This window comes from Octopus sinensis, unplaced genomic scaffold, assembly GCF_006345805.1.
Source record: "Octopus sinensis unplaced genomic scaffold, ASM634580v1 Contig11999, whole genome shotgun sequence".
In the NCBI taxonomy this organism is placed as follows: Eukaryota; Metazoa; Mollusca; class Cephalopoda; order Octopoda; family Octopodidae; genus Octopus; species Octopus sinensis.
In genome coordinates, this window is record NW_021832528.1 from 178,606 (window position 1) to 250,694 (window position 72,089).

At 33.0% G+C, this 72,089-nt stretch overlaps 3 protein-coding genes, 1 long non-coding RNA gene and 2 other non-coding genes across 6 annotated transcripts; 2 read left to right on the top strand and 4 right to left on the bottom strand.

The window, feature by feature from the left end:
* Nucleotides 1-497: 497 nt before the first annotated feature.
* On the bottom strand, nt 498-616 carry LOC115229149. The gene has a single exon (XR_003883300.1). It is a non-coding gene; the product is annotated as a 5S ribosomal RNA (ribosomal RNA).
* A 3,255-nt stretch (nt 617-3,871) lies between these two features.
* LOC115229144 (protein phosphatase inhibitor 2-like) lies at nt 3,872-4,234 on the bottom strand. The gene has a single exon (XM_029799554.1). It carries the CDS (start codon nt 4,232-4,234, stop codon nt 3,872-3,874), a length of 363 nt encoding a protein of 120 aa, XP_029655414.1.
* A 735-nt stretch (nt 4,235-4,969) lies between these two features.
* On the bottom strand, nt 4,970-5,310 carry LOC115229136. The gene is made up of 3 exons (XR_003883299.2): nt 5,157-5,310; nt 5,068-5,126; nt 4,970-5,036 (listed from the first exon to the last, which is right to left on the bottom strand). It is a non-coding gene; the product is annotated as an uncharacterized LOC115229136 (long non-coding RNA).
* Nucleotides 5,311-8,222: 2,912 nt separating this feature from the next.
* Nucleotides 8,223-9,449, top strand: LOC115229145 (craniofacial development protein 2-like). The gene has a single exon (XM_029799555.1). It carries the CDS (start codon nt 8,223-8,225, stop codon nt 9,447-9,449), a length of 1,227 nt encoding a protein of 408 aa, XP_029655415.1.
* Nucleotides 9,450-14,692: 5,243 nt separating this feature from the next.
* Nucleotides 14,693-16,321, bottom strand: LOC115229147. Its single transcript, XM_029799556.1, has one exon. The coding sequence runs from the start codon at nt 16,319-16,321 to the stop codon at nt 14,693-14,695; it is 1,629 nt and encodes a 542-aa protein (XP_029655416.1).
* An 18,655-nt stretch (nt 16,322-34,976) lies between these two features.
* On the top strand, nt 34,977-35,059 carry Trnas-aga. Its single transcript has one exon. It is a non-coding gene; the product is annotated as a tRNA-Ser (tRNA).
* Nucleotides 35,060-72,089: the final 37,030 nt, after the last annotated feature.

The following is a 72,089-nucleotide window of genomic DNA, read 5'->3' on the forward strand; positions in this document are numbered from 1 at the left end:
AAAATTGAGGCGACCTTGGTATTTCTGAACTGAATTAACTGCAATACGTTTATTTAAATGGCACTTTGAAATTGTCGACCAAATTCTGAAAAAGATTCGGGTTTGTGATGTATAATATAGGAGGGTAAGTACTTTGTAAATAAGAAAGTAATCAATAGTCTACATCACATACATTCAAAAAACATATAAATCTGAGAAACTTCTGTTCTATTTCAAAAACAAAAAAGTTTTCTATCACTTAAGATCGACCGATTTCCCCATTTAAAGAGAAGTGGATAAGCAGTCGCTTACAAAACTTTATTTGTTTTTGGCTAGATTTTGCATTATGAAAAGTTTCATTGGTAATGTAAATCAAAGAAGATAGGGGATTCACTTTTAAAACATATCGTACCAGACAGACTTGATGTCTTAGGACGTCAAACGGTGACAAGTTTAATTCCACGAATACTGCCGTACTCAACAATCTTAAACATACTCTTCACCCAACAGGAACAAAAAACGTACGACACTGTTTGTTCCCAGGCGGTCACCCAGCCAAGTACTAGAACAGCCTGTAATCGCTTAACTGCCGTGTTCGGATGGGAACGGGTATTTACGACTAAGTATGATCGTACAATTTTTAAAATTGTGACATTTTTGGAAATAGATAATTCATTTTCCATATCTTCTATATTCAATATTGTATATTGGCTGGTGTTTACTTTTCTACTTAATAGTAGATTTTATTTTGATCAATAAATATTTTCGGAGGACTTGAAGTAATCGTAAAAAGCTGTCCGTCATTGGTTAAAGTAAATACAGTCAACCCTCTCTATAATGAACAAAATGTCCACGTCAAAACATCATGTTCACTATTGTCTATAGTGAACAAAAGGAATCAAAATAACAATAAACAATATTAAAGTATGTGACAGTCCGAATAAAATACACGCCGAATAATCTACACTTGTCACAAATGGCTGAAAAAATTAGAAATCTAAAAATTAGTATGAAAAAAATCAATAATTGATTATTTATTTTAGTAGAATCACATTATTATTTTTTATTTAAAAAAGCGTGAAACATGCGTGTAGTGAGATTATTTAAGGAACACTGGACAAAATCAAAGAAATGAAAGACTCCAACTTTGATACATCGTCAATCGAGCGGCATGAGCGATACAGGCTCACAAAATTGGGAAAGAATTTCCATTTTGAAAATGGAAAAACATATTTTCGAAAAAATGGGCTTAAATTGCGTTTTTTCTGTGAAGATGAAATCGAATTAAAGCTTAAGTGCGTTGAGGTCCAACTTAATAAATAAAATTTAGGCGGAACATAACTATAACCACTTGGGAGAGACCGGCTTTTTTCGAATTAAGAAATCTCTATTATGGATTGAATAGAGAAGAAATCTCTAAGGTGATTTCGAATTGTGCTTTCTGTCAGGTAATAACTCCTTTTAGTAAATATTCTTAGTCGAAAAAATTATTGTCTACGAAGCCTCCGATTACGCCAATCATTGCAAGGAGATGTAGGGACAGATACATTGCGGATTTAATTGACCTCAGAAGATATTCGGCGTTGAATGATGGCTTTAGCTGGGTATGAATTTAATGTTAATAAATAGATTTTGGTAATTGTGGATTCTTTTAGAAAACTTAATTAGGCACGAGAAAGTGCATTAGAAAACTTAATTATTGCTGGCGAAAAAATGATTGAAAAAAGAAAATGGAGATACGACGAAGAAAATATCAATGTCGGAACGACTGTGCTTTTAAGGTCTCAAGCGTCAAATTAATTTTTAGACAGGACAACGATGCCAATGTTCGGCAGTATCCGCTGTACGATGGACTTGATGTTAATAAGTATATTGTTGTCGAGCGAAGAAATGATCTCTATGTTATCGAAAAGGAGGACGGTGAGCGGTTACACGGAATTCATATTTCTCGATTAGCTAAAATTGATTAATTTTCATAAATCCATAATAAAAATAATTTTTTATTTAAATTAACGATAAATTTTATATGAAAATTTTATTAGGATAACCTAAAATGGAATAACAATATTCAAACGTTTAAGTTAACTGCGTAAATTGAGTGTGGTTGGTTTTGTTTATATAAATTAGTAAAAAAGGTTAATGAATTTTACATTAAAAATCATATTTTTAATAATAATTAAACATTTTGTTGTGTAAATTTTTATTTCAGTAAAATTAAAGAATGTAATTATTCGGCGTGTATTTTATTCGTACTGTGACAAAGTATAATTACAAAGATTATTTAGAGATTTTAATCATGTAATCGGTGATTTTTTGAGAATTATTAGTTTGATAATTTCTTAAAATTTTTCGTATTTCGTATACTTTTCCTCTTTGTTCATAATCATTCTCAAGAAACCATAATTCAAGCGCCTTCGCATATTCACTAGCTTCATATTCACTAGCCATATGTCATCCATGCTTTTTTATTTGATTTGTATTCCACTTGTAAATTATTAATTAATTTCTTCTTCCTTTAAAGCAGCGTGGATTTTTGGCTTTTCCAATAACAAATGGGTCAAGTTTTTCTCCCATCATACTAACGCAAAACATAACAGTTACTCTTTCTTTTATCGGTTTTTTAGACAAATTTTTGTCCGAGTCAACAGCTAATGTTCTCTTCGACAAAAATTTAAAAAACAATCCAGTTTCGTCCAAATTAAAAATATTTTTGAACAATATTGTTCTAATTTTCTATTGAGGCTTTCTGTAAAATTTTCAATCATAGACGTTTCAACAAATTGATTTTCCTCACATAAAGCACGGGAAGCAATCTAATATCGATTTTTAAATTTCTCAAGCCATCCATTTGATGCTTGAAATCCTTGAATATTACAAACTTTCGCCATTTTTAGAGACATGGACTTCAAAAGATATTCATTGATTGTAAATCCAAATGATCGTTTTTTAACGAACCATTCAAATAAATCTCTGTCGAATGGTTGAGACTTGGGCAATTAAATTTTCTTCTTTTTTTGGTCATCTTGAACATTAAGTATTCCTTCAGAATTTTTCAAAATTTTGTTTATGCAGCCCAGAGAAACATTGAAATAAAGGGATAAATCGCGCTGTGTGTAATGTCTATTTTTATGATAAAATTCGATTATTTCCTTCTTTTGAAAAAATGACAGGCGTTTTCGATTTTCCACCATGCTAACAACTGTAGAACGTGTAGTTTATTCATTTTAAAGAATTTTAAATATATATGTAAAAAATATTAAATTTAATATTTTTATGTTCACAAAATTTGACGTTCACTATTCTTTAATAGTGAACAAAAAAATATTTAAATAAATGATATTATACATTTTTAAACGTGGTATTCATTTTATAATAAATATATTAATGAGAATTACTAATATTTGTTATTGTAGATTGCATTAATATGGCCTGTTCACTATAGAGAGGGTTCACTATAGAGAGGGTTGACTGTATATGTGGAAGAACATTGGAAGAACTTACTAGACTTGTATACGACTGATTCTATTTCCAAGCTCTGTTTAAACAACTTTTCGCCAATATTTTCCATAATGAAGAGTTTTCATTAGTAATGTAAATCAGGTAAGATAAGCGATCCACTTTTAACAACAACAAACGCACATGCCTTCTTAGAACAGGGAACGCTGACACGTTTAACTACTCTACCATCCTAAACACACTCTTCACCCAACAGGCACCAAAAATTGACACTGTTTGTTCCCAAACGGTCACCCAGCCAAGCACTAGAAGTCGCTTAACTGCCGTGTTCGGATGGGACACCTCCACTCCTCTAGTCACTATAGACAGAGTATCCCTGTAAGACTACTAACGGGACTGGCCGTATAAATAAAAAGACACAAATTAATAAATCAATTTAATTATTTTTTTTGCCTTTATTGGCAACAATAAACTCATCATAATGATCTCTCCTTTTACGTTCAAATTCCGACAATGTCCGTTTTGGTTCCTCAAGTTTGACTGCACTCTCCTGACTACAAACAGGGGAGGTTACAGTCTCCCACACTGCGCCTGCAAAGTCGGGTTGTTCTTCTGAGGTCGGGACTGTGCTTGGTTCGAAGGGAGTCTTTGGTTCGTCTATTTTCATATGTCCGTAGTCCTTGTCGATTGGGTGGAGAGTCGCCAAAACATTCATTTCATCAAAAGTTTGAGTTTTACAAGATTTATTTACTGAAGGATTCTTTTTTAGAATACCACGAGGATTTCCTTGTTCTGACATTTAATGTCCCACCAGAATAATAATTTAAATAATTTTATTAATATTAGTTGATTACCGATTTAATTAAATTAATTATTTATCCACATAACGATCAATGTCAAAAGTGTATCATCTGGAGGGTCACCAACAAATAGGTCATCCATCAACAAAGGATCTATAAATATTCAATATAATATAACTTTCAATATAATTATATTTAGAAAAATCCACAATTCCTGCACTTTTTAAAATTTCTTCATCTATGCAAAAATTCCCGCTAAAATCCCTGCTATTTTTCTTCAAAACTTCAAAGGCGGCATCTGCCATTATTTCCGGACTCCGACAAAAGTTTTTCGCCTCGATTTTCCCGCCACAAACCATATCAATTGCCGCGGTTTTTATTGTAGTTTTGGGCCACAGTGCATTGAAGGCCACTCCTCTGGTCTTGTAGTCCTTGGCCAGTCCGGTGATCAGACCTGACATTGCCGCCTTGGTCACAGTGTAGGCTGAGTGAGTCCGATACCAGTTATGATGAAGGGGCAGAGGGGGACTCAGATTGATAACATGAGGATTAGAAGATTTTAATAAATATTTAATACAATGTTTTATACTATATTTAAATTATATTTCATTTTGGTTTATATAATTTATAATAAATATTTAAATTACCAAAGTAGTGTGCCGCGTATGTTGATGTTGAGCATTAGGTCTAGTTTTTTAGTTTCCAGGTCTTCAAGTGAGGACAAGTGATGGCACTGGCATTGTTAATAAGCACATCAATCCCTCCAAAAGTATCCACTGTTTTTTCCACAGCTTGTTCGATCTATTCCAATTTTTGTATAAAATCCACAAACAGCATTTTCGTTGCGAATATCCAGTTCACATGCCAGTCCTCTCCCTCCAGCATTACTTACTATTATATATGTGGGTATATATTAGTTACTTTCATTTACTGTGGAGTATATAGTGCCTGGTAGGACTGGGTGTGGATTGACGGTTTTTGACCCAATTGAGACATTTGCCCCGTTTTTTGCTAGTTTTAGTGCAATTGCTTTGCCTATTCCACGACTTGCCCCTGTTATTAAGATTGTCTTGCCCACTAGAGACCTATTATTAGGAATTAGTGCAACCCCACATCAATCAGCAACAAATTATTTCAAATATTTATAATTTATTTGTTTGAAAAAAATCAGTTAATTTCAATTTTTATATTTTTTAAATCTTTGAAAACTAAATTATTATATTTTTGGGGTGTATCAAAAGATGTTTTTTGCGTGATATTATTCATCATTTTTTTGATATGTTTTTTTTGTTTTTTGTGTCAATTTCATTATAAAATTCTCGACTTTTGACTAGATTTTTGTTTCTAAATATTACTTAGTTATTATTTCATCCAGGATTTCTTACCCGCAATTTTTATCTTCGGCCAATTCTACTATTTTTTCCTCAATTTCCTTCCAACAATTAATTTCTTTTATTTATTTAATTTCCATCTACGGGTTTTTAACAACTAACATAATCTGTAGCATAGCTATTGAATGCCGTTTTTTAAATTTTTGAGCTTAGTAAATTTATTTTTATTGTTATATTCTAATACAGTGAATACTTCCAAATTTGCCATTTTTGGTTCCGTCATTTAATGCGGCGAATTTGAGAAATGGCGAATTTGTGAATATATTCAATAATTTTTGAATGTGAGTAGAACTGCTTATTTTTCAATTTTTATATTTTTTTAAATCTTTGAAAACTAAATTATTATATTTTTGGGGTGTATCAAAAGATGTTTTTTGCGTGACATTATTCATCATTTTTTTGATATGTTTTTTTGTTTTTTGTGTCAATTTCATTATAAAATTCTCGACTTTTGACTAGATTTTTGTTTCTAAATATTACTTAGTATTATTTCATCCAGGATTTCTTGCCCGCAATTTTTCTTCGGCCAATTCTACTATTTTTTCTCAATTTCCTTCCAACAATTAATTTCTTTTATTTATTTAATTTCCATCTACGGTTTTTAACAACTAACATAATCTGTAGCATAGCTATTGAATGCCGTTTTTTTAATTTATTGAGCTTAGTAAATTTATTTGTTATTGTTATATTCTAATACAGTGAATACTTCCAATTTGCCATTTGGTTCCGTCATTTAATGCGGCGAATTTGAGAAATGGCGAATTTGTGAATATATTCAATAATTTTTGAATGTGAGTAGAACTGCTTAATTTCAATTTTTATATTTTTAAATCTTTGAAAACTAAATTATTATATTTTTGGGGTGTATCAAAAGATGTTTTTTGCGTGACATTATTCATCATTTTTTTGATATGTTTTTTTGTTTTTTGTGTCAATTTCATTATAAAATTCTCGACTTTTGACTAGATTTTGTGTTTCTAATATTACTTAGTTATTATTCATCCAGGATTTCTTGCCCGCAATTTTTATCTTCGGCCAATTCTACTATTTTTTCTCAATTTCCTTCAAACAATTAATTCTTTTATTTATTTAATTTCCATCTACGGGTTTTTTAACAACTAACATAATCTGTAGCATAGCTATTGAATGCCGGTTTTTAAATTTATTGAGCTTAGTAAATTTATTTGTTATTGTTATATTCTAATACAGTGAATACTTCCAAATTTGCCATTTTTGGTTCCGTCATTTAATGCGGCGAATTTGAGAAATGGCGAATTTGTGAATATATTCAATAATTTTTGAATGTGAGTAGAACTGCTTAATTTCAATTTTTATATTTTTTAAATCTTTGAAAACTAAATTATTATATTTTTGGGGTGTATCAAAAGATGTTTTTTGCGTGACATTATTCATCATTTTTTTGATATGTTTTTTTGTTTTTTGTGTCAATTTCATTATAAAATTCTCGACTTTTGACTAGATTTTTGTTTCTAAATATTACTTAGTTATTATTTCATCCAGGATTTCTTGCCCGCAATTTTTATCTTCGGCCAATTCTACTATTTTTTTCTCAATTTCCTTCCAACAATTAATTTCTTTTATTTATTTAATTTCCATCTACGGGTTTTTAACAACTAACATAATCTGTAGCATAGCTATTGAATGCCGTTTTTTAAATTTATTGAGCTTAGTAAATTTATTTGTTATTGTTATATTCTAATACAGTGAATACTTCCAAATTTGCCATTTTTGGTTCCGTCATTTAATGCGGCGAATTTGAGAAATGGCGAATTTGTGAATATATTCAATAATTTTTGAATGTGAGTAGAACTGCTTAATAATTCGAAAATAGCCAAAATTGACGTACTTGAAAAAATTAATTTTATTTTAACAAAGAATTATGCTTTTTTATCAAAGTAAATTCCAGTCCCGTTTGTTGTCTCTTTATTTTGATTTGTTTCTTCAAATCTTCAAATTGAAGTAATTAGACGCACATCTTCTTCGTTTTCAACATATCGATTAGTGACTTCTCAATTTCTTTTAATTTTACACCAATCTCATTTCTAGTGAGATGAAATATTGTTTGTTCATTTGAAGGAAAATTTTTATCTGCAGATTGTTCTTCAGGATCTTCATTATCGAAATTACTTTCTTCGTTAATTGCATTTTCTTCTAAATAATTTATAGAAGTGAATTCTTCAATTTGAATAGGATCATAAATATCTGTTTTAATTATCAATTCATCAATTAAATTTTTATCTGTAGATTGTTCATCAAAATCTATTTTTCCAGTTTTTTGAAGCAATTTTCAATAGTTTTTGAGCATACGTCTTCCCAAGCCATTTTTAAAAAAACAGTGTCCTTAAGATTTAAATGTTTATAGGATTCATAAACCGAAACTTTGTCTGTTTCCAAAATTTTAGTGAGATAAAATAATTTGTGCCTATTAAAGTGCACTTTAAATGTTTTGATAATTCCCAAGTCCATTGGTTGTATTATTCATGTTGCATTTTTAGGAAAGAACATAATTTTTATATTTTCAAGATGACAACTTACAATTAAATTTGGTGTCTTAATTTACAATTACAATTACACAATGGGGAAAGGCCTGGCACCCTACCCCGTTTCTTCTTGTTGCCTTGCAAATTCTTCTGACAAACCTTTCACGGATCCTTCTGCCCAAATTGTCAATAACGTTAACCCTTTTCCTACTAATGTGCGCATTGCGGATTCTCACAAAATTGCAACGTGGAATGTAAGAGGACTTAGTTCCGGGAAATTGGACATTGTAAAATCTGAAATGCGTCGTTTAAATATTGACTTACTTGGCATAAGTGAAGTCCACTGGAAAAACAATGGTTGTTTTCAGTCTGATGATTTCGTGATTTATTATTCTGGCAATGAACATATGAAAAGAAATGCTGTCGCTTTCATTACTTCGAAAAAATTTTCCCATTTCATTGAAAGTCATACAATTATCAGCGATCGTATTATTCTTATCCACGTGCGTGGAAAACCACTGCATCTTACATTTATACAAGTTTATTGCCCAACTACTGCGGCAAACGATTATCAAATTAACACCTTCTATGATGAGCTCCAGGATTCCTTGCGTAAGACGCCAAAGAATGCCATAATTTACATATTGGGTGATTTCAATGCAAAAGTTGGAAGCCTCAAGCACAATGACACCGTTGGGAATTTTGGTCTGGGTCTAAGAAATGATGCTGGGGATCGCTTGATTCAGTTCTGCGAAGAAAATCGGTTCCGTATTACCAATACCTGCTTTCAACAACCTAAGAGAAGACTATATACATGGACTTCTCCTGATGGAAAAACCAGAAATCAGATTGATTATATTCTATGCAGCAACCGGTGGAAGAGTTCCATAACTGCCATCAAGACTTTTCCCGGTGCAGATTGTGGATCGGACCATGAACTACTCGTTGCTAAAATCCGCGTCAGACTCAGTAGAATAAAACATAAAAAGCATGGAAGAAATTTAGACCTTCGAAATATCCCATCTGCCTTCTCCGCCCAGGTTGAAGAAAATTTCAAACTGTTGGATACTAACGGAGCTGCACCAGAGGTTCTGTGGCTCAGCATAAAGTCGATCATCAACACTGCGGCAGAAAAACATCTGTCCATCAAAAAATCTGACTCTAAATGCGATTGGCTATCAGAAGATACTATTAAAATTGCTCTCTGTCGTAGAGAAGCAAAGGCTTCTGGCAGGAAAAAGGATGTCGTCTTTCTAAATGCCAAATTCCGCCATGCAGTCAGGAAGGACAAAAATGAGTATTGGCAAAAGTGTTGCACTTAGTTGGAGAATGACTTTAAGAAAAGGCTTTTCAGGAATGCTTTTACACAAGTGAGAAAATCACATACTCCTTTCTACTGCTCGGAAAGGAAAAGTCAACGACAGGGATGGCAGAGAGTTATTCAGCGGTCACAGCGTCCGAAACAGATGGAGGGAGTTCGTGGAAGAACTTTATTCTCCAGAATACAAAACTTCAGCACCTCATCATGGAACGCTCACTATCTTTCCGAACCCCGAAGATGATATCCGAGAAAGTGATGTTACATAGGCCGTAAATGAATTGCCTTGCAACAAGGCGCCTGGGCCGGACAATATTTCAAGCGAGATGCTTAAGGCCATTCCTTTATCAGCAATCACAACTCTCTGCAAAAATATTTGGAAAACTGGTATTTGGCCTTCTGATTGGAAGAAATCAATATTTATTCTGTTGCCTAAAAAGGGCGACAGCAAAGTCTGCTCGAATTACCGCACAATTGCTCTCATATCTCATGTTAGGAAAATACTCCTGACGTTAATAAAACAACGTCTATCTCCAATCTCAGAAAAGATTCTTTCAAATTACCAAGCCGATTTTAGACGTGTTCGTGGTACGAGAGATCACATCTCCAGCCTTCGATGGATTTTGGAAAAATCCCGTGAATCCCAGAAGCCTCTTTTCATTTGTTTCATTGACTATCGCAAGATTTTTGATTGCGTATCACACGTGAAACTTTGGTCCGTCTTGGAAGAATTTGGAATTCCTCATCATCTCATATCGATAATAAAATCTCTTTATACTGACCAAGTGGGTTTTGTGCGGACCCCTTATGGAGACACAGACTGTTTCGGTATTGGGAGGGGCGTCCGACAAGGCTGTATTCTATCCCCGCCACTGTTTAATATTTACACGGAGAAAGTCATGGAGGAGTTAAATTGCGAAAATGACATCGGAATCAAGATTGGTGGTCTCAACATAAATAATCTCCGTTATGCAGACGATACTACAGAGGATAGCTTGAGGCAATTAATTACGAGAGTCAAAGACAACAGTGCCTCTTTTGGCTTATTCCTAAATGTGAAAAAAACCAAAATAATGACAACTTCACTGTCCGGAAAAATTAGTGTCATCGTCAACGACGAAGAAATAGAATGTGTTGAAAGTTATATGTTTCTTGTAAGTCTGATAACCAGAGATGGTGGTTGTGTCTCAGAAATTAATAGACGGATGGCTATGTGCAAGAGTACGATGATAAAACTGAATCGGATCTGGAGTAGCAAGGATGTTTCTCTCGAGACAAAGATAAGACTAGTCAACGCGATTGTGTTTCCCGTTTTTCTCTATGGTTGTGAATCTTGGACACCGTCCAAAGCTCACAGCAAAAGAGTGGACTCACTGGAATTATGATGATGGCGCAAACTTTTGAACATAAATTGGTACGAGAAAGTGTCAAATGTCGTTGTTCTCGAAAGGATTAAACCTACACTGTCGCTTGTGGCGAAAGTTTGGAAGCAACAATTATCATATTTGGGGCACGTGCTTCGGGGGAATGGTATAGGAAAAGGAATCCTGCTGTCTTCGTTCGCTGGAAAAAGGAAGCAGGGTAGACCGAAACTAAACTGGACATCTGAAGTAGTGAAACTTACCGGACATCTTTTGTCGGAAATAGCAGTGCTGGTGGGGGATAGAGCTTCGTGGAGGGACTTGTCTTACAGAATCGCCAATGGCCAAAATCGGCTGAATATGGCTTAACTTAACTTAATTTAAAGTATACAATGAGAAGGACAATTGTCGATCAAAAGCAAAATTGACTTTTTTCCTTCTTCAAAAAGTTGTCAAGAAAGAAAATGAAATGGACAACAACAATCAAATTTTGTTGATTAAGAGAATTTAAGTAAGTAATGAAACGTAACATGGTCTTTTGTGAATCTACTTTCCTGTAGATTTGAATGAAAGTGGAGGTAAAATTTTTTGCAAATCCTGATTTTTATTCCTGATTTTCGTTTCCTGCCAAATGTTACACCGGAAGTAGACATATTTCAAAAAAAGTGTATTTTAATTTCTGTGAATAATAAAATATTTTACTTATTTATTTACTGTTTTAAAATGAAAGATATAATATTTATAAAAAATAAGTCAATGAATTGTGAATAATTTTATCATTAATGATCGAATTGGTGATTCTTCTAGTTTCTAAAGCTACAAAAGCAACATTAACCAATTGTGAAATATCAAAAGGCAATCAAATGTTTTTTTACAAAATTTAAAATGTTCGTAGAGCTCTCCGAGATTGCATTTATCAAACAGACGAAATTTTTTATTCAAATATAACAAAGCTTGAAATAATAAAAAACGTTTTTTTTGTTGAAAGGCCAAATTTTCAAATTTTCCCATCACTTGAAATACTGTTGATAATTGTCAATATATTTTTGTAGTGACTGTTACGGTTCTTTGATGTATATTATGAATGACACATTTCATGGACTGACATCATTAAATACAGTGTAATGACTTAAATAAATTAATTTTTAACTACAGGTGGCTCCTTGACTGCAAGGAATTGCAATATTTAAGTCGTTCGGCATTTTTGACTTGTTCGAGTTTGACACATCTGTATTTTTAAGTATAACAAAATTTTAGTATTTTGCCGAAATACAAAACGTTCAGTCCATTTATCAACATTCAATACAAAATCTATTTTGAAATGTCTATAATGTGCCTTCAAATTGGTAAATCACAGCCAATATTGTATTCATTTCGATCTTCTAGTTTAGAATACTTGGAGGCGAGGATGCTCAGTTCATGCTAGAGTATGTCCATATCTATTTAATAGCCTAGTAATGACTTCAAGTGGCGTTTATTTTCCGGAACTTTCACATTGACCACTGTGGGAGCCACAGGTATGAATAATACTTATCCAAGCATGCAATGAGTGCCTCCCATACGATTCAGACAACGCCCTATGCTATAATGTCTAAAAATGATACAAATATTAACAGTTTTTCTTCTAATACTAATATTCATTCCTATTGTTAATTAAGCTCATTTCCGTTATTGCATTCTTTGTCTGTTCGATTTCGTCAAAGGAAATGTTTAAAACTGTTTCTGTGCAAGATTTCGATGATTTTTCCATGGAGGACAAGATGTCTGGATGGGACTAGCATGGCAGGCAGCGGAGCGTGTACAGAAGTTTTGGCATATGCATACTGGTTTTCATGAGGAAAAAGCGATGTGCGAGTCTTGCTCCAAGAGTCTGCTTGTGAGGTTACAAAATTCCATGAAAAAGAAAATGAGAATGGAAAAAAAGAATGAGATAAAAGAAAAAATGGGGTAGTGAAAAAAGAATAAAATGAAAGAGAGTGGGTTGGATAGATCGAAAAAAGTGAAAAGAAGTGATAAGAGAAAGAAAAAAAAGAATGAAAAAGAAAATGAAATGGACAATTGCATTGATAATCCAATAACATTATTCATTATTAAATGTATTTTTTATCTTGTGAAAGTCGGCGATCACCGGGATTATAATAATTAACTGGCTTACCCGTCTTTGGTCTTTAAAAATAAAAAAAAATAAAAAATCTTGTGAAAGTCGTCGTCAATCCTTGAAAATCACATTTTGAAGATTTCTCTATTCATTCAAGAATTTTTGAAACTGCATAAAATACTGAATTTCCACAATCCATGTATATGTTGAAATATAATAAAGCAAACTTTTCATACAACAAAGTGATTTGTAATTTCCAATAACATTCGGTCTTAAGTTATTTCCTGTTGCATTACATGGAACTGAAATTCTCTCTTTACAAACAAATCCTCAATCTTCCGCAAGTTTGACAGTATTACCAGAAAAACCGGATCTACAGAAAAACGTGATAAGATCCTTGGAGTATATCTACACAGTAAATTCACGGAAAAATGTGAATTAAAACTAAATTAAATTTTGTTTTTGTTTTATGTGAATTCTTAAAATATTTGAATAGTATAATAAATGAATTTCATGGCGACTTTCCGACATTACTTGATGAACTACATTTAGATATAATATTGAGTGCAATGTTGGAAATAAATCATACACGAAGGATGCCACTTACTAATAAATTAGATGAGTATCTACAATTGGAAAGATATGCAGAGTCAGTTGGGTTTGTGTATTCGCATGAATATACTGAGCCTATAATTGTATATTAATTATATGCTATATATAGGAAAGAAGTTGAGAATTCGAAGTCACTGAACAATCTCGAGAAAGTGAAGAAATTTCAAATCTTGAAGAAAGTGAAAGTATTCAATAACATACATTATTTTTTTGTTAAAAACATGGTTATTGTATTTTATTCAAGCATTAAATTAAGATTTATAGAAAGTAATAAAGTGTGTTAGTTATTTGTTAAGTTATATTACATAAGTTTGTTTTTTAATTACAATTGATTTTTTAGTTGCAATGTGATTTGAATAAAAATATAAAATTAAATTAAAAATAATATTATTAAATATCAAATTTATAGTTAATAAATAATTTGAATTATCACTGTTTGTGGTGAAACGACCAAAAAATGAATTTTATGGCCACATTCCCAATAATCCTGGAAGATCTAGACATAGACATATTAATACATGCCATTGACAATATAAAGGAACCTGACAGCATCGACAGTCACGAGACTGCACAAAACCTCGATGTAAGCAAAAATGACTTTCAGACATAGGATTTTATGTTGGAAATTGGACCAAGTGTTCCCCACCCATTTGGGAGTCTCCAGGACCATAATAGTGAGGGAAATAATCGAACTTCGAGTATAATACTTTCAGAGTCGAATGGAGAATTAAGCACATAATTTTAGTTCTTTTAAATAAAATATTTAATTTTAATTATTTATTTTTTTTAAATTATAAACGTGGTTTGTGTGCTTGTGGTGCATTTTTATTACTTTTAAAACAGGGTTGTTAAAAATCATGATTTTTTTCAAAAAAATCAAAAAAATCTGATTTTTTTGATTTAATCACGATTTTTTTGATTTAAATCAGATTTTTTGAATTAAATGATCTTTATTTCAAAACGACCCTTTCCACCTGGCTTATCAGAGAACCTCTCTCTTTGTACATAAACACTGAAAAACGGCCACGCAGAACGATCTATCGTAGTTCCTTATGTCCACCGGGATCACTTAACTAGTTTGCATTACGCTTTCTTTCTTTGTGGTCTTCGGGTTAATAAATAAAAAAATATTTCAAAGCGAACTAAAATAAAAAACAAAAACAATGGAAATCGTTTTTATTTATTTAAAAGCTTGTAAATGGAAACAAGTTTGACTGCTTTTTCGATCCCCAGCCTATTGCGTACATTTGAATGTAGAAATCCGAATGTTGAAAAGATTCTTTCTATTCCACCTGTCGAAGCAACTGCTCCAAGAATTTTTTTGCATAGTGAAATTACTTGTGAAGGTAACTGGTATGAATTCGACTCCCACCAAGCTATAGGTGATACTTTACTCAATAAATTCGGAGCAAACATGTATTGTTTAAATGGATCAGCTTTTGCTCTGAAATTAATCAGAGTCGGAAGTGCATATTCATAATTTTGAGCACAATAACTCAATGCAATGTCAATCTCAACATTTGAAAGAGATTTCCCACTACATGTCGGGTCGATCAAATTCGCAAGTAAGTGGAAAGGTGTTAATGCTTGTTTTGCTCGAATTCTCACTTTTCCTAAAATATTCGTACATCCATTGTCAATATATGTCTGTTCAAGTTCTTTCCAAATTTCTACAGCATGACTAATCGTGGTAGAATCATTCTGAATTTTATCTAAAGCGACAGCAATTGGTTTAATAAGCATCAGATATTCTTCAACGCGTCGTTTTAGGGAAATATTTTGGACCTTGGAAAAAATCTCTGTATCAATATCCGTTCTGTGTTCCTCACAAGTTCTCAAAATAATAGACCAATTATCCAGATAAGATTGAAAACAGTCTGATAAAGTGTTCCACCGTACATCAATCGGAAGAACGAGTTTTTTTCCTCCATTAGATTTGTACCATGCAGCTGGAAGATGGACGTTTCGGAAATATTTATTGATTGTTACAATAGTTCCTTTAACGTCCGCTACCTCGACATCCTTCACAAGAAGGTTGAGATAATGTGCCGAGCAACCATAAGTAATTATTTCATTGCCATCTTCCATCATTATCCGTCTCATTTTAGTCATGTTGGCAGCATTATCCGTTACAAGACTGCCGATTTTACATCCAAACCGTTGTTCAGCCAATTGTGCGGAGGCTAAAGCAACAGATTGAAGATATTCCGCAGTGTGGCTATATCCAGAAGTGTCCACAGTGTCAATGAGATAATTTTCCCCATCTGATGTCACAACCGAGACACAAATAACGGGTTCATTATGAATGTTGCTCCATCCGTCCAACATCATAGACACTGTTTTGTCCTGGAGTCTTTGTCGACAGTCTTCATGTATTTGGTCGTACACATGATCAAGTAATGTACCACCAATTTGATGACGAGAGGGTAAACGATACCCAGGAAGAAGCATTTGGACGAATTTGACAAATTCGGGATGTTCTACAGCAGCAAACGGAGTGTTTGTAGAAAATATGTATCTAGCGAGTTGCAGATCCATCAAATCTTTCTTAGATGAAGTCGTCGTAGTTACGAAATTGATTAATGAATGGTCCTTCATCCTTGGAGGAAATTCGCTTTCAGGTCTCGGCATATTTTCAGGGATATCAATATTACTTCGACATAATAAATGATGCTGCCTCATCCGAGATACAAGACCTTGTATGTCCTTCCCACAATTACGACATCTGGCACGGCTTCCGGTCTTTCCAGGAATAATACGTTTATCAAAATAAGCCCACAAAGAATCACGCTTTCTTCCAGACATTTAAAAAAATTTAAATGATTTTTTTGATTTTTTTAATGATTTAAATCATTGATTTTTATTGTTGATTAAAATCAAATGATTTAAATCTAACAACCCTGCTTTTAAATAGCCAAAAACGACGTGTATTTGTATTATATTTATTTCATATGCTTTAAGTTAAAATTGACAGAAAACCTGCCACATGGTACAATTTTTTAAACAAATTTAAATTAATTGATTAACTGCCTGTAAAAATATTAATATATTTGTTGATTTCGAAGAGAATTAATAATTTGATTGAGAATCCAATAATTTCATTTCCTGACGACTGGACTATTCTTATGGGCTACCAGGAATTAAATTTGTAACATTTTCTTTGTAGCTGATCAAATTCTAACTAAAATTCAGAATATTTTGTGGAGTTAGTCTTAGGCAGTACTCAACCTCGAGATGATAATGGCTGTGCACTGCCTCATTCGATCAGTCTTCATGGAATATATAAAATTACTTTTCGCTCACTAAAAAATTTGGTTAGCACTTGAAATATACAATTTTTAGCGAAAAAATAGAATCAGACAGAGGTGTTATAAAGACGCCGCATTTTTCAAAATAATTTGGTTCTGATTGATAGAAACAATTTGGAATTTAAAAGAAATGTAACGTCCTTCCAGCTAGAAATAAACTCGTTTGTAGATATGGTAGTTTTGTGCTAAAAATATTCCCAGATTGAGGATGAACTTCCAAAGCTACAAAAATTAAATTATTTCGACATAAGAACATCTTTTTTCTCAGAAAATGAAAAAGATTTTGCGGAATAATATGACATTCCACTTTTGACTGGAGAGATAAAAATGTAGTCACAAATGCTAAAAATCAGCTTAATTGTGGATCATGCTATATATTTGGCACAGTTTGTAAATAAATAATTACTCTCCAGATTGCCAGTCTAGAAGGTCAATATGCGATTAAGCATGGCAAGTTGGTTAGTTTTAGTGAACTGTGAGTATGTGAGCTGTGAGTATTGTGAGTGTAAAGGCGGACAGGGAAAATACGTTTTTAAATATATCATTAATAATGGGGGAATCAGCACAACTGAGCAGTACCCTTATCTTGGAATGGTTTATGAAACTATACTTTATAATAGAAAAAAGAATGCAGATATAAAAACAATCCAATAGTGATCACAGATTATGTTGATGCTTACTATTCCGAATCAGAGACATTAAGAACTTTACTTAAAATTGGTTCTATTGGGATTACAATTTGTATTCCAAAATATTTTCATTTTTATTCAGGAGGTATAAATGTGTAGCATTATAGGAATCTTTGATGATCATAAGTGTGAATACTTACATTTAGCGTGTCTCGTTGGATATGGGGTAGATAATGGAAAAGAACACTGGCTCATAAAAAACAGGTATTAAAATTAAGTATAAAAATAGTTGGGGTCGTGCTTGAAGGGATGATGGATACGTCCGAATCGTAAGGAACAAAATTGGCCATTAAAAAACCACTTTTAAGACGGGTAAACATTGAAAAAAGAAAATCATTTTCAGATAAATGTTTGAGTATGTCAAACGAGGAACTCGACACAGTAATTGTTTCCGATGAGTGCAAATTTAACTTATATCAGAGTGACGGATTCGATATTATTCAAGAGAACGTTATAATTCAGATAACATTCTCCCTACTGTCAAACACGGTGGTGGGAACATAAAGTTATGGGGCTGTATTTCGTCTAGAGGCGTTGGCAGAATTGTTTCATCGATGATAAAATGAATGCTGCATATTATAAGCAACTTTTGGCCCAAAATCTATTTCAAACAGCTTCGGAAATGGGAAGAATTCAAATGGAAGACATACGAATTATTAACTTTCTGTGGTCACTTTTTTATGGAAACTTTTTTTGAATCATCGTTATCGTCAACAAATAAAAATAAATAGTCGATTTTTTAATAGTTTTTTCAAAAAATAGATACACTCAACCCTCTCAAATTGGCCATTTTTGGTTCCTTCAATTTTTTGCCTGTCCAACTCGGGGTTGGCGTTCCTAACGGCTGCGAAGCTGCTGTCCATTCAATACATGAATTAACCGAATCATTAGAGGAGTTTATTATGGTCAAATTGGACGTTTCCAACGCATTCAATTCCATCAGACGGGACCACCTACTGGAGTGCTGTCGTGAATTAGTCCCTTTCGCCTATCCCCTTGTGCATCTCTCATATGCTTGCTCAAGTATCCTCATGTTCAACGATATACCTATTCCTTCGTCTACTGAGGTTCAGCAGGGTGATCCCCTGGGCCCTGTTCTTTTCGCCTTGGGCGTTAATAATATTGCCCACTCTGTCCGTTCCCCAATTAACATTTGGTACCTTGATGATGCGACCATTTGTGGCCCTCCCGATGTTGTTTTTGACGACCTCCGTTTCATTATTCCTTCCCTCTCGGCCATTGGCCTTTCTATAAACAACAACAAATCCGAAGTGGTGAACATCAATCTTTACCCAAATTCATTCACTGTCGCAACTTCCACGTGGCAAAATATCCTTTCTGACGTCCAAGTCACCGACAAGTCGAATTTGACGATTCTCGGTGCTCTCATGGGTCCTTCTGCCCTTGAAGACACGTTGTCTTGTAAAATCTCTAATCTTTCCAAAATGATCGAGAAGCTCAAAGACATCGAGTCTCATGTAGTTTTTTTCCTACTGCGGAATTACTTTTCTAAGGTCCTTTACACTTATAGAAATGAAACTGACTTCAAATAAAATAGCACAAATGATTTCATTAAAAATGCCGGTTTCAAGCAAAAACATATTGCATCTATTCTGCACGTTTGCCAATCAACAATTTCGAAACAAATAAAAAAATGTCTTTAAGCAATACAAAGGTACCCAGAAAAGGCAGTGGTGGTCATAATATTTATTCTGAAGAAATTTCAAACATGATTTGTTATGAAATTGAACAAAACTCCAAATTGTCAATTAGGAAAATTTCTATTAAATTGAAAAATGAAAGAAACTTATCAATTAGTCATATGACAATTAAAAGAATGTTGAACAAAAAAAAAATATATGCCCACAAACCAATAAAAAAACCATTGCTAACACCACGAATAATTAAATTACGTTATGAAGCAGCATATCAGATTAAGCCACGTTTGGGGAAATGGAAAATAATTAATATGAATCAAGTAAAAAAAGGCCTCCATTTGAATAACGGTTTGTTTCCCGCGCTTTTTTATTCCAGATTAACGCGTAGAGTCCAGTTAAAACTACTTCTCAAGTGAGTGTTGGAACATTGGGTGTTCCACTTGCAACACCGACTCTTCATGACGAGTGTCACTGACTGAGAGTTTGTAAAATAAAGTCAGACCAAAACAGACAATTATGATGGATTTATAAAATCGTCGATTAAATTAATGAAGAATAAAATGAAAAAAAGATTAAATTCTTGTCAAAATAACACGATTTGAATTACAGAATATGAAATATAGAAATTTTGTAATTGACAATATATTTAATCAATTTTCATGCAATAAGAAAACATTTATATAAGAAAATAAAATAAATAAACTGTCAACAACAAAAAATAACCACGTGTGGTGACGTGGTTATCTTATTACATTTGGTTTTCCAGATAAAATTAACTAATTAATAATTTATTTAACCAATAAATTGAAAAACACAAAATCAAATTAACTAATTATTACGATGTTAATCCTCTGGCCATCCACTGGATATTAATCTCCTAACCAATCCCAGTCCTTTATCATAGGTCTCTAAATCAATTACGGCTCTTTTTTCTCCATTTTCCATTTGAAATATTTAATTTTAATATTAATAATAAATTATTTATTTTATTTGAAATTATAAACGTGATTTTGTGTTCTCGTGGTGCATTTTTATTGTTTTTAAAATGGCGAAAAAACGACGTGTATTCAAATAAAATTTATTTTATAGGGAAAACTAACTCGTAAGAATCGTGCCAAGGCTAAAACAGAGGCTGAAGCCAACTCTGTTTCTCTTCCTCACACTTTAGTAGTCTATCAAGGAAGAAGGACTTGTTTACTCTCAAAGTTAGTAAAAAGTCTCAGAAATGTACTCCGACCCAACACATCTCACCGTCTCCGCACAAATCTCTCAGAATCTATCAAAAATTTCATCGAAGACTCAAAAAACATGAAAATATCGCACATAATCGACATTAATCGTCGAAATAAACTTCAAAAATTAAAATTAAGTATTTTTAAGCTCCCACATGGTTGTTTTTCTTTTGATAAAAACTTGAAAGGGCCGACTGTGTCCTTTGATGTCGAAAGATTTGCCCTTCTGGAAAAACCCGGCCAAAGTCAGTCCGATTTGATCAAATCTCCACTTTTAATAATGAAAAACATGAATAAAGTTGGTGATCGACCCGGAATATTAATTTCCCGCCTTTTTGAGGGTTTATTTCCCGCCAAAGAATTGGATTGTCTAAATTTACGACGTTGTGTTATTCTGTACTACAATAATGATATTTTTGAGCTCAGACATTAGTATTTTGGCGGGTTTTTAAAATTTGTAGTTCGATTCGGACGAAGGAGGTGATTGGGGGTGTCGGAAAGGTCCTCGGGGACACGATCGAGGCGATTTCTGGCGGGAAATGTCCTCCAGATTTGTCAACCCTGACAGAAATATCTGATTTGGCGGACGAGGATCCAAAAGTGGACTTGAAGACATTAAAGAGGTCGATGGGAGTTGATTTGGAGGAGATTGGTCCACGATTGTCCCTTCGGTTGAGGAGGATTGAGACTGGTCTGGCTAGTGGGGACAGATTGTATTTTAAAGACATGTGATACTTATTTTTATTAGATTTTTAATACCTGTTGAGAAATATTTATTTTTAGTGTCTTGATATTTAAAATTATAAGTGAGATTGAGTATCAAAGATTTTAAAAGTTGAGAAATAAATCTTATATAATGTCTGGGAATTTAATTTTGTGATTGCAGAAAAAAGTTTGTGTATAAAAATTGTGATTTGAGTGTTTTGTTTGTGTATAAAGTTTTTTTTATATTTGTAGTCGGACTAGAGAATAACTTGAAAAGTCCATTTGTGGGGATTAACAACCACGTGGGTGGATATCGAGGACCTTTCCTGTAGTCTGACCTCCATAGATGGCACAATCCAAGTGCTTAGTCAGAAAAACGAGGAGTTTACGAGTGAATTATCAACATGAGAGTAAAAAAAATGGTGTGTTGTTGTATTGTGGAAGATAGAGAAGACGCGGGGTGAGTATAAAAGTCGACTGTGTTGTCTGAATGGGTGAAACAGACAATTGGAGTCGAGGAAGAAGGAACTGCAGGCTGAAAAGTTTGATGAAAGTTTTTAACAAAATATCAGTGTAGTTTGGCATTATTCTGTGTAAAAATGATTTTGTGGTATTGGAAGTAATAAAAATCAAGTTTATGATGTTCATAGACCGAATGATGTGGATTCCCACATTGACGAGTAATTGAATAAATTTGATTTCTGAATCGTCTAATTTATTACTAATTCGCCAATAAATTGTGTTTACACTCATTTTAATGTGTCCTGATTATACATATAAGAGTCAACTTGTGTCTATTTTATAATGAATTTTTTGTGCAATATTTAATGTCCCTGGTCCTTCATAAAACGGTACCCTTGAAGATTAAAAAGAATTACATGACTGACCAAGATTGGGACCAAAAGCTTATTATCTTTAGAGATTCTCTCATTGATTACATCATCGATCAGTTTACTGTAGTAGACTATTTGGGACAATATGACTTGTTATGTCAAACTTTTGTACTGAACTTATCACACTGGAATATTGACGTCTCTGATTGTGATTAATTCAAAGAATTACTTTTATGCACTATTATTTTTTCAACTTTTGATATTTTTCTATTTGAGTTTAATATCGGAACATGAATTTATTTTATATTACTGCCAGTATTATAAAACATATCTTTAACAATGTTAACAGAGTGGTTATAATTAATGATATGTTATCCACTCCATCCGAGTGGCCCATACTTTTTAGTCTTTAAAACCCACGTATGAAACAGGTTCATTATATAAATCGGCAATGGAAAACAATATTGCTGTTCTAATAAAATACTTGATCAATCATTTGAATGATTTCTCCACGTTTGTATGATTCCATTTACACATTTTGGAGTAATGTGATAAATTAGTTGACAAACTGTTGGAATGAGTCATCCACATCGACGTGGTTCTTTTGGCCATTAAGAACGATTTCCACAACATGAGACATCCAGAACTTAGTCAAATGACAATTCTATACCTTAAAGCGCAATGCCAATGAATGCCATTTTTTTCCAGTCTGACGAAACTTTATAAATTGTGAGTATAATCATTCAAATTCTTTTCTAGACTATATAGACGTGCAAAATGTGCATTCTAAGAAATTGGTCGAGCCTATCATGCATTGTATTTGTGATAGGGGCGTTCAAATAGCATTTCATATGCGTTCAATGGTGGTCCAGAGAAGATAATCAATATCATGGGGCTGATGTATTTTTTGTTATTTAATATTTTATAATTCATAAGAATTATAAAATTTAATTGACATATAAACAATCAATTATTTTCAACGTGTTGACACTTTGTGCGTTTATTTGTTTTTGTTGTGGTCCTTTATGGAATCTTGTATTTATAAAAATTGAATTTTTACATATTCTTATTCATTATTATGAACATATTTTATTTTTTTATTTGCTGTTTATTTCTCATTATTCATTATTAGTATGTTTATTGGTTTCTCAAGTCCTTTCTTATACCAAGGAAGTCGATTTGAAAGCATTTATAAATGCTGATAAACATTATTAAGAGTGATTAGTGGATTTTCTGATTTGGTTTTTCTATAAAGACACTATTGATGGATACAATCTGTTGATCTTTTTTATTTTCCGGCCAAGGTGATGCTGCATCATCTCGGCAATTATTTTTACTGCAATATCTGTCTAAAACATATATAAATATACACAACGAATTGAATATGTTTTTGGGTGTCTTTGTCCAATACTTACAAATTGAATATGTTTTGGCCTGAATTCTTATGATTTTTTTGTTGTTCTCCGGGAGTCAATTGAATATGCGAATTCCCTCCTAGAACGAATATACACGATAGTTGTTTTAAAACACTTTTATCGCCTTTTTCTATGCTGCTTATTCCAAACAGTTGTGGGCGAGTCAATGGCCATTATTTTAGAGGGATTCCTATTTTGTGGAATTTATAATATTAATTTCTTATAATATCTACCGTGATTCGTAATCCAGACATCAGATTCTTGGTATTCTTCCAAAACCAGTCACAATGGATGTCTCTACCACCCCAAAGTCTTTTTTAAGATTTCCTCGGCTAAAATTTGCCAGCCTTCTTATTAGACTGCCTCGTTCATTGATGTAGCCAATCTGTTAAAACAAACTATAGCACAGTCTCCCAGTCCAAATGTCGTAAATTTTGGTATCCTGAATGGCCCAACAAGACAACTGTTTTACTTGGTCTTTGGTAGGGAAGGATCTCTGGTAAGTTTTTGTAAAATAAAAATTTTGACGCCAAATAACGGTGTGCATTATTACCAGCAGAACCAGCTGAACATATCACATCGATGTGAAATTTTATGGAAATCGATTTTCCAAATTGAATAGTTAATCCTTTCATAACATAAAGGAAACTTTAATTTATACAATATATTCTTCGGGTAGTCGGAAATGTTGTACGTATACTGAGATTCCAATTTCTAACATTATTCTTGTCCCGTTGGAAAAGCATATGTTTTGCTAAATTTTTAAAATATTGAGACTTACTAAAACAGTGAAAAGACTAGTGACCATCCATTTCTCACGTTACCTGAGAATGCCAGAATGGCGTTGTTAGCGATTTGGAAAACATTGTAAAATACGCCTGTTTTGTCGGCATTATAAACATTTTCGGAACCATATTAATTTATTTTGGAAGAGATAATTTTTTCAAGTTTTCGATTTCGTCTTTGAACTCATCCGCAGTATATCCCAATTCACAATGAAAAATTTATTGTATGAAATAGGAATTTAAATATTTAATCAACTTGACACAGTAAAAGTGGAAGAAGCGGTTGCATCGAAAGCAGCGGATACCGTTCTCCAGCGAGGAGGTCGTATTTATGAAGTTTTTCAATCTCAACCACCTTCAGCATCTCCTGAGAAGTGATTCCAATTTCTACTAAAGTAATCTCCCTTGTCCTTTTATCGAAAACAAATATGTCCGGCTTGTTATGTTGTGCTTTGATGTCTGTCATCAGCGTCGTATCGACTCTGATCTCAACATTCTCAGTTGTTACTATTGATTGGACTGAGTGAGTCTTCAGTTTCTTTGAATATGTAATTCCATATTTACGACACAGGTTAAATGAAGACATCTCACCACCTCATTGTGACGGCGTATATAATCACTATTTAACATTCTATTGCATCTCATTGCCAAATGATCGACTGTTTTTTTTGCAGATTTACAATGACTGCAATTTGATCCTTTTTCCTCAAAGAACAAGTTTCGGTCTTGTAAAAGGCAATACAATGCTTCGGCTCTTGGACTATTATTCCCTTTTGCAAGCCAGCCCGACGATGATGCAATATCAACATTCAAGTTTTTTAAACATTTGAATAACATAGAATGAAGAGATTTACTGTTAATTTTCGTCAATAACCATTCAATTTGAAAGATTTTTTTATTTTCTTTAATTTAAAAAAAATAATGGTAACTGAAGACACGTCAAAGTATTTTCTTTGAAAAATTATCGATATTATTCTCTAATTGCCCATTTTAAATTGGCCAACAAAATTGAAGGAGCCAAAAATAACCAATTTGAGAAGATTGAGTGTACTTCTGTATAAATAGAATTCAATGACAAAAAATTTAATCAACAGTAAGGACCGCAGAATTGATTGGACTAATTCTAGTTACTAATAAATGAAATTTTACCACTTCTTCATCCATTTTTCAGATAGCGATCTTAAACTTAAACCCATTTTTTTAATTTTTCTAAGTGTAAAATAAATTTTAAAGTCGACATCAATATGATTAAAAGTACAGAAATAAACATTCTCTAAGAACGATGATTTAGTAGCTAAACTTGCTAAAAGAGTGGTTTGCAGATTTTTAAAAAGGGAAAATCGTTTTATGATAAAATTTTATATAGTTGACTATAAATGTTTCGTTATTTTTAGTCTTTGTTAGATAATTATTTTATAGTGGTGTAAGGATGGTTGGTTTTTTCGTCTAAAACAGTGATTCTCAAGCTTTTTTGCTCAGGGGCCGCAAATTAAAAAAAAAAATTTACAGGGGCCGCAAATAATTTTTAAGAATTATTTATTAACCAATAATCAAAATTAGGTTTAATTCTACTTGTTGAAGTACGTAACAAATCACTCAGATGAGTATCAGTCAATCTGCTGCGAAACTTTGTTTTAATTCGAACGAGTTTACTAAATGTCGATTCGCAGACATATGTTGATCCAAACATTGCTAAATTTTTCTTTGCATTATTGACTAAATTCGGAAATCGGTTCTCTGGAATTCTCGAATAAAAGTCAATTATTGAAATGTTGTTGAACAAACTTTTCAGTTCAACATCATTTTGCAAATCAATCAATTCCAGTTGGTAAATCCCGGAAACCTCCTCACTTTTCATAATTAATGGAGATGCAAATAATCTCATTGAATTTGCACCTCTTTAAAGCTCTGTCAGCTTAAATTAAATACTAAAAACCTGAAATCTTGCATCAAATTGCAAATTTAAATCTTCAATTATTTTTAAATATTTATCAGTTGAGCCACTTTCGGAATTTTCTGACAAATAAGGAAAATGTGTGTAATCATTATTTGATATCTGCGCTTTCCATAAAATTAATTTCTGGTACATATGTAGTAGTTGGCGGCCACTTTTTAGCGAATTTTAAAAAAACTATATTATATCTTCGAATGGTACTTTGGTTCCTGCTAACCACGTTCCTGTTGAGTTTTAATGATATAAATACCAGTTTTTAGACTCGATTTACTTCGACAGCCCCTTCTGTAGCAATTCCAAGCCGGAGAGCTGCCAATGTTTAAAGTCATTTGGTGTCCGTTGCGACACACTTTTTTTTGGATGATTCCTCTGGATTGCATGAAATTGATAGCTTCTGACATATTTGTGTGGTTAGATTGAATAGATTGACCTCACTTCTCATTTAAATTAAAGTAGCGTGGGATTTTATTATTTTTATATTGTATTATTTTTAATTATATATTTTTTTAACTAAAAAAAAATATAGTTTTTTTAAAATTCGCTAAAAAGTGGCGCCAACTACTACATATGTACCTAATTTCTTAACGAAGGCATTTATATATCCATAAATTTGATAATTTAGCTTATTTTCCCCTTGTAGTTCGACATTTAGGGCAGACAGATGCACCGATAGATCCACATAAAATGCTAAATCTGCTACCCATCTATTGTCTTTCAATAATGCATTGTCCACTTTATTTTCAGTGAATAAAATAATTTCAGGGAGAAGTTGATAAAATCTAAATATAAAAGAAATAACCTTTTGAGACAAGAGCTACGGCTTAACCATCTTACTACTGAGAAAAGAAGGACATCGCCATAATCCGAATCGGTTTCAGTTAAAAATGTTTTAAATTTCGGTGATTCAAGGCGTTCGCCCGAATCCAATTGACAATTTTTATCACTACTTCAGAAACATTTTCCATTTAATATTTTGGAAATTAGGTTTTCCTGATGAATAATGCAATGATGCCATAATACTGGAGTCCAGTTATTATCACACCTCCATTATTCATACGTCCACGAAAACCAGTTTTACTGCCAATCATATAAGGGGCTCCATCAGTTGAATTGAAACTAATTTTTTTGGATCCAGTTGATAATCTTCAATTAATTTCACAATTGGAGAAAAAATCTGTGTTCCTTTAGTTTCTCCGTGAAGTGAATTCAATGAAAAAATTCTTCGTATACTCGAAAGTCAGATGTTACTCCCCTTATAAACACTACTAATTGTTCGATATCTGAAATATCTTTGGAACAATCAAGCGCAAAAGAATAATATTGAAAATCTTTACAAATTCTAAAAATTACAAAACAATTTGCATACTGTAAAAGTTCGTTAATCAGATTATCAGATATATCACTGACTCTTCTAGTAACAGTATCGTTACTTAGAGGTAACTTGTGTGCAATATCGAAAACAGCGGGCGAACAACATTCCGATGCAAATATTTCGATTGCCGTTTTATATAATTCGCCATCAGAATAAGGCTTCATATTTTTAGCCAATAGGTAACTAATTTTGTATGATGCCAGGTTAATATTAGACGAATATGTGCCACTTTTGAAAGTAAATGATCGTTTTAAATAATCTTCTTTCATTTGTTTTAGTTTTTTCGTCCGAGAAACACCAGTGAATTTGTCATAAAGAATAGAGTGGAAACGGTAGTGCCGTTCGATTGTATACGTTTTTAGAGTTGCAATAATAGAATGGCATATTAGGCAAAGAGCCTTTCCATTGATCTCAATAATGAAATATTTTTCTTCCCAGATGTGTTGAAAAATCCTATTTTCCTCGGAAAGTTTTCGACAACGTTTTAGATCAGACATCACAACAACAAATAAAAAACGTGACATTTTTTTATTCATAAAATTTAAAAATATTAATTAAAAAATAAAACATTTATAAAACCTAGGGGCCGCAAATTAAATCCTAGGGGCCGCATGCGGCCCCAGGGGCCGCACTTGAGAATCACTGGTCTAAATATCATTTTCATAAACGCATCCACAGAAAACTAAGTAAATGATTTAAATTTTTTATTTTTAAAGTAACGTTTGAAAGGAAGCGGATAAACGTGATTTACGTATTGGACTCATAAAAGAGTAACGGGAACGGTTGATGACGTAACTTATGTTAACGATGAGTTTATATTAAACATAATTTAGTAAGTCCTAATTTAGAGGTTTCTAGTTGTGATGATGTGTATAATTTGTTTATCAAAACGCTAAATTCTACAAATTTCTATTTTGAAGAAACGAGAAATGTTATTAATCGTGTCAGTAACAACGTAAGATGCATAAACAAAATTTTATTTTTTCAAAAATAGCTATTTTTATTTAGACGTGCTAGAAAACAGATACAGTCTTAAAAAATGTACTCAAAAATATTAAAGAAAAAATACAGTATTAGAAAATTAAATTCGAAGATATTTGCGTCGCAAAAAATAATACGTTTGATATCTCAACAGTTTCAACTTGGTTAAAAAAAATCTTTGTTCCTGAGACATAAACATCTTTTTCGGTGATTTTAATGAAAAATGTCATCACTGCAAATCTTCGACTAAGACAGACTTTCAATTCAATGCAATAGAAGGTCAAACTAAAATTACTCCAAGAGGCTTATGCATTTATGTCCAAGATTTGAAATAATATAGAAGTAAATGTCACTTCAATAAATAATTTAAAATCAGTAGAAATAGAAAAACTCCTAAAATATGACACTCTTGCCATGAAGTACAATTAATTCATAATGCGACGGTGAAGATTGTCTTGTTTTTAACTAGCATGGGATTTTATTTATTTATTGACCAAAAGACCAGGGTAAGCCAGTTAATTATAATTCTCGTGATCCCCGATTCAAGCGAGGTTCGATCCTGCCCACATGAACGGACTGAGACAACGATGTCCCAGGGTCAGAGTTCTAGAAGTCCTTTTTTTGGTAGGCATTAAGTGCCTCCTGAGCGTTTCCTTATCCGACTGGAAATTCCAACTGACATGGTGGACCCCATAACGCCACGCTAAGACGGGATTGTTTCTATATTATTCAAGAAATATATGGATATTCTTAAGATCAAAAAATCTTCCAAGCAAATCGAGAATAACATCGGAAAAGATGAGTGTAAAATATAAATTTAGGCTGAATGGTTGTAACGACCATCGATGTCTGGCATTCTTAAACAATAAAGCAATAAATATCAAAAAAATAAAGAAATAAAAATAATTGCTCAATATTTGAAAGCTTCGGTTTGATCACATCAAACCGAGGAATCTTAAACTATTGACCGGTAATCTACTCTTTTTGGGTTTAGGACATTAGTTCAGGCCACTGAATTAGCAAGGACCCTGGTAAACGTAATCTTTTGTGGTGTAGTCCATGTCTGTTTTAAACAAACAATTTGAAACATATTTTACGGGTTTTTCCCCTTACATGAAAAATAAGAACAGAAGAATTGTGACTAGGAAACTGCATAATGTCCATGAAATAACCTTGAATGCTGCCTTTGGCATAAAACTAGAAGCCCTTAAAGCCATGGCTGATTCTGTAGATTACTCTAACAAAGTAGAGTGAGCCAGCGAGGTTGTAAGACATTCACGTCAGAGATTTAATCGTATTTCGAAAAATAAATACTACATTAAAACGGATACTTTTAACGAAAAGTTTGGGACCTCGAAGTCTATCTTTGATATCAAAACACTCTCAAGGGTGTCCCGGAAAAATATTAACACCATTACTCGAGGAAGATTGGAATCGAATAATTTGTTCTTGCTGCTTCTAATTCATTTCGAATTTCCCATTTCAAGATTATCGAACTTAAAACATAACTGACTGTTGGGTTTAAAAAAATGAGGCGATGATTATTTGCAAGAAACATATTTAGGGATTGGAAATTACAATAAAATGATCATAAAACTCAAAATTCTGAATTCGATAGATAAAACTGATTTTATTGACTATTGTTTCACTGAGATGGATAAAGTAAAAAATTTCTATGAAAAATTCAAATCAAACTGCTTAAAGTTATCCAGAAGGTAAACAAGAAAATCAGTTATTAATCCAGAAGATGAATAAAAATGTTATAAAAAACTTTATTATCGAAAGTTCGTGGCAACACGCATGCGATACTGGCTGCGGGTAAGTGACAATGGATTACTAGTAATAATTTTGAATTTTTAATAAACAACCAAAAAGTGAAAAAACCTCGCCCACTACAATGGTGAGATTTAGAAGTTTGACTAAATTTCATATTTTTTATATTTACAAAAAATTAACACATAAATACTAAAAAAGAATAAATATAGTGTAGAAAAAAATATATTTAATAGAGGTTCATACAAATGGAGATTAACTGGTTGATGAAATTCAAATTGAAATGCTCAATAAACTTTATTCAGAATATTTTGCAAGAAATCAATTTAATTAATCTTCAACAACATAAATGAACAAAAATATTATACAATTGATAACAAAAATATACACTTTTTTGAAATTTTTACCATTATTGAAAAAATTATATTCCCATTACCAACTTAGTTATATCAGTCCAATATTTGACAATAATAGAATAATGTAGATCACCTCTATTGACAACATCAAATATTTTTTCGCTTTCAACTAAACTGAAGAGATTTATATATCGTGTTTTAAAATCGATGCACATATTTTTAAGATGATATATAAACTTGTAAATCCTCGTCTTTAAGAATATTTTGTATTTTCAATAAATTTGGAAACTGTGATAACTCGTTAAAGTTTCTTAAAAATAAAGTTTGTCGATGCTTTTTTTGTAATATTACTCATATCCTGCGTTTATAGTTAACTACAAGGTAAATCAAAAAGGAATATTTTATTACAAAACAAAAAAAATTCAGAAAAGAGAAGTGAGGAGATTTTTGCTTGCGAACAAGACCTCAAAAATAAATTTTCATAAATATTTGTATTGGTCCCTCTAGCCATTTCGCTAGTTGGTAATGATCCTTAGTACTCCATATTAGTTTCGAGACGGGAATCCTTACAGCAGTATTCGTATTTTTCTGATCGATTTTAGCCAGAATATTAAAAATCTAATCAATACTTAATAAATACAATCACAAAAATATAAAAACCTTAGAAGCTTACAGGAAGCATCTTACTGCTAACTGCAAATCTCTTTAAACAGTTTTATAATTATGATTTTTAATTTCTTAAAATTATAACTTTTATTCAATTGATAAAAATTATTTATTTTTTATAAAAATTTTTAAGAGATTCCAGTTTTTTATGAAAAAACAAAACATTACATTTTGAAGCCTTCAAATTAGGAAAATACTCAATTAAGATTGATGCTTTGTTTAACGGATCAATATTAACAAAAAAAATGGAGGATTTATTTTTTAGAAAAAAATTGTCACATTTGAACGTTTTGTGACGTATGCACAAATTTGTTGATTTACAGAAACTTTAGCTTTAGTATTTTAACGTGTTACTGAAATTAATTTCGAGGACACTGAAAAAAAACAGTAGTCATACCGATTACAAATCGGGAATTCTCAAAGTGATGGTTAAAAGTTTATTCTGAAGGCGTATTGTCAAAATTAAAAAACACCGTTGAGAAGATAAAAGATATTAAAGCTGAAAATCTATCAAAAATACGATTGATTAAGGCTTTTATAATTATTTATTCCTCAAATCGATAATAAAGAATTGATTGAACTCTTTAAGTTTTTAAAAATAACAAAATAAAATCAACTTGCTGGATTATTAGTTGACGAATGACGATTATCAACCATGAGTGAATGTTAATTATTTAACTATTATTGTTTATAATGAAAAACATAAAAAATACACACGTGCAGTACCCGGAGTAATTTTATTCTTTTGTCTTTTCCATTTTAGCATATTAAATGAAATAATCATCAGTGCAGGGTAGTGCACAGGATTTGCAGTTTATGTTTGGGAAAAAGCGACATTATTTTTCTTAAGACTTTTATAAAGCTGTAACAAATGAAAAATACAGAAAAGAAACATTTAGTCTAATATCAAAGGGAAATCGAACATTTTCAAGGTGCGGGAAAATGTTGAAGAGATATTAAAAAACATACAAAATGATCTGAATTAAAAATAAAAAAGCTTATTAGTTAAGATTAAGTAAAGATTAATGAATTAATAAAAAAATATTATACCAGACTAAAATTTCCATTGATTAGCTATTTATATCTGTAATTTAAAAGTTACCTAAAACTGGCCACATGGCCAAATGCATAAGCAATCTTTCATGTTACTGTAAAATTCTGCGGAAAGACAGACCATAAAATGAATGCTTAAATGCAACCCTCATTGGTTGCGGGGCATAAAAAGGAAACGTTTTTATTTTTAACATTCAGAGAATCAAATTTCAATAAAATGTATTATTAGAGATTAGTTAGATTTTAATTTATATAAACAGCTCTGTTCATGGCTGTCTTAAACAGCCCTGTCAATTACAATGGAATGCAGCATTGCTAATTAACATGAGCCAAAATAATATTTGACGGGGTTTCTTATATTTCACGTATCTACGTGTATCGTTTGTAGCTAAAAAAGTATAGTTTATTGTGCATTGGAGTCACCAGTTTTCTAACTCAGTTAAAGTTTGATAACTTAGTTTTGAAGATTGAGCTCTTCAACCTCCTTGTAGTGAATCACTTGATGGCAATGATAAAAAACTCAAAGTGATTTTTTTCTTTTTAGTATGATTATGCGTTAACTTGAGTGGTCAGTTGATCGTGAATATAAAGTAAGGTGTCACAAACGGGGAATACAGAAAAGAAACGTGTATTCTAATATCAGAGCAGAATCAAACGTCACTGAGGTATGGAAAAATGTTGAACAAAAATATGGAATATAAAAACAGCTCATTTGTCAGAATTAACTAATGATTGACGGATTAATTGAAATATTGTAGCAGACTAAAACTATGATTGATTAGCTTTTTACTTGTAATTTAATAGTAAGCAATTAATGGCCGCATGGCCATATGGATAGTAATCCATAAACTCAGGACTCATATCACAAAAACATATAAATGCGACTCCAATAAAAAAGCGACCTTCAGTGGTTGCGAGGCATAAAAAGGAAAAGCCTATTTTTAACACCAAAAAATTAAATTGGCATGTAAAGTGTGCTGAAACAATTGAATCCTATGTTTATTTTTCAAATAATATTTAGTTTTTAAAATTTTCGACCATTCGAGATTTTGAATTTCAGGTCAGTGAGAAAGTAAACAATCTGACAAATCTCGTATCCTTCGTTTTGAAAAAAAAGGCTTGGAAAATAGTACTCTTCTGACAAAAACAAAGATATCGCTGTGAAAAAAGCGAGTTTCTTACAAAAAATCGAGTAGAAGGTCTTTGAATGACTTGTTTAAAGAAGAATGCTATCTTCGGCATACAAGTTGATGCACGCGAGGATTTCTTCTCGGCTGATTAAGGATGTCTGAGATCCCCATTTTTAAAATAATAAAAATGACTGTACATTTTCTAACAAAAATTTTGGAATATTTTAAAATCGAAAATAATTTTATAAACACTTTTCATTCAAAAAATGACAAACAACAGAAAATTTATCAATAATGTGGTCTATAACGTCCCCGGAGTCAGCTCAAAGACCTCTCGGAAAAAGTACTAACGTGATAAGAGTAATTTACGCTGACAATATTGATCTCGTCTTTTTAGATCAGAACTCACTGGATAACTTATTAAAAGTGATCCTACTTTAAAACAATTAAAACTACTTGTACAAATTTGCTGGCAGAAACAGATGAACAACGATAAACTCTACAGAACTACTCATACATCCAAAATTGCAAAAAAGTAATGTCCAGGAAATAGCTGCTCTTCAAACATGTCTTAAGAGCCTCGCAAATTACTCCTGGCAATCAGGCCACGGAATCTTACTTCTGCTTACCAAACAAAACAACATATCGGGGGCGACAAAGAATAACATTTCCGACCACGCTCGACCATGAACTATTTTCTAAGTAAAAACTAAAAGAAAAAAACTGGAATCAGTAGATGATATGGACAATCTGAGAAATCTTCTATAAAACTGGGGAAAGAGGGAACAACTGATAGTGCTTATCCTGATTTCCATGGTAAAAGTGGAATTTTAATTGACTTCTGATTTCGCAAGAATTTTATTGAAAAAAATAAAGTGAGTGCAACCTGAAGGAAATCAGAAAGCAAAAATTAATAATTTTAGGAAATGCTTTAAAGATTTTTGTTAATAAATTGTAAGAATATATAAAAGTAGTTAAACATCCCTCTTAATACATAAAAAAGTCAAAGGCAAACTCTTAAAGACGACATTCTAACTTTACTCGATAAAGAAACATAATTCAGGCATTAATGATATCATTTATTTAATAAGCTTACAAATGTAAAGGAAAACCTAGACAGATTTCTAAAGCTAAGTGAAATAAGGAATTTTACAGCACAGGTTGACATTGTGTTTTCAAACACTTCCCCGAGTGTATTAAAAAGCAAATCAACATACACAAAACTTTTCCGAACTAAACAAATTAGAAGAAAATTACATTTTTAGACGGTAAAGTTATAGCTAACTTGTAAACTTGTTGAACAATCTTACAAATCATCACTAAATACCATGATTGAGACTGCTTAAATTAAGAAGAGAGGATTGAACTGTATGTGTTTGTTGATTTAACATAGAAACGATTGTTTCCAAATTTCGAAGATTATCAGTCTCATAGAGACTATGAAGTTCTCACATAAGCATTAAAACGGAAGAAAACATTTGCTAGGTAAAATCTAAACTATTTCGATTGTTGAAAATATGTTCTACTATAAGAATCAGAAACAGATAGACGCACAAGTGGCCGAGTGGTTAAGGCGGTAGCCTAGAAAGCTATTGGGATTCATCCCGCGCAGGTTCGAATCCTGCCTTGTGCGTTTTATTATTTCAATATTAATTTTATTTTATTATTGCATTTTTAAAATTAATTTGCCTGCGACATGAGTGCCTTAAACATTCTGAAAAACATAAATGATGGCCATATCTCAGGTACCGTTACTAAACACATTCATCTCCCACACTCTGCTGTGATCACCATTCCATTTTTATTATAAAACATATCCCATATTTTGGACAGCCTCGACTATCCATGTTCTCAAGATAACTTTGTTTGACGACTCGTTTTTCATATAAAAACAATTTGAGCTTCATCAAAAAAGCTCAATACTATCTATCCACAAGCAAGATATATAAGCTAAAAATTCGTTATCTTATTTTGTACTAAACAAATCATATTAAATCTATGCACATGATAAGAATCACCAATAGACAAGGCAATTGGAACTCAAAAAAATGGCACGGAAAATAGTCCAACTGATACCCAGAGTATTCTGAGTTATGCAGAAATGAACGTAAGTTGAGATAAAACACAGACCTAACAAAAAATATTCAATAATAGACAATGAATAAAACAAAAAAGCACAAATGGAATGTTGCCAGTACACTATAATAACCAAAAAAGTGTCAATCTAAAAACTAGTGACCCAGCTGTGCTTGAGAGTGTAGAAATTACTTGTCCCTTCTGAACCTTCATCACCCTTCTAATCACAACACCTACTTTGGACAGACAACTAAAATTGTGGAATCTTCCCTTACTACTTATTCGTAATAATTATATATATAAGTAGAATTAAGACTAAAAAGCAAAATCATCACAAAAAACTAAATAAATCCTTTTAGCCAACTCCGTGCCCAACCTCCTCTTACTTTCCAGGACTCCTGCCACCCTCCGAACCTACAATATTAACCCCCCAAACCTCGATAGCTGCCAATCTATCCACCGCATCAACCGCACTGCACTCCCAACACAAATCCACGACTGATCTCACCGTCGGAAACTCCTCCATGATACACAACGACAAATCACGTGACACTCCTGGAATTTTCTCGAGGACCTTCCCCCAACTCTGACTCCATTTGTTCTCCACGGTCCCCCAATTGTTCGTATCGGATATATAGGCGCCAAAACAAGTTCGTAATTTTTCCATTTCTAACCTGGAAATTTGAGGATAAAATTGACACTTTTTTGGGGCTTCGGCTATTGATTTTGTGATTTGACGAGTCAAAGTTGCCGCGTCTTTTTGACCACTTGCAAAATAAATTGATAGAAAGTTCATTTTTAAAAGTAAAGTGTCTATTTTTTGCTACAAATAGGAAATGAATTTTACTTGATCTCTGTCAGTAATTGACTTTTTCTTATCATTTCTAATTATTTATAATTATATTATATATACTTTATAACAATAATAATAATTTTAGAAGAATTAAATAGATATTTAAATTGTTCAATATGCATTTCGATCTCGTTGTTGTTATTTATAATATTACAAAAATCGGTCAAATTAAAATATAAAAGAACAAAATCCTCCAATTTATAACTCCATTTGAGATCCTAATAAGTATAATCAACATGACCAACCTTGTATGTTTGTCCACAGTCGAGGGGAGTCTTCCTTTGCCATTGAATGACTTTATGTGCTCCTGAATGAGAGAAATCTATCATTTCTACTCCACAAATAAGCATTTCTTCCTTTATTAGAGCCCGCATTTCGCTTTCTATGTTTTCTGAGACCATTATTTGCATGTACTACATCAGTTCATGTTTATTACCTTAAGGCACTTGGTTAAATCTAGTGATTTCTTTAGCTCGTTTATATATATCTTATTTGTAGACATTGATGGTCCCACCTCGATCAAAAATTTAAATATATTTATTTATTAATAATTTATAATACATCATTGAAAAATATATTATTTTAAATTAAAGTTAATATATAATTGATAATTGGGGAAAGAAATTTGAACACGTAGTTTTCATTTTTTGCAAGATTTTCATGATTCTTTAGGCCAAATTTTAGAAAAAAATTCATTTAATAAAAATTTAAATATTAATAAAATAATTAAAATATAATATTTTTTTAAATTATGTATAAAATAATTTTAAATGGATAAATCCTTGTTGTCACTAGGACAACTTTGTGTAAAACTGGTGGAGTATTTATTGTTCTTATCTCCATTGCTAATAATCTCATATTTATCTAAAAAATATAATCTAAATAGTATAAAATGAAATATTAAAAATTCAGAAATTAAATTTTTTGGAAAATGTTTTAAATTCATAAATTCAGAATTTGAAAAGCCAATTCTCGCCGAGAAAATTGTGGATCAATATGACACACAAAGCCAACAAAAAAACTCAATAAAACATTTTATTATCTGCAGTTTTGGATTAATAGTAAATTAATTAAATATTAATTAATTAATTAGACATCTTATTTAATTTGGGGACTCATGCAGGAGACAATAATGACTCACAACTACGAATTCTCAGGTCAACCACCAAAAAATATTTCTGATACAAAAAAGTTTGAAAACGTGCAATTTCTTGTTTTTATTAACAAAATATTCCCATTTTTATTCGGGTCGATTTGTACAATCATTTTTGTGAACGAAGGGAAAGGAGGAGCCCAGCTGTATAAATATTCGCTCTGTTCTCTCTCCAATATTGTCAGCAGTTATGCACAGTACGAGGCCCTCAAATACCTCATCTTCCCCCTGCAGGCCTGCCTTTGAGGTTATGGCGTAGGTCTTGGCCAAGTCTTGCAAGATTATTCCTGTTATGATTGTCGGGGGTGTTATGAATGGAACTAAATATACGCGGGAAAATTATGTTGAAGCTGTGTTTTTTATTATTGGGGTTTATTGTTGTTTTTTGTTATTTATTTTTTTGTATATTTTTTAATTTTTTAGTTGGTTGTGTATTTTTTAAATACACGTATTCAAATTGGTGGCGGGAATTATTTCTCTTTTGGTGGTTTAATTTTACTTTTTGTATATTTATTGTTTGATTCATTTACTTCTAATTGGCAGAAGAGAATATTCGACTCTACACAAGTCTCCCCCTTCCAAATGATGGTCCTCATTTCGTCTATTTATCTTTTATAGGCTGGAGTTAACTTTTTCTCTTGTTTACTAACATTTTTACAAATGTCAACAACTCTTGAACTCAGAGACTCGATATTGTTTCTGTACTCACACAAGACAATATTGAGCCATGTATTCATTCTGGCAGCCAGCGGATTGATAGGACAATTTTTTATTTTTCAAACAATCAAAAAAGTGTGATTTATGGAAATATTGTATAGTTAGGACCGCGGACTTTTTCCATGATTGTTTCCGTCAGGCAGGTCATTTCGGTCCTGCTCTCCTGTGTCATATTTGATCATGAAATTAATGTGTGGTCAGTCCTTGGAATTGGGATTGTCTTTTCAACTTTATTTTGGAGTGTTTGTCGTAAAAAGAAATAATTAATTTTTTTTGTTTTATTTAAAATTGTTTGTTAACTATTCACGACTTTTAGTGGTTTTTAATTTTTTGTCTTACGTACTCACTTTAAATAATTTTTCGCGTATTCCTTTTATAAAACTAGGGAAAAAAAGTATTGAATTAGTAATATGGATGGCGTTGTTTATTAACGACTATTTTAATATTTCTGAAATACACGCCTGAATATCATTTTTCTAAACTGTAGATTTCCCCCTGTATATGTTTTACATTTTCATTGACAAATTTTATCTTATATCGGAAACCAGAGTTACATCCAAGCATCGCTGATGTTCTGTCTGTGGTGAATGCAGTAGGATTGTGGCACAATATCCTATCATTAATAAGAATTGAAAATGTTTATTTTGTTTCAAAAAACAATTAACAGCATCAATTGTGCCTGTCAACCCCACTCGGGCGATTGGCTTGACGCTTTGCCGATTTCCTCTGCTGGAATGTTGCTGGACGACGAATCTGTCCGCATCGGAATCTGTTTACGGCTTGGCATAGAGATTTGCCAGCCGCACCATTGCAGATGTGGACAACTCATTGACAGGAGAGGTTTACACCCTCTCTCTTGTCGCCTCAGTGCCGGCAGGATCCCCAGGCACGCCTCATTGAATGACGTTGTGAAGCGCGCGCTTAACGCCGCTGGATTTCCCTCGATGTTGGAACCGATAGGACTAGACCGTGGAGATGGAAAACGCCCTGACGGGTCGACCTTATTCCCGTTCAGGAAGGGAATGGCACTCGTGTGGGATGTTACCTGCGTAGACTCATTTTCTCCTTCATCGTTGGTCGACTCCGCTTCTCGTCCTGGATCTGCATCTGGCCTTGCCGAATCTAGGAAAACTGCTAAATATGCCTCTTTGACCGATACCTGCTGCTTCATTCCCCTGGCTTTCGAGACCAGTGGGATAATTGGACCCAAAGCCCTCAAACTCCTCTCAGAGATTGGTTCAATCATCTCGAGGAGGAGTCACGACAGTCGTGAAACGAGCTGGCTTTTTCAGCGGATATCGTTCGCGATATTACGTGGAAATTGCCTGTCCATCCGCTCGGCGACTCATCTAGTTTAGTTAACTTTTCTTCTCTAATTTTCTTGTTTCAAAAAAAAAATTAATTTATATTAACTATAAACTCGGTGAAGATTTTATCGTAATAATAATAATAATAATCGTCTAAATAATAATAATCGTCTAGCCGATATTTGTGAAAACATCCTGGATCTTTGACCATCCACTCTCTTTTTTGTTAGACGGTATTGTTGATCTCTGTGTGCTCAAAGGACTTTCGTGAGACCCAATGGCTGTTTCAGTATCTTTCATTAGAACTGCCTAGCGATTCTATCCGTTGAGCTGTATGACCTTTTTTGTAATTTTATTCGTTTTATTTTGACAATATTAATTAAATTTAAAATATCCGACCTTTTGTGTTTAACGTAATGAATAAATGAAAAAATTCTCGCAATCGTATGCGTTTTTTGCTTTTCCGATTCGATATAAAATCGTGTAAAAAATTTTTAATAATAGAAAATTAATGCTAGACTTGAATTAATCATTTATTTGCCAAACAATATCTTTTTTGTCTTTAAAAAATCATTTAGTGTTCAGATAGTCTCGGAATGATTCGAAATTTGATAAAATAATACAAGATTCAGGAAAAAAATTCATGGTAGATATGGATGTTTTACACCGTTTTTAATTATAAATTGAAATCCATAGTCTAAATAATTATCATAATTTAGTATTACGAAAAAAGATTTCGGTCAAATGTTAAAAGGGACGGGAAGCCGACACAATCGAGAAAAAATTATAGCGTACTATCATTGTATTTCAGAATTTTATAAGAAATACTATACCATTTTCAGTTCAATTTCGACAATAAAATGTTACTAAGTTCTTCTATAAGAAGAACTGATGGCGATCCTGTTTCTCCTCACTATTGCTTGAAACACTTTCTGGATGAGCCATCTCGTCTCCAGAGGATTGTGTGTTCTCCAGGTCTTGAGACGTCCAATACACTTGAGGAAGCACAACGACTTCTTCCCAATAGATCCCAGGGTTTCTACAGCAACCGGTCGGAAAACGTAACGATCGGTGAGCTTATCATATTTCTTCTTGATGTCCTCTGCTTTATCCGCAGCTGTGCCAGCATTGCAGGCACTTTCCAACATGTTTGTCTTGGACAATTTTTATGATTATTTTGATTATACAATATTCAATTTTGACATTTTCTATATCAATTTTAACAATTCTACATTCAATTTTGACAATGCGATAAACAATAGTGATATTTGTTGCATCAATTTAACACTACGATATTCAATTTTTAAATAGCAAACTAAATGAGATTAAATAAGATTTCTACTAATCCCACTTAGTTTGTGATTAATCCCATTTAGTACGAGAAATGTGATATTTTATTAGTAATTTAATTATGATTTGTATTGTTCTAGCACTTAATACAGCTCAAAAGGAATGTTCCCATGTTAATAAAAGTATTAGAAACAGATTAAATGTTAGTTATCCTTAAAATAGTCCCTACTGCCATCAGGGGTGGGTATGATTGTGGGTCTACCAGGTGTCCAATTGACGGGACATCCTTCACATTAGTACTCACCCAACCTTCTCCGTGCTTATCACTAATTGTATGGCCAGTAACAGTCTTAGTGTCTCATCCACTGATCTGCCTGTTGGCATGTCATTAATCGTGATCTGCCTCACAATGCCCTTTCCGTCAATTATAAACAGTCCTCTGAATTTGTCCTCAGTTCACACAACCTGTAGGCGTCTCCGCTTTCTGACAGTACTCCATACGCCTTAGAGATGGACTGACTCCGGTCGGCCAATAATGGGATATTCATACGACCAAGCCCTCCAAGTTTTTTCTCACGTTTTGTCCTTTAATATTATTATTTTAATTATTAATAAATTATTTTTTAATTTTAAAATAATTTAGTATAATGTGGTGACCCAATTTTCTGAATTTTTAATAAATAGGACAGTTAAAATGCAACTCAGACCATTCTAAATGAACGTGCTCAGTGTCAGTTGAACAGGCAATAAGCTGACAATTATTGTTTATAAACTCTTCTCTTCTGTCGTTAAATGCGATTATTTCTGTGGGACAGACATATGTGCTAGCTGTGGTTAATAAATAGTTACAAGTCTCTTGGATAGAAAAATAGAACGAGAAAATTCTTCAAAAATTGTTCGTTGTTTATCTGTTTGAAAGCACCGTCTACAACTGCAGTGCCCGCAAAGCTTGGAGCTGGTTTGCCTATCAATTGTGACATATTTCGGCATAAATTCTAAAATGTACATTCATATTTTAAACTTGAGTAATACCACGTAACAGCATCATGTTTCAAATTAATTTATTTAATTTAAATAAAAATAAAAATCTTAAAATATAAAAAATTAATTTCATACTAATTAAAAACACTTTAAATAATATATAAGAGTCAATGTAATTATTTTAAGAAGCTGAGACTGTTTGGTGTTGCTCAAAAAGGGATGATTTCCAACCTTTGTGTTTTTATGAATTGAAATTGCCAATTTGTCGTTATTTTTTAGTTAATTTGTTTTTGAGACTCTTGTAGACAAATATCTCTTCAACTATGTCTGTTTCTGTAAGCACGATATTGTTGGTGCTCTTACTTATTGAAACCCTGTAAATTTTTTTCCGCGGAATCCCCATTTTACTGGTAAATACAAATTTTGTGATTCGCCATAACCAGAAAGTCTTTTAAAGACAATCTTTCCCATTGTTTTAGAGAAAGAAAAGTACAGATAGCGTCAAACATTATAGTCAGTGCTTGTATTATTATTATTATTATTTGTCAGTGCTTGTATCAAAAGTTCAGAGAACTTTGTAAACAATATCTGTGGGATGTAGTCAAAATTAGATATCCCAACCAGCAATTAGCTTTTCGATCTCTTCTTGTGTTATTGCCCCACATATTGGCCTCTCAATAAATTACGAAGAGTAAGTTTCTTCACAATCCTGTCATAAGTTCTTTGTGAACGATAGATTCGATTTCTTTAATTTGACTGATTTGGTTCCTGACTGCATCCGAGACATGATCAGAGCATATTTATTTTCAATCTGGTGATTTGAGTTAAATTTGAACTCTTTTAGCATCATCTAAAAATTTTGATTTTGCATTATCCAGTTTTTTGAATTTCAACTTTTATATACTTTCGACCTCAGCCTTGACCACATTTGCAATAATAGATTTGATCTTATTAATCTAAATTTTCAGGCTGCATTTAATCGACTCAACTCGACATTTGCGATTTTCCATAGTACTTTTGATCAGAGTATAAGTTTACAATTCAGTTGATGCTTGTTTTGAATTTCTTTTCAGCATAAACATTCAAAAAATTTATGATTAAGTGGTCGTCGAAATTGACGATATTATTTCTTAATTTCAGGAGATTCTCGCATACATGAAACTTCAGTTTATATTTACGAGGAGTTAACTAATAAACAAGTTATTTCTATCTGCACGTGGTAAGAGTAATGTCCGCTTCCAACCTCGGTATGCAGCATAAGAACGCCAAAAATAGAAAGAGACCTATGCGATCAGGTCTGCATGATGATTCAGTTTTTTTCAAAGTAAAAACTGAAAAGTCAAGCTACTGGCTTTTCTTTATTAATTGGGAAATATAAATGTCCAAGATGTTAATGAAATTTTGATCCTGAAGAAAATTAAGTTATCTATGCATATTCAATTTCTTCCTGGAAGACTTCCTTTGTAGACAATAATAATGACTTCCAAACTTTAAAATAACTTTTCAACATAAAATTAATTTTTAATTAATATTATTGAATATAATATTTTATCTAGGCTTTTGCTATGCCATGGTCTTAAGTTGGAGAGCCCAAGGAGAGGAGGTAGACTGGCTTTTCCTGCGGTTCTCGATCGCCATTATCCAGGGAAACAGTTTGGCGATCGTTAACATTAAAAAAAGTTTTTAACAACACATGTTTGTAAAAATATTTTACGTTGAGTATCATTTCTTGCCAACGAAGAAATATCAAACATTGTCTTAAGAAATTAGAGAATTTCAACTAGAATGAGACGAAAAGTTTTTTTTCGTTGAACAGTATGGTAAAGCAGTTTGTTTGATATGCAACTGTGTCATTAATTTATTGAAAAATTTTACTATTGAACGTCATTATAAGAATCACTCCGAGATATACAATTTATATCTAAATCACTCAATCATAGGAGATTTGAAAAAATATTATTGGAAATTGACACAGTTCATCTTTATATGCTTTATCATATCACTGTTCGATGATTGAATCGTTCCGCGTACCTTAAAAGGTATATTTGCTTTAATATAAGTTAGATTTTATGAACTACTCCTCAAATAAAAGAATTTGTTAAATACCATGATTTATTGAGCAGTAAAGAGCCCCTCTTATCAAAAACCTATCTATTGGTTAGGGCACGAGACAAATGCTCTAAGCCATTTGAAACAACATTGGGAACCCCTCAAAGCGGTTTGTTCTCTCTTATGCTGTTTGTTATATATCTAGAAGCTGCATTGAAAAAATTAAAACAATACTATGAAGGAAAGTTCGGATAGGAGTATCAATTTGACATTCTCGGTTAAAACAAGACCAGGTTGCTCTGTTTCCTGGGAACATTACATTCATTTGATACCTTTTCGGACACTGTTTTTCTTGAAAAATAATTCCAACAAATTGTAGAAAGCTATGCGCATCTTCTTCAGACAATCAATCAATTTTATTGTAACGAACAAAGAGAAAATGACAGGAATTAAGGACGGATAATAGCACTAGAAAATTGCTAAGGCAATTAAACTCTTCAGAGGGTGCGTCCAATTCGTCTTCAGAGAGTGTTAGTCAACAGTGGTAGTTCATAATCTTTGAGTTTTGAATGAGTAGTTTTGATAATTAAATTATTTAAATCCGCATGGTACATATAAACACTTTGATGAATTAATTAAAAAAATTTTCATCAATATAATACAACTCAATAAAAAGGCATGTAGCTAACCTAAGAGTACCAAGATTTTTTGATGATAAAAAACAACATTATATGCTGGCTAGGTAAGTAGCTAAGCAAATAGTCGAAAGTATAGGGGACAGCTCGACGACACCGCCTGCGTATTGAATGACAGTTTCCGCAGAGCACAGCGACAGAGATTGGCTAGAAAAGCCAACTTGTTCCTTCCGGTCATTTGTTTTCGGAGATTTTCTTACCAATGTCGGTGAGGAGTTAATTTGCAGACGATTCAGAGGTTTAAAAAGCGAATTCAAAAGATCGGATAAAGTAAGCACCTTAATTTCGTCCCATTTTGAAGAGAAGGATTTTACTGTGCCATGGTCGGAAGTTGGAGAGCCCAAGATGTGATCGCTGGTAAGTGCCCAAGCCGTGAAGTGAGAGTAAGCATCACCAGGACATATCTTGCAGTTTATTTGCAGGTCTCCGTTCACCTCAAAGTCGATTAAACACAAAATTTTGTAGAACTATTGGGAGGTTCACATAAAAATTAAATTTTCATAATCCGCTTGTTATTCTTGTCCTACGTTACTATTTTTAATTACCCCAAAAAAATCAATTTTTGTTAATTGGAACAATCGTTAGCGCATTTGAGTGTTTACAAGTATAAGTTATGACAAATAGAAACTTCAGATTTAGGAGCTTGACGTTTACTTTACAACCAACTTTGCTAACATCTATGAGACGGTCGTGGCCCATATTGAGGATATTTTTCAGTTGTACACTTCTCCATATAACTCTGGAAAAACTGAACAGATCGAGATGTCATACTCAGTCGATCGAAAGTCTCAAATAATGCGAGCAAAATATTTTCTTTGCTGCTGACATCAGACAAATTTATCAGGTCTGGCTTATAGAAACTTAACAAAATGACTTTTAGTCAGTCAAATTTAGCGGAGTACAGCACAGTGAGGGCTTTAGTTGACATTTCTCTATTCGTTGGATAACTCCATGTTTTCTACAGGTTTGAAATAAAATGTCGAACCAATAAATTGAGTGGATAGAGAAATGAGGGATTCCTTATTGTACACCATCCCTTCGCCAACAACACTAAAAACTAACAGAATTAACAAAATAAAACAAACTCGGACAAAAAACGACCCAACTTTTTTAGCATGCTTAAAACTGCAGGGAACACAACAGATGAGATAAAGTCTAAAATTAATAATAAATGACCCACCTTGGACTCAGTAGGAGGATGATTATAAGCAAAAATGACTGATCAAGTAAAGAATTCCTAGAGCATCTTTGAACATATTGCACAATGTCCATAAAATACTGATGCGAAGAATTTTTGGAGAGTTGTGCTGAAAATTAATTTAAAATATAAAACTAGAGAGAAAACCTGGGAATGTCTAACATAAAAAAGAACTTGTTTTTTTGAGTTGTCCAGAAAATTTTAGCTAATATAGTTATATTTTATTACTATTTAATTGTGTAATATTAAAATTTAATTTGACTGATGTCACATGTTTTAGTGGGGACATGTAATAAAACATTTATTTCAAACAAATCACAAATATATAATTAGTAATTAATAAATATATATAAGTGTTAATCTTGACGTTCTAAATTCATTTCTGTATTCAGAAATCTCATCAGACCTTTATAGAGTGAGTTATGAATTCGGTCCCTGATTTCTTTAGGAAGGTCTGAGAAGAAAACCGAGGTGATTTTCGAACTCAGGAGCAAATTTTAGTTAATTTAGTTATAAATTATTATGTTTTAAAGCGATTAAATTTGGTGAATGTTAATTGTTTCTGGTGGCTGCACCACGTGCGATGACCTTCAAGGTCAAATTTGGATCTATTTGAGTCCCATATTGTAATATATCAAACCGCAAGTATCTTACTCAATTTGATCAAATACGTCAAAAAAACTTTCTTTAGTGGCAAGCAACATAATAAATCACTTTTAAAATAATAGCGTTCATATTCAAGTCTAAAAATGCGTCTTTATTTTCACCAAAAAAAGCGCGAGATCTCCACTTTTGTGCAACCAATCGACCTGATTTTTTCAGGACAACTGCCTCCCATGATGGTCTACTATATTAATCTGTTCGACCACCTCTAAACCTTTTTACTATCTCAAACTAAGGAACCATGTAACGTGTACTTAAAAGGTGAAACTTACTATGAAAATGAGAAAATAAATAAAATCGGGGCCAAAATTTCCATACGCACTCAGGATCCTCGGGAGGTGGAAGGCTTTTTCAACGGTTCTCGATCGCCGTTATCCGGGGAACAGTTTAGCGATCCGTCAAGTCGCTGGTCCTCCCATCGATTGATCTCTTAATACTTTTGCGAAATACACTCAACCCTCTCAAATTGACCACAAATTCTTTTTAATTATGAACATATTTAAGAAATGAATTGCTTAAATAATTAGTAAATTCTTGTCCTACTAACCTATTTACTGTGCTGAGTTCTCTCCATAAATGTCAGTAAAACGTATCCATTGACTTCCCTATTACAATCTGAGGCTAGTCAGATATTCTCTGGGACTTTACGATTATCTATAAAAACATTTTTTAACATTAAAAGTGATCTTTATTAGTAATCGAAGGAAAGGTTAAAAGTCTTATTAGCTTTTTTAATTATAGAAGTGTCTGAATTATATAACTCCCAGTAAATCCGATTATGAATCCAAACATTCTATTAGTAGCCACGTTTGTGGGTTTCTTTATTGTTGAAATGGCCGGATTTTGTGATATGCAATTTTCAAGGCCAATTTTTATATCCTTAATAGCCATGTCCTTGCTACTTTCATCAGTTAGGAAAAAATTTTTCGTCATATGAAGATACCAGTTGCCAAAACACATGGACAATTTTTTTTGTCGTCGCGTCTATAAAAGAATTTAAAATCATACAAACATTTCTTGAAGTTTCATAGCATTTAACGAATCTTCATTAACTCCAAATGATAGTAACAAATAATAAATGCTCTCCTTGGATATATAACTCTTAAATAGCTAATAAAATAAATACAATATTAGATGGAAATTCAATATTAGTATACGTTAAATCATCTGCTGCAAGTTCCAGATCTGAAGTTCCACTAATCATTAGCTTAGTTGAAATTTATACTATTTTATATGTATGTCCAAGTTTTTATCTTTGTTTTTTAATACTAGCGATATGAAGTCTATAATTAAATTAGTTGTATTGCAATTTTTACACTTATTTAACCCTTGAAAGCCTAGTTTTGTTCTCTTCAAATTATATTTAAAATTTATCTCACTTGTCTTTTTCTTATTTTATGGTCTGTAAAAGTTTTAGCTTCTCTTTTTCTATGAGTTGAAGAAGTGAATATCCCAATTTTAAATAAAAATTTTTTTATTGTTGGTTTTAGTGAAAATAAATTAGTGAAGAAATCATCCTCTATCAACGTATTAGATTACTCAATCACTTACTTATTAGTTTTTTATCATATGTTAGAAAGACACGTATATTAAAAAATTCGGCAAATAAATACATCAGTAAGGAAAAAACGTTATTCTAAAATTTATTTTATTAAGTTCGTACATATTCGATTGGGACAAAAATATCATTAATCTCAAAACTGACCATTTTTTCAAATGTTCTAATTGAATTAAACAGTCAGATTTACAGATGTAAATCTAGCTTCATCTGAAACATCGTGGTATTTGTAAAAACCATTTCTAGTTTTGTTAACTTATCGGGTTCTTGATTAAACACATTTGGAATAAAGAGAAGTGAGAAGATTAGCAACATGACTCGCCACTGACTGCATAAACTCGATTTATATTGCAATAAGAACGCAATTTAATTCGAATTCCTGACATAACTTGTGAATAAGTCATTTGATTTTTTCCGCAGTGGCGCCCATAGGATTAGACTTTCCATAAAGAGCAAAATCTGGCATATAACACCATAAGAAAATCTGTAAATAAACAATAAATTTAATCAATTTTAAGTATGAAAACATTTTTACATGAGTTTTTATTTTCATCTTCTATCGCTCCAGTGCTTAACTGGGATGGTCAGAGGGACTGACTTAGGCCTTCTCTAAAAGGGCATACCAGAATTCGTCTTTCCGTGCGGATTGCATAAACATGAGTTTAGCGTTGAAAGTAGGAAGTCTGTCTTCCACCACCACTTGTTTGAATTCTCCAAAGTACCAGAACATGAATCGAAATACTCCAAATTACTCACATCCCTCGAATGTTTGCTCCATTGGGACGACTTTGGCAAACAGGCGTGGGTAGTAGTGAGGACTGCCACTGCTGCCAACATCCAACAATCACCTGACAATCTATTTTATGACAATTCACCAAAAGATCCATGAATAATGTCAAACCTCGAGGGTCCGTTGACTATGAAATTGGGATTCGGGACAATTTCCTGGCATAATTAAGTCTTGGACTGACCCACGTGACTTTCCTTGGATTGTTTTGATATAAAATAGAGAAGAATTAGTGTCAAACTATATAGGTCAGGATTGCGTAGTGCAGAACAGCGCCTATAGTCGTGCACTCCCGCCGAAATTTTTCGCTCGGGTAATATATCCCCAAAAGATCACAAATAGCAACAACATTGAAATTTCAAGATTGAGCAAAAATATTTGGAAATTGTACTTAAGGTAAAGCCTGGAAACAAATATTGACCATATTACTTTAGGTCATATGAAAAAATGGCAAATGAAATCAAAATGACGACAATTGACAGAAAAATTCTAACAATCGTAACGTAGGAGATGGCACTGATTTCTTGTTTCACCCGAGTATACGATTCCCTTAATCAAAAATTAACAAAGTTACAAATAAAACAGCGAAACTTGTCAAATGACAAAAGGTTTATTTTCCACATAAGTTTGTCCTCTTTTGAAATTTATTTTATATTGGTCGTCGAGTAGTTAGTTGGATTTATCTTGAAATAAATAATCTTTTTTTATTTATGACACGATTGAATGTTATTTTCATACAACCCACAAGTTGATTGAATACTACGGACAATTGCATCGACTGGGGAGAGACCTCGTCGACAATGTATGGTAGAGATTGGTCTTGTTTAGAATAACAAGCCTTATAAAAATAGCCAAAAAGTGAAACATGCCATAATTATTCGAGTTTGTTTCATAGGATAGTTCCACAAATATATTTGATATATTTTTTGTAAATCTTGCTGGAATGAGTATCGTCGAGAACACAGCAATGTTTGGTTTGGATATTTTAAAGTCTCTAATTTCATTGCTTGGCTTAAATAATGAATGGCGGAATCAACATATAAATATGATCGAGCTCATATGTATAGATAAGTTTGCAAGGATTGCTGAAGCTGATTTAGACGTTCCGTCATTATCAAATTTTGGAAATTTAATAATAAAAAGTGTATATAATTTGAAGAAAAATATAAAATATTGTACATCTGATATATAATGTTATAAACAACACAGATAATAATCATGATTAAATCATGATTTTGATTTATACAGGGACTGGGGACATGCAAGAATAAATTGGATAGAAAATTTAAAGAACTTGTACGAGCAAACAAATGATGACACAGATATTAACGACATGTACATAGAAAAATTAACTTCAATTATCTGAGTTCTTAAATGACAAATCTCATTCTTTAAACAAGTCAGAGCTAAGAGATGCACTTTGAAAGAAAAATATTGGGAGATCAAACCAATGTCTTCCATCCTCTCTAAAATGTTCATACAAACAACACTATTCTGTGTGACATAATTTTCATACAAACAACACATTACAAACAATACCAAATGAACGATTCCAAGTAAACTTTGACACGAATTCCAACAGAATTTAACTTTGACACGAAATCTTTATAAACTCATGAGTGAGAATCAACAACAAACTGGATCCAATTTATTAAGCGAAGCACTTTCATATATAAACACAACTATTCATTCTTCAATAAACGAAACATTATTTAAAATTTTCCACAGTAGAATGGGAAGGTTGTCATCCCATCCAAGCGCTTGCCGACTCCCCTAACCAGACCACCTGGTTGAAGTACATTGGGGAAACCAGGAGCAATAAATGCTTTTGTAATGATGTCGTTAAGTACTTCATGACGAAACAAGCGGCTTCGCTCCGGCGGCACGAGAGGGGTTGCAGACCTTTCACATACTTCTGGATCACACCGATGGGGGGTGTAGATATCAAGACCTAACCGGAGAGCAACTTCAATCTGGAGGGTCTCTTCATTCAATAACGAGCCCGTTAATAGGGTCGGAAAGCGTCGAGTCAGGACCCAATGTTTGTGTGCTGCGTAAAGCAAGCATGCCAGCCGGTGTTAATCCATTAGTGCCTGTAGACTGAGAGTAGCATTGCAGGCGCGCGTCCACCTTCCCTTTCCTCCCCCTCCCACTTTTTTGAACAAAAATAAATTTTTTAATAATGTATATTAATTATAAAATTAGGTTAATAAAATAAAATTTACAACAAGCTATTTGATGTGGTATTGGCGTTATTAATAAAATGTAGAATTATTAATGCTGGATAACCTAAGTTCTCTAATAAATAATAACGATCCCGTAAAAATAAGGGCATTATAAAAATATATAACTTATTTTAGTCATTATTTGTTGCAACAGCCATTACTGGTACTGCACTATTTTGCCACAGACTTCGTCTGGTAAAATTTCATAAAAAACAGCATTTTTAATAGTTTACTAAATTTTGTTCAGTTTCCGATATTCCGAGACATTTTGTCAAAAACCGAGTTAAAATATCGGGGACCGTACACCACGTTGACCTTGAAGGGTCAATCCATATAAATGTCCGTCCTCGGTTATTTTCGTTTTTTCCACTACGGAAAAATAACTTTGATCTCATTCCAGCAAAATTATTGTATATTCGACTCACTGATGTTGGGGTGTCATGGCTGGCAAAAAATGTCACAAATCAATCATGTAGGCTTAAATTGGAGGATTCGGATGGTCGGGTTGTTTATGGGCAGCTTTATATAGTATTTATATGTCTAATAGGCTATTAGGGACGTTTTAATTTGACTAATTTGAATGTCTATCTTGTGAAGAGAGGATTGGCTTTGCCCATACTTTTTAAAAGTTGCGTATACCACAAAGAGCGTTATATGAAAAAACTACAAAATGCTGAACGAATTGCTAAGAGAATGAACCGTGGTGAATGGAGGAAGCCCTTGTTACAACATTTATTAGAATTTATCAATTTAAGGAATTGATATTTTCATTACAAATATAATTTTTTTCTTTCTTTATTTCATATTCTCGTCCTGTAGATAAATTTCGCTTCTCTCTCATTGGTCCGTCCAGATGGCAGTGAGGACTCCATTAAATTTAAAAGTAGTATAATTCTTGTATTTTTATTTGGTGTTAGATAATAATTCAAGTTCCAGGGTGTACAATTTCATGTCAATTTTTAAAATTGGTTTTGCAGATACAGTCAACCCTCGTAAATCCGAAAAATTCAAATCGACCTTCCCTCCGGATTATGAAGGAATCCAAAATTTATATGATTGTTAAATAAATTATCAAATTTGTGATCAAATTACTAATCTGTTTACAAACACAATTATTTATTGAAAAAATCGAATAAAGCTCTTTGTATAGTGTTTTTTAATTAATTTTGGTAAATCATCTGAGATGTGTTTCAAATTTTTAACAGTACCGTTTGTTATATTTTGAGAAAAGCAAAAACTTATGTTAATGACAATTTAAATTGCATCAAATAAAGTGGTCGGACTAAGTAACTCTCATCGACCTTCAGCATTAGGTATTATATCCCCAACAGTGTATTCTTCTTGAAACAGTGCAATAATTTCATCGTCTAAATTATATGTATAAAAAATTAACTTCTCGTAAAATAATTTGTATTTGAATATTGTATTTTATCGATTATGACACACAGATTTTTATTATGTAATTAATCCCAATAAATGGGGTGCGTTTAATGATCAATGACTAAAATAAATTACCAATTTTTGCTCGGTACGATTATAAATTTTCGGTTTTGTCATCTCATAAAGCCGATCGGAAAGCCGAATCGATAACCTTTATTTTACACTACAGATAACTACAGTAATTGCCGTGTCGCCGATTTCCTACTGTAGAAACTTTTGAAACGAAAATTTGTTCTTCGTTATTGAAGGAGCATTTACAAAGGCAAAGGACAGACTTTTAAAAAGCCTTCATTCATGGAAATTTAAATAACATCTTTTTTGAATAAATTACATTACTAGAACAACCTTAGTGTTAGATAGGAGAATATGCCTAACTACACCAATATGCATATAAATAGCAACTATAAAGTCATTGACTCAATCGACCGTCTCATTGTCAGTTCAATAGCTCTCAGAGCATCAAGCCGGAAAGGAATCCTCACCAAGTTGTCTCTTAGAGTCTACAATTCGTCTCTTTCCCATTGGTCCGTCCAGATGGCAGTGAGGACTCCATTCGAGACACGACAAGTCATCCCCGAACAAGTAATTTCAAATTCTCTGGTTTTTCCAAAATTCCAATCCCGATCTGCGAATTGTCGTCCGAACACTTCCCTCTGACAAACATCCGCCTCCCGCACATTCGGATACAGTTCGAAGAAATACGACACAATGGAGCCAACAACGTCATCAACCGACAATAATAAACAAATATCATTGAGACAGACGTTTTCTATTTGAAGCATATCTTCTTCAATCATAATTTGGTCTAGCTCATTAAGGTGTCATTTTAATTGATCCAGTTGCATTAGAACATTAACCAACAGTTATTCGAACTTTAGATTGTTTTACGCCTTTTCTCTGGCTTAATGATATCGTTCTTGTATGAAATGCTTAAAAATTACTTTGCTTTAGTAAAAATAATTTCATCAGTCAGGTAACCGTCAATAGCATCCATTCGAGATATCCATTTTATCAATGAATTCTCAAGCAGATAATGATTTTTAGAAACTTGTCTATAGTAAGTGTTTGAGCTCTCACTATTTTTCCATTGTTCTTTATTTTTCAAATTTCAGATAATGTAGAATTTCCTAGATCCAGGTCGAAGAGTTTTCCACATCTACAACGGTGCGGCTGGCAAATCTCCATGCCAAGCCGTAAACAGATTCCAATGCGGATTAATTCGTTGTCCAGGAACATACCGGCTGACAAGATCGGTAACGAACTTTGAACAGACGGAATGTTTAAGCTCCCGAGAAACCCATTTGTTGACACCAGCCGCATATTCCAACAACTCGCACTGTTCAGAAAAGCGAAAAAGAACAGAGTTGACGAAATTAGTGAAAGCGGACAAAGATGATATAACACGGAAGGGATAAATCACGGCAAGAGCGAATACCGATACCCCCATAACGAATGGACAAATTAACACGCAGCATATCACCAGATTTGAATTTGATATTTACCAGTAGCTCAAGGGCTTTGGAAACCAGATTATCGAGGCGAGTCCTTTTTCTAACTATAGAATTACGAAAAACGTGCTGTTAATTAAATTTGAAAAAATTTTTTAATAATAATAAACAAAATTAATCCGAAATTATATTAATTCAAGCGTTCGGAATGCGGATTATTGAATTTTCGGAGCATTAAATCAAATTTGGGAGGAAAAAGTTAGAAAATTTATAATTTCAATTAAAAGATTCGGATTAATGAAGTTTTCGGATTATTTACCATTTCACATTTATAAAGAAAGTAATCTTAATGTTCTAAATTGAGAAGTTTACGACAATCCTCATTGTCAAAACTGTGGAAATCACTTCGTAGTGGTCGTCGGTTATGGAACTAAGAATGGAAAAGAGTATTGGTTGGTCAAAAATAGGTACAGTCGATCGTCTTATTGGCAGTTGGTCTCGTTACTACAGAAAGAAAGGTTATATAAGAATGTCAAGAAATAAGAACAATCAGTGTGGGATCGGACGACGCAATCTTTACCCAATTTTAGAATCAATATTTTCTGATTATTTACACTTTTAATTCATATTATTTATCAAAACAATTTTTTATTGGAGACTTTATTTCCTATATTCATTTCCAACAGTTTTCAACTTGGGGTTGCACAGATACGGAACTGACACGTCTTAACAGTTTCCACAGAGGACAATTGAGCAAATTTCGAGTCGTTATACAGAAAGTGTTCTACAAGGCCACTTTGCATTGACATTGCTGAATCCCACTGGAAGCTATTTGAGCACATACTGCGAATGGACCACTCCGCACCCGCAAATACGGTGATGGAGGATTACTTCCAATGCGACAAACCACGGTTCCGGGGACGCCTACGCACTACGTTATTTATCGTTCTGAACGTAGAATTCGCCCAAATTAAATCCTGTCTCAAGACCGTTGATGACTTTGACAGGCTGCGGCTCACAGCGCTTAACCGAGGAAAATGGAGGAGACTTGTTACTAACATTGTTTTGGGTGTTGCACAGGTGAGACTATAATTATTATGGCCCTACAATAAGTGCGTTGATAATAATAATAATTTTCAAAATAATTAGTAAAGTAGTAAGACTTAATCACACAGACATAACATCCAACCACTGCCTGATTTGATCATAACCCTCAGTGCCCAATTGATTCTCTACGGCAGTCATATCTTAATTGACTCCCAGATCACCCACTCATACCACACAGGATAACTCGACATAACTCTTTCTTAGATATATTCCCCGAAATCAATTCAACCACAGCCCGAAACTTGTCTCAAATCTTTAGACATTTACTCAACTCAAAAGACTAAGCACTTCAGTAGGCAGGGACAACTCTTCTATTGACATATTGCAAATCTTGAAATTTTAGGTTAATAAACTAGATTGTAGGGAATGGGACTTTAACTTTCCAATTTGCTCCAAACTGTGTGCAAATAAATGCATTTAAAACCTCGTTGCGCCTCCTCACGCTGTGCCTGTTTAAAATTCTGTTGCACTAATGTCTTTTTAATTTTCATGCAATAATTGCACAGCGCATCACGAGCAAAAATAAACAAATTTCTATCTTGAAAACGGCAATAAAAAGCTTCACTACTTGGTGTATGTTCCCTTTATTCAACCACTCACTAGAAATTTCGAGATCAACATTAGAACCCCTTCTCACCGGAACAAGACAGAATGAAATGACTTGTTCTTAATTTTGTTCAATAAATATGCACAAGAGCCTCTCTCAGAGATTTGCCAGTGATAAATAGTTTATTAGCTATTTCATATTTAGAAGCAAGAATCCAGGATCGATACTATATGCGGTTTCTGTTTTTAATAACCAACAGGATCCAACTTCCTGAGACAGATAGCTGACTTCTTTAGGGTATCTAATAACTGAAGCAGCATTAATTTAGTTTTAAAAGCAATTGATGTCAACCCCTTTCCATGCTCTTTCTTGCAAATTAAGCCGCTCTTTATTGGCAGAATTGAGGTGTATTTTTAGTATAATGTATAGTCTTCGTGTTTGGAGATCAATATAATCAAATTAAAAATTTTTAATATTGATTAATCCAATTTAATAGTTATATAGAGACAGGACATACTTATTAATTGGTTTGAAATTATTTTTTGTTTTTATACGTTCCTTCTTTGGTCCTCATGTACTCTAAAATATCTATAGATTTTGACTCCATCCAGAGTTCTGCAGTTCTTCAATGATCCTAGATTAATCGATGACTTGTGGGAATTCATCTCAAGCCTCAAAACTTCAAAGTATACAACAATATAATATCCATCATTTTAATTACAGCTTGATACCGGTAACCCTTCTATCCACGACACCAAATGGCTTAAAGGGAAGCTCCTTTAAAAAAAGCAATCATTGTTTTGAAGTCAAAGTCAGGGAAACTTTTATCTCCTGATACTTGTCTATAAAAATTTTTTCAATTCAATTCAAAGCACCAGGTCTTTTGAAATTTGGTAGGGATTCATGTATTAATATCTTCTTTTCTTTTATTCTAATCATAAGATATGCATTTATTTCTTTAAATGCACCTTTTCTATGAATTTAATATTTTCTTAAGAGAAACTTGTTTCAAGCTGATTCCATTTATTTAGTCATTTTGAGCTGATATATCAATAGTGATTTGCATTTTTATTCTGCGCGGTATTCCATTATCAAGTTCGGAAGTACAAAAAGTTGTGACATTCTTCGATTAAATTGAACATTTTATATCAAAGGAAATTTCCATTTAGTCCTCCAGTGAAAGCAGCTTGTGGTTCATTAATCGTATGCATGAAATTTTAACTAAAACGTCTCTTTATTGCCGAATCCGTTTAGATCTGTTAACGATAGAATCCACATACAGTCTAACCTCTTTTTGGGGCAAAAACAGGGGTTTCCCCAGATAGAGGGGTTTTCTAATATTAACGAAAAAAACTAACGTTTTGTTAATTTAAAACCAAAAGATGTTTATTCTTAATTTCATTTAACAATTTTAGTCTTTACTTGTCGGGAAATAATCCGTTATTTTCGCTCCGAATTGGTACTTTTGAATTAATCGATCCATTGTCAAATTAATCGATCCAAAACGACCTTGTCGAGAAATGAATGTTTATCACTATTATCGGGTTCTCTGAAGCCCTCAGAACCTTCACATCCATCAAAATTACATCCATCAAAACAACAGAAACACGTTATTATTAGTTATTATAAAATAAAATTCAAAAATTATAACTAAAAAATATATATAATATTAAATGCCCCATAACGGGGTTTTCTTATAAAGAATAAACAGAAAAACTCCTAATAGAAATTCAAATTGCCCCAAAACCCGAGGGTGCCCCACGTCCGGGGTCGCCCCAATAAGGGGTTGCACTGTATCCAAAAAAAATTTTTAATAGAATTCGGCTTCAATGTTTAAGTTGATGTTTTAGTTAGTTTCTAAATTAAAAAAATCCACTCTAGATGATTATTAATACAATTGTATAGCGTCAACACTAATGTTTGCGTTTTCGATATTAAAGCTGAAAGAAAACCCTACAACATTGGTAAATAATAATAGCTAATTGATTATTTACAAATGCGGAAAAAAAAATTAATTTCCAGGAATAGTTTGGAAAATATATAAAAATATATTTTCATTTGATTATAAACGTAATACAAATTGCAAAATACCTTTGGGAGAAAAAATTTCAACCTCTTTAAATTAAGACAATTTGGTCGATCCTTTATACTATAAAGGACACCTTTAGAGAGAGAGACTTATTATTTATATAAATAATGCTCCAATCTATTAAAAAGAAATTTTAAAGGCATACGAGTAGAAAATACATTAAAAAGGTTTTATGGACCATATTTTTCTCAACTTAATACATGCAAAAATTTTCTTAAATGATGTCAAAATTGATTCAAAGTCTGTTGACACCAATTTCAAAACTAGCATGGTTTCTTTTGCTGTTCCCGGGGGTTCTGCAACAGATGCTACGTAATTAAATTGAATATTCTATTGTTAAAGATAAATATTTCTCTATCAAATTAGATTTATAAAATGTCATAATAGTCAAAATAGATATAAAAATAGCAAAATTGAACTAAAATGGGATGTAAAAGATACGGCTCACAGACGATCTAATATGCCCAGAGAAATAAGTTTAAAAGTATATTTAAAATTTAATAAATTTAAAAATTTCTCTAATCAAATAGAAAATTCGACGAAAGTACAAAACTCACCATGCTCAAGAATACAATAACTGAAAAAATGAGAAAGGATAAGCACTACTTTACGTTTGCAGAATCAATCTTCTTTTTCCAAATTTCGATGTGACAGTGAGGCAGCTGTCAAAACTAGACTTGGCATTTTGGTGGATATTACAGATCATCTAAATCAGCGGTTCTCAAATGCGGCCCGCAGGATTTTTTTTGCGGCCCCTCTAGAGTAACTAACTTTTTTAATTTTTTAATAATGTTAAAATTTAATTATTTATTCTTAAGGTTAAAATAAACTTTAAATAAACTATTTTAGCGTGGCATTTTTTATTCTTCACTGCATAATTCACCAGGAAAATCATATCGCCAAGTCAATTAAAATGGAACATGTTTCCAAAAAAGTCGTTAATATTGTTAATTGGATACGCTCAAAAGCGCTCAATCACCGATTTTAAATCTTTTTTGGAAGAGTTGATGCTGAGTATGAGATGTTATTCTTCATACTGAAGTGAGGTGGTTAAGTCGTTCGAAATGCCTTAATAGGTACAGTATATAATTTTATTAAAGGTTCTATAAATTGTTTCCAGAAATTAAGGAGTTTACCAAAGACAAAGTAATTTTCGATGATCTTTAAGATGAAAGATGGATTGCCGATTTGGTTTTTTATGTTGATTTAAGCACGCATTTGTCGGATCTCAATGTTGAATTACAAGGAAAAGGCAAACTCTGTTATCAGTTATATGGATATATTTCTTCGTTTATCGAAAAATTATATTTATGGATGACTTCCCTTAAAGAGGGAGATACATCTCATTTTTATTCACTATCTGAAAACAACGAAGGCGCTGCTTATGAAAAATACATATCCATAATTGGTGATTAATTAATCAATTTGAAGCACGTGGGGTACATTTATATAAATTTAATTTTTAGAATTTTATGTCATGGATTGAAATGATGGAAACCAGAAGAGCAATTCTTAATGATTCGATTATTCTTACAAAGGCTGAAGACTTTGCGAAGAAACGTCAAATAACTGAGTTTAAAGCCAGTCGTCGATGGCTTGAAAAATTTAAAAGAAGACATGGGTTAAAATTGAAGAAACTTTATGGAGAATCTTCTACAGAGAATTCTCAAATTCTGAAAGAAGAGGAAATTATTGGATACCATTTCATGTTCCTCACAAAATAGTGGAATTGGTCACAAAAAACAAAGGATTAGCCATTAAACTAATACAGGAAGACACAAATGCAATCATTGTCACATCCAACGGTAATACGAACGAACAGATTTATTGACTTAGCAACCGAAAGAGAAGAGTTATATGAAAAGGTTTTATTAAAATCGAGACACCAAAAGCCTCCTCCTTGCTTTCCTTTTCACTTCTCATGCCCTTTGCAATGAGCAGAGGACTTGCCGAATGTTTTGAGTTTGTTCGTCTAGCTCAGGGGTCGGCAAATACTTTTGGAGAAGAGCCAATTTTGAACATTTTTGGAAATTTCGAAAAATTGAAGAGCCACTTTTTACCACTTGTCAAAAATTTAAATTCATAAAATTAAATAAACATTAATTTAAAAAATAATTAAGAATTCATTTTAAAAAATTAAATTAATTAGACGCATTATGAGAAATGTGATTCCTCATTTCTTTGGAGACTTCTTATGCAATTTTTTTAATTCATAATAAGAATCTGGAAGAGAATTCCAAGTTTCGAGAATCACATCTTCAAGTTTCTTTTGTATAACATTAATATCATTTTTAATTTTACCAGACAATGTTTCTGTTTCAAGGTTTCAAGTAATTCTGAAAGACGAATAAATTTTGATGCCCATAATTCCTTACATGTCAAGTCCAATAGCTGCATTTTGAACTCAGCTGCGTTGATTTCAAATGGCAATAAATTTAAATTGCTGACTTTAGCACGTAGAGGGTTTATAACGAACCATAGTGTTGCTTTTTTTTTCCTAAAATCCTTAAACCTTTTTATATTTAAACATTCATTTTTAACTGTCATTGAAAGATTCCTTCATATACAAAAGAGCATTTTTAAAATAAGTTTTATTTATAGTTCGATCATTTTCTTTCAAATATTGGCGTAATTTAGGAAGGTGTAAAATATTTTGTTCTATATCCTCTTTAAACAGAATTAATTTTTTTCAAATAATATCACTTCCTCATACATGAAAAATGCAATATTTCCACTCCTTTGCAATTTTGAATAAAGTTTGTTTAATTCTGATGTTATGTCAACCATAAAATAGAATTTCTGCAGCCATTGGTCATCACTTAATTCGTCATAATGAATTTTTTTTCTCATAGTTAAAAATTGAAATCATTTATTAAAAAAATAGTTAAAAATTGAAAGAGCCTACCGTAAGAGTTAAAGAGCCTTCAAAGGCTCGCGAGCCTGCTTTTGCCGACCCCTGGTCTAGCTCTCTGGGGAGATCCTGATCAAGCCGTAGCTTATACGCCAGTTTAATCGTAAAGCGCCTTGTTTTCTCCAGTTTGGTGATTATGCGATTTCTCTCGTCTGTAGGGTACCAACCTTCATGTCCATAGATAAGGACTGGTTCTACAGTCGCCTTATAGATGAAGAGAAAGGTGTCTGGGGAGAGATGGAAGCGTATAAGGCTTCTCAGGATCCCGGAACATTTCCTTCTTCTAGATTCCACGAACTTAAGGAACGATCCGTCAGCCCCGATCGTTACCCCAAGGTAGCGTAGGTCGTCAGAGATTCTTAGTCCCATTGTCTCCAGAAGTGGTTCTCTTCCTTTCCGAGTTTTAGAAATCCACGTGATGGTGGACTTGTCTCGTGCTATAGAGAGGGCTTTCTCCATTGCCCAAATTAAAAGATTCAGTAGGAGAAGGAGAGTACCAACAAATACAAAAGGTACAATGCTTAAAAGAGGGGGAGGAGAACAAACCACGAACTATACCTCTTGGTGAATTTCTTAAACCGAATCCAGAGGATTGGGATAATCCAGATTATCAGAAAATTTACATGAGTGGAGGACCCATTTTGCTAAATATGAGTGTCAAAATGGAAGTGGGTACATTTGCACGAGAATATAGACCCTTTATGGTCGAATTAAGATATAAGTACACCAGAAATGAACGCGCAATAATCAACACCTTAAATCGAATGGTTGATTTCAACCAAGATTTAGTGACATCAAGCCTGGCTATATTCCTTATGAACTATACCTTTGACACAAAGGCAAAGTTCGGTGATGTGGAAATTACTTAAGAGTATCAGGATATAAAAGGTTTTTCCCTTATTGGAAATGGTTTTAAAATAAGGACAGCATCGATGGCTATGAATTACGGAGAATCAGGCGTTGAAGGCGGGAGAGCATCCGTGGAAGAATGGAGAGCTGCTTTAATGAAAGCGCTAGCTCCCGTCAGATTCGCACATGCGGCAGAAAGAAACCCTGACGCTGTGGACCCACTAACAGATAGATATCATTCAGTTATGCGTAGCCTTGATCCAACGTATCAACCAGAGAGATCTCTTGTGTTAAAGATGTATCAAAAATATATCCCAGATCGAGAACTAGACAAGCTGTGTTGCTTGCTCGATAAGATGTTATATACATGCCAAGATGACCCAATGTCAGGATTGAGATTCTGTACGATTCCAACGGTAATAAAGTATCCGAAACGTTTATATACTTCTGTTCATTATTTCATGTATCCGACTCAATACTACCGCAAATATGATTGGGGTCCCTCATATTATCAGAATAACTAATTGCGTTTTTTATTCATTGTCCTTTGTTTCTTATTTAGTCTCATTTAGTGAAATTATTTGTTCTATTATTTAGCAGAGAACTGTGTCTTCATTTGTATTCTAAACATAAATGTTCATATGGTGCTGTTTGTTCTCAGTGATGTATTAACTTCTGAAAAAAATTATTCAAATTAAAATTTATTGAATTTTTTTTCTCCCGGTCAACACCTCAACAATATTGCAGTCGATGGATAAAATAATAATGCGTTCCTTTATAACTAAATTCGATAAATTCAAATTTAATGAAATTCTTCAGAAAATTGAATGCGGATATGGCATTCATGAATCATACAAAAATTTAACACTTAAAGATAGAGTTTTATTTACCTACTAAATTTGGCGAATAAACGGGGTTTGACTGTATTTATTTTTAAAAACGAATAATAAAATCTTTAATTTCAGTCCTCCAAACAGGAATTCATCTTATTTTAAAAGAATGAATAAAAAGCGTAGTTCGCGAAATAGAAAATTCATTGCCTCAAATAATGAAATAAAGGCAAAATGCATAATTTTCCATATAATTTTGTGAAGGGATTAGGCGGAATAAATCCTCGGTGATGGATTCCACAGAGCCGCCAATGGTCGCTTCGTCCAGGCACCATAAATTGAATGGTGAGAGGATTGATCGTACAGCCTCGTCGATTGCTAAGGCGAATATAAATTTATTCTTAGGAATATATTTTTCTTTCCACCATTAGAAGCAACCTTTCTTGGATGCCCTCTAAGCCCATCTGGCGAAGAAGGACATGATATTCTATAACCTCACAAGCAGACTCTTAGAGTTAGACTCGACATCGCTTTTTTCCTCATGAAAAGCAGTATACATATGCCGAAACTTCTGTACACGCACCGCTGCCTGCTATGCTATACTCGCATTCAGACATTCTGTCTTCCTTGGAAAAATCATTGAAATCCTGCACGGAAGCAGTTTTGAATTCAATTTTCATGCTCGAACAAATCCCTTTTCTCTTCCATCAAAGAAAATATAAATAAGTTCATGAAAGAATCTTTCATTCTGCCTTCTCTTACGGGCAAGTCCAATAAAACAACTTCATCCATTCCTAAAAACAACAACCCCATTCGGTTACGCAAACGTATCAACTCCTGCTTAATGGCGCACGACGTCGGTTCTGCGGTCCGCATTCTTTCATCTTCCGATTCCGTCCGCACCATTACTCCGGATGTAGTCAAAATTCTCAGCTCTAAGCACCCGACTGGCAATGTGCCTAATTTTTGTGCCCAAACTCCAGAAGGGGTCTCGATTGCTTCTTCGTCTGTCCAGCAACTTTTGTTTGCCTTGAAATCTTTCAGAGGCAATAGTAGTGGTGGTGTTGACGGTCTCCGTCCCATTCACTTAATCGACCTCATTTCCGATACTGCCGAGGCCGGAAACTGTCTTTCACATTCTATCACCAAGCTATGTAACTTATTCCTCTGCGGGGATATATCTGAACATGCTAGATTGCTTTTCTTCTCTGCGAACAATTTCCAGAAGCCGTCAACTTGTCCGTCAACGAACTCTCTCTGGAGTTGCCGACTGCCGACCTCCTGGATTTCTGGACCAATTCCAACCTTCATATCCCTTCTGAGATGTCCAGACAGAAGGATTGGGACGAGATCTGGGCAGTTTAATTTTATCCAAAAAAAGTTTAATTTTGTGAAACAATTCACTGAAACCTTCTCAACTTAGGCGTCAAAAAGAGTCTGTAGACCCAGAAAATTGTGGCCTACATGAATATTTTAAACTTTAATAATTACAATGAATGACAACAATAAAAATAAACGAAAAAATACCAAAAAAGATCAAAATACTAAAAAAAGTCAAAATAAACAAAAATATACTAAAAATAATAATTTTAATTTTAAAATCGAAATGAATGAAGATTAAATAATTGATAGAATGAGTATAAATAAACTTGCAAAATAAACTTTATTAAAGATATTTTACCAGTAATCAGTTTAATTAATCTTCAAACAAATAAAAAAACGAAAAATTTTAAAAATAAAACATTGATAGCAAAGTAAAATTAAATAAAAATTAACAGCACAAACACACAACACAAGAAAATAATATAACGTGGACTTGATGTAATTAATTTATTGTATTTAATTCGATAAATCAAGAACATTTAAAAAATAAAATAAATAACATTTAATTTCACCGCCTATTAGATGAACCACGCAGTTGAATGGACCAAAAAACACACAACACAATTATTATTATTATTATTTAAAGACCAAACACGGGCAAAGCCAGTTAATTATAGTTATTCCCGTGATCGCCGATCCAAACGAGGGAGATCCTTCTGAAAGGTTCAATCCTTCCGATCGGTTTGAGACGACGATGTCCCAGGGTCTGAGAAGCTAAGAGTCCTTTTTCGGTAGGCATTAAGTGCCTCCTGAGCGTTGCCATATCCGAAGGAATTTCCAACTGACATGGTGGACCCCGTAACGCCACGCTAAGACCGGAAGGTAAGAGATCCCCATTTCCAACTGTGTCGTGCCAGAAGTACTCGTTGCCTCACGGGCAGGGGAACGATAACGAGAATTAGCCCCAGGATGAAAATAATATAACGTAGAAGACACAGTTCTCTGCTATATATGAACATTTATGTTTAGGATACAAATGAAGACACAGTTCTCTGCTAAATATAAGAAACAAGGGACAATGAATAAAAAATGCAATTAGTTATTCTGATAATATGAGGGACCTCAATCATATTTGCGGTAGTATTGACTCGGATATTCCATTTGCAGCAAAGTGTTGAAAATTGTAGGGCATCCATACTTTCTGATGACCAAGGCCGTCATTCCACCACTTCCATCACCAACGACGATAGATCCGTGGACTTTGTGTTTTATTATCTTAAACAGACATTTATTTTATAATAAGCCCCTGTAGACCATTTAGCCAACCTCAGTGAGCTGATTAATGGGCAGTCAACCGCCTCAATTGTTTTTGGTTAGCGGGCATTGAGTCCCCAAATCCCTTTATCTTCACAAATCTACAATATCCTTCATACTCGTTGTATTTATATGTGTCAGAGTGTGGATGAATATCAGTTAACTTTCCGATTGATCGCAATGCATGACATACTTCACTCTCACAAAGTGCATAATCAATCACTCTTTTTCCAAAAGTTGGAGTCTGCATTTCATAAAATGTATCCATTTCATAAAATGTATCCATATGGTTATTAAGGTCATGTCTTCACTTTTTTTGTTAGTTCCTTTAACTCTTTAGTGAATCTTCTCTTGTACTTAATTTGTATGGATCGGAAGTTGTTAAATAACGACATGATATTTTCTGCATAGCCATGAATTGTGCTTGAGTAATACTCTGATAGGAAACGAGGGAAACATGGTTGAATAGATCTCATATGGTCAAAAAAGTCGCTTTTGTTTTCAAAATGTACTGTGAGAATATCCTTTACAGCTTCGTTGTTAATGTGATCATATGTCTCTTTCATTCTATTGTTATTCAGCCTGTGTTTGTAGAGGAGGATAAATTGAGTCCAGAATGGTTCTCAATTAGACTCGGGAAGCTGTTTATGGTGTTTCTCCCAAGAACTGGGCTACATGCGATCCTGGCCATGAGTCTTATTCTTTCACATTTGGTGTTGTTGTGTATGAAGCTCCAGAAGGACAGACTCTGTGATTGGGTCTGGGAATTGTCTTATCAAGAATCTACATAGATTTGTGCCTCCTGCTCCGCCAAGAGATGAATCGAGGAATAATACAAGTGTCCTGATTTTATCAGCTGACAATTTAAAAGAGTTTTTTGACTCAATTGCCTCAAATAATGGTCCATAAGATAATGGATCATAGCTCAAAAATTCATCAATGATTGGAACGCCAGACAAAACATATGAAAATATATTTGGAAGCATAGCGTCGGAGCACTGGCACAGGGTCAATGAACTGGTCCCCACTAATGACAATGCATTCTTTATCGAAGGCAATAGTGAATTGTCTATAGAGGTCTCCCTGGTTTTCTTCTTTATATCACATGGGATCATCAACCCATTCATCATAGGGACTTTCCCATATACAGTGCCTGACAAAAAATGGATTTGTAATAAATCGACTTTTTTTTAATAAATTATAATTTAATTTTCTTACATCATTCTTGGCAAAATTAGAATTATTTTTTTAATTTTTAAAATTATTTTTGGCTTTTAGAATTTAATTTTAAAGCAGAATTTAAAATTTGCCGGACAAAAAAATTGGATTTTTTTATTTTAATGAAACAAATTAAAATTTAATAAGTCAAAATCGCTCCACGTGCTTCATAAACTTCCAAACTTCTTTTTTTCATTGACATAACTAAATTTTCTAGGTATTTTTTCGGTATTGACTCCCATATCACAACTAATTTTGTCTCTAAATCCTTCAAGTTTTTCGGCGGTTTTTGCAATAAAATATAAATGAATTGGTGACAGATTAATCCAATAACTCAAATAATAATATTTTTTATATTTCTATTTAACCCAAGAATCACCAACAGTTAACTAGGGTAATTAATTAGGTGATTCCAACAATCCTCAAAATCTTTCTCAGCTTTTCCCGATGTTGGACTCTGGACCCAACGCAGGTGCGGGACGGGCGGGGAGCAGTTTTTGTGAGGAATTGAATCGGGGTGATGTGCTCTGGTTGTTAAGGTCTTTTGGCAGGTATAAATGCGTGAGTTTGATTTTTTTGGTTTATTCTTTATATAATATAAGTTTATCTTTAGATGATTCTTGTGGCTGATTCCGGCGTAGAATTTCATGAGTTTACTCAATTCAGGTTGACTTTTCTGTTCGGAGTCTGTGCAATAGTTGGCGGGTCTGAACTTTTTGAGACTGTTTCACATGCGTTGGGTAAATTTTTCCTTTCCAAGCGTTTTGATTTGTTTTTCCCATCTTCTTCTTTGGGATGCCCTCAGTTTTTTAATGATTGTATCATTTAGTTTCTTTATTTCTTTTCTTCCTCCGGGAATAGAAATTAGATTCTTTTTAAGAAAGTTTCTTTTCCTGATAAGGATTTTTGTCTCCTGGTCGAGATTTTATTCGAAGTGATGGTAAGTGCATTTTGGGATGAATAGTTTTCTACCCAGCATTTTTTATTTTAGAACGTGTGCTTTTTGAGTATTCTTGTCTTCAAACGTTTGTGCTTTTTGAGTTTATATTTTACGTCGAAATTAAGGACATAAGTTTCTCCCTCTACGTTTTTGAAACCGACAATTTTCTTACTTTCAGGAATTAAAGAAACTCTTCCATAATTAGGCTGTTTTCTTCTCTAAAAAGCCCATAATCAGTCGAAGTATTGGCAAAATCGGGTTCTTCAAAAACTTTTCGAGACTCCCCTTCATTGTCTAAGAAGCAAAACACTCAAAAACCGTGGGTTGCCAAGCCTGTTTTTAAACCCAAACAAACTCCTCTACGGACGCGTTTTTTTGTCTTCAACACTCTATTTCCCACCAATTTTGAATCATCTTTCAACTGTGGGCTGAGAAAAACTACCTTTTTATAAAAATTAAATTTTGGATTAGAAACGAACGTAGTAGGTGACCGATGATGATGACACGGCCAGATACCAATTTGATAGTCAACCCTATAATAAGTCAATATGTGCAGTGAGTTATGAAAAACAAGCAGAAAAGAATATTGTCAGGCTTTCCAATTTTGGTTGTGTAGCCGGTGTATTGTCCTTTTTTGATTGCACTTCTTTGTATTTATTTCAGCTATCTAGAGCAGGAATGTCAAACTCATTTCGTTTCGAGGGCCGCATTTATAATAATTTCTCATTTAAGAGAAACTAATTAAATCCGATCTCAAAAATAAAATCTTTTAACAACTTTGTGAAGTGATAACCAGCGGACTGGAATATAAAAAGGAATGTTGCTGAACTAATAATTAATATCTGTAAGCACTTTACTAAACTGCCGGTGGTTGAGAGGATGCCCTCTGATCATATTCAAAGAGAATTTGTAGTAGTTTTATAAAAATATCTTTACTTGTATCAGTTCGAGAAATTCTTCATAAATATTAAAATCTGAATTACAGGCTCTAAAAAATATTGATAATTGTGCAATTTGCGCATTGGGCTTCTTGGTTAATACCTTCGAAATAATTGTATGATTAGATTGATAGTGCCTCTTTAGGTTGTATTCTTTCTTGAAACACTCTCCGTTCATCTTTCAAGCACAGTTTTTTTTTATTCCAAAAGAAGCACGTGATATTGACAAACACGATTAAAAATACAATTAAAAATTGTAATTAAATGTAAAAAAATAAAAAATAATTTTTTATATTTTATAGCCATAAATCAGACCGCACTTATGTTTGCCATAGTACGCTGAGGGCCGCACCTATGTCTTCCGACGGCCGCATGTTTGACACCCCTGATCTAGTTTAATTAAATAATGTTTTTTTTTCATTAATAAATTATCTTAATTTTTAGTTTCCCAATTATTAATAGAAAACCTAATAAATTATGGCACGTGTGAGCACACTGTTGACATACCTTGTTGTCTTGTTACATTATTTGATCGATATTTATTTATTTATTTAATTGGATTAGAAGGAATATTTTGCGATGTAGTTTTTTTAATGGATAAATATCTGAAATTTCATCATTTTGTAATATTTGCGAGTTTATTCTTTCAATCTGTTTATTCCACTTATTTTGAAATCTGCTTTATCTTTTTATTGAATTATACGTTGTTTTTTGATAGAAAGTTTTATTTTGTATATCTTTATAGCAGATTTTTATTTATTTGTTCCTGGATTTTTTTAAAACGTGAGTTGTTTTTTAAATTTTGAAAATATTCTTTTATTTTAAAATGAATGATAATTTGTGACATGGGTTCTGTTAATATTGCTTCTTTAGCATATTTTATCTATTATGTCGCGAGCCGAGCGCGCGACCGAGCACTAGACGCGACCAATCAAATTACTCAATGTCAATCAATGTCAAAATAACTTATTTTATTGATTAGATCAAGGACAATTATTATTTCTGACTGTTATAACTTCTTAAGTCGTTTGGCATGAACTTTCATTACTGATCCATCACTATTTTCCACATTGACAAAATGTTAGACAATTTCGCAACAATAGTGAAGGATCCCCGTATGGATGTTCAAACCTGGTTAATCTCAAGGAAGGATTTGCCCCATAATCTTTTTGAATGCGAACCTTTTAAGTAATTATAAAATAAATACAATGTCTCCAATGTTTAATTCATATTTAGACACATGCACTCCCATCTCCTGTTCATTCTCTTATAATATGGAGAATCCAAGTTAACTTTTGGGAAGTTGAATTCGAATTCATCTTTAGTTGAATTTAAAACATTTACTGTTAATTTCGGGAGTGTATTGAAGTTCAGCTGCCTCAACATCAGTATTTCCTAAAACAGTATTGAATCCAGGAATTCCACGATATCTCTCAAAGGGGCTAACGCCTGCAAAAAATTTAAGACAAATAATTCACCTGTAGATGAATGAGGTGTTTGATTGTACAAAAACACAGTCTTTCTTATGTGTTTTACCCACTCTTTGGTGTCATCCAAACTCATAATTTTTGAAAGGCTCCTTGTGACCGTCTGATTAAATCGTTCAACAATTCCCTGACTCTGGGGATTGTTTGGTCTTCCATGTATTTGTCGAACACAAAACTCTTCACATACTTTTGTCACATGAGAATTTTTGAATTCTGTTCCGTTGTCTGATTGGAGAAACTTGCAGGGACCAAAATCCATAAAATATCATTCAGATTATTCGCCACCTCTACTCCACTTTTATTTTTAAGATTCCTTGTAAACGCATATTTCGAATATACGTCTATTACAGACATTAACCAAGAAAAATCATTGTTTTCATTTTTAAATCTACAAAATAAGTTAATTTTATACCGTTTAAGATCAATTAAATCTACTTGAAATCTTTCATTAGGTAAATCAGCAACAATATGAGTTGAATCATCATATTGTTTTAGTGGAACTGAAAATTTGCAAATATTGCATTCTTTAACAACTTGGCGAATGATCTCTTCTCAATATAAAAATCTTCGCCTACATAAGGCTTCCAAAGCATATGTCCGCAATGATTAGCTTCATGAATCTCACGTGCAATTAATTTCATCTCTTCTAAGCTCGTGGAAGCAATTACGAGCTTGTGTAGGCCGTTTACATCTTTAAGATATAGTTTCCCCTCTTTAATTAGGAAATTTTCTGCTTTCTTTTTGAGTCGATACTTCTTATGTTTGGAAAGATCGACCTCCTCATTATTGAGTATAGATCTTAGGAAATTATATTCATCTTGATCTTTTACAAACAAACGCTGGCCCGACATAACAAAGTGTAGACAAAATTATGCTAGCGTGGATAATATTTTATCTGGTGAGTATGGTACGCCGGCAATTAGACTGACAGGTGGATGACAGGTATGACAGGTGTCAAAGTCGCGTCTAGCGCTCGGTCGCGCGCTCGGCTCGCGACATATTAATAAAAATTGATTTATTTACCTCTACTCGATTATTTGATAAAATGTTAATTATTTCCGCGGCCGGATAGAATGGAGATTCGAATTTATCCAATCACAACGAAGGGTTTGTTCCATAATCTTTTTAACTTGAACCTATCTATAATTTTTTATCTAAACTTATCTCCGATACTAAATCAGTCCTCGTTTTGGTTGGTATTTATGGCTTTACGGATCAACGTGCATAGGGATTCAGCGGCTGTAGCACGTGAGCCTTTCGGCAGTCTGATGGGGATCTTCTTTAAGAGACGGAAATTCGAAAGAAATTGCAAAATGACAACAAATGTATAACTATTGAACAAGGAATCGTCAGCAGGAGTGCTGGGAGTAGGCTTAGGAGGGTCGATTAGATAAAACAACACCCTCTAGACAATTGAGACATCTCCATAGAGGAATACGGGAAGATGAGGCCTTAGATAGACCTACACACGATAGGTGGTAAAAATTGCCGCAGGAGGAGCATACCCTTCCCCTCTTGCGCGAATTGGTACAGTTGCACGAGTAGCATAGAGAACTCATTAAACGTATAGGATGAAAGAATTTACAATAATCAAAAGGACAGAAAAAAAAAGATTATATAAGGAAAGAGATTGATATGGAATGAGATCGATACCACAACAAGAATGTACAACAAGAAAGTACACAACAACAACAATTCAAACCAACCGCCTCCTTAATTGGAAATTGTACATTAAATTTAAGCATAAATAATTACGAGGTGCGACAAAAGAAACCGGACAGATAAAAATAATCAAAAATTAGTATCTAGAATTGCCTCCTTTGGCATTATACACTGCGTAGCTTCTATCCTTCATTGATAAAATTAGTTCTTGTATGAACTCTATCGGGATTGATCTCCAAATTTGGATAATTTCCTCTTTTAGGTCATTGTGACAAGTTGGGGTTTTTTCATCTATTTTTCTTTTCATATATTCCAGACGTGCTCAATGGGATTGAGATCAGGTGACTGGGCGGGCCATGAAAGAACTTTGATTTGATTTTCGTTGAAATATTCCGTCACAATTTTTGCTTTGTGGCAGGGAGCATTGTCCTGTTGGAATGTGAAATTTGTTAAATTCATTTTTGCTGCAGATTCCATCAGGTTATTCGTCAACAATTCACATATCGTCCACTGTTTAACGTACCATCAAAAAAAACTAATTCCCCACTCCGTTGTATGAGATACATCCCCGAACCATTGTTTTACATTTTCCATGTTTTACAGTTGGCAAGATATATCTAAATAAATATCAATCAACTACTTTAAGGATTCCCCTTTCTTTCGGTAAACTATTCGAGATTTTTTATTCATAGATAATTGAAAAATTGATTCGTCTGAGAAAATGTTCTCTTCCATTCTGCGTCCGAAATCATTAAAAAATTTTAGATATGTTCCATCTATCCTTAACATTTTTTTGGAGAGAAAGGGTCTTTTCATGGTTAATCTCCCAAAATAATTATTTTCATTCAATAAACGAATTATTGTCCTTTTGGAAATGTCTTTTCCAAACTTTTCATGTACAAAGGAACGTAAAACGTTTGAACTTTCATATGGATTTTCTACACTATGAGCAGTTAGCTCATCAGTTTCAATCTTAGAAAGTATTCTAGCTCTCCCAGAAACTGGAAG

Bases quoted from the DNA above. Each gene is read 5' to 3' on its own strand.
- LOC115229144 (XM_029799554.1), bottom strand. From the start codon at position 4,234: ATGTCAGAACAAGGAAATCCTCGTGGTATTCTAAAAAAGAATCCTTCA.
- LOC115229145 (XM_029799555.1), top strand. From the start codon at position 8,223: ATGGGGAAAGGCCTGGCACCCTACCCCGTTTCTTCTTGTTGCCTTGCA.
- LOC115229147 (XM_029799556.1), bottom strand. From the start codon at position 16,321: ATGTCTGGAAGAAAGCGTGATTCTTTGTGGGCTTATTTTGATAAACGT.